Here is a 72,089-nt window from a genome sequence, read left to right as displayed (position 1 = left end):
GGCAACATGGTAAAACCTTGTCTCTATAAAAAAATAAAAGTAAAAGTGAATAAATAAACTAAAGGGAACATGTGCTGTGTTCACTGAAAAGGCCTTATGGTGTACTGCTGATGGCAGCAGCTGTTCCAGACAGCCTGCCACTGCCATCATGCTGGCTGCAGCAGGGAGGCATGGCCAGGGCTGCACAGTGCATGGAGCCTGTGGGAGCCGGTGATGAGCGGGAGCCCCACCCCTCCTGAATTGGGTGGCAGGTCCCTGGGTGCAGCTGCAGCCATCAAAACTGCAGCTGCAGACTCAGGGTTCCCGCTCCACCGAGCAGGTGGGAATCCTGCTACCTCCACCACCTTGGCCCTGGGCATGGCTGCAGCCACCCAAATCACAGCTGCAGACTCAGGCATTCCTGCACTCTTGGAGGCCCAGGAAGGCCCCCATATGCCCTCGCAGGCTCAGAAATGCCTGCTCCCACTGCCTGGAGTCTGCCTGCCGTTGGTGCCCACTCTGATCTGGGAACAAAACTGAGGCTGAGCCCAGGTGCCAAGAACAGCAGCAGGAGGCAGACAGATTACTGGGCCCCCAGTGGGGCCCCACCTTCAAGCCAGGGAGGGCCTGAAGGCCAGGGGCTCAGCTGCCAGTCACACCCATTGGAGTGGGAACCACCCATGGCCTCCCATGCACCAATTGGCACACATTTCCTCCCCTCTGAGGCCCATAAAAGCCCCTGGTTCAGCCAGAGTTGAGCAGACCTTGGGAGGACAAGCTGCAGAGAGAGCTACCCTCTCTAGGGCCTCCTCTCTGCTGAGAGCTGAACATTCATCAGGATGAGTGTTGTCAGAGAGGAGCCACCCACTTCAGGGCCTCCTCTCTGCTGAGTGCTGAACACTGATGGGACAACCAGGCTATAGAGAGGAGCTGCCCACTGTGGGTCTCCTCTGAATTGTTCTAACACTCAATAAAGCTCCATCTTGCTCACCCTCCACCTGTCTGTGTACCTCATTCTTCCTGGGCTCAGAACAAGAACTCAAGCAAAGGCACCACTGGCCACAGAGGTTTCTGGCCATAAGAGCGACACCCCAAAGATGCCTTGACACTGTTACTTTGGCAGTCTCCAGTAAACCACACCTTCCTGCCTTTGTGTAGTTCCCACCCATACTGACTCTGGACAGGACAATGGACAGACAAAGAGACATGAGGAATTGAGATGCAAGCAGAGGCCTCATAATGACTTGCATATTGAGGCTTGTCTCCCTATAATGATGGCTCTTAGGATACTCTCTGTTAGAATCAATCCCAGGGCCATTTTGTGGGAAGCCCTACTTAGCCATGTGGACAGCCATGCAGCAAGAGATTGAAACCCTCGGGGGCCAGCATCAGCTGAGCTTCCTAATGACATCACCAATGTGCCAGCCCTGTGGGTGACCTTTCAGCCCTAGTGGAGCTGCCCCAGGTGACAACATGTGGAACAGCCATTCACAGTCTATATAAAACTTGGCCCAAATGGACAAACCTTGAAAAAATTACTCACTAAATTTTGAGATAGTTTGGTAGGTGGTAATCAATGAAACAAATCTGGAAACATTGACAAGCCAGTAATGAGCATCCCTGGCACCCAGATTGTTGTCTTGAAACAGCATTTCCCTCTAAAAGAAATCATGGCTTCTTGGAGAAATGGCTGATTCCCAGTCAGGGACATCTGAATATACTAGAGAGCAAAGAAGCTTCAAAGACTAACAGGGTCACATCAAAAGGACAGGGGCCAACTTGCAGAGCTTCCTCCTGGCCAGAGATGAAACAGTTTCAGTTTTAGTAAAGATATAGCTTGGAACACATAAAATATATTTAAACTCAAGTGCTACATTTAAAAAGATAATCAGTCACATTAAAAGAATGGCAGAGTCAATTTATTATCTTGAAAACTGATAAATAAAGGGAAAGAATCAAACATAATTCTTGCCTCTCCTATATGATCTATACCAATGAGTCACCGAAGAGTAGATAAGGGAAGCATCTTCTGAGAATCAAATGTTTAGAGCATCACCATTTTACACTCCCAAGAAATTACTACATCTGGATGATGATCATCAAGGGTTAATATCTCAAGAAGACTGGTGGACACTGCTTGCCTCTTGATGAAAAGACACATCAAAACTTATGGTCTTGCCCAAGGCCCAAGCCTGAGTCTCATCAAGCCTCTGTCTCCAGCTGTCAATGTATAGGAAATACCAAAGACGTACTGAAGAGTATCAGGACCAAATTCCTGACCAAGAGAGCCTTCATGGAGAAAATGGGCCAGCTTTTCCAACTGCTAAACTTTAAGGAAAAAAAAAGAATGAAGGAAAAACCTGTAGAGGAAAAACAACTAGAAGACATGGAAGAAAAATGGGGAAAATTAAGCTATGATGTTTCCATCTGTACAGTTGGATGATAAAGCCATTAAGAAATGTAAGGAATGATAACTATAAAATCAGGAGAATAATTATAGTTTGGAGGGAGGAAGGTGGTTATGATTGGTACATGGAACAAGGAGGAAGCTCTGGGGTAACTGACAGAGCTCTATTGGGGATTAAAAGGATAAGCTGTATATATGTTTGTGCAGTTTCCTGATTTGTAATTGTTTTACAATAAAGAGATTAACACAGTTTATCTTTCAAGTTAGTGCATCATTCAAATTTGTATATAGATATTGAGTAATAACATGAATTAGTGATACATGCAACGAAATGGATGGTTCTCAAAATCATGTTGAGCAAAAGAAGCCAACACAAACATAAAAGGGTGCATAATGTGTTTCCAATCATATGGAGAGCAAAAACAGCCAAAGTCCATTTATAGTGGTAGAAATCAAAATAGTGGTTAACTCTTGGTGAGAAAGGATATCGGTTTGACGAGAATGAAGCAGAAGAGAAATTCCTGAAATGTGAAAATGTTCTATTCTGATTGGGGTGTTAGCTATATGGATGCATACCTTTATCAAAGATCATAAAACTGTATATACATATAATATATGTGTATGTGATATGTATATGTATGCATATGTATAATATATGTATACACAAAACTGTATACCCATGTAATATAGATATACATTACAGAATACACACACACACACATCCTCCCCCCCCCACACACACACGCAAAAAAGAACAAGACAGCATTTATCAAAATGACTGATTCCAGGTTTGGGTTAGGAAATGCACAAGATGAGCCATGAGTATCTTCTCATGAAATGAAAGCAAGGATGCTATCTAAGACTACTAGGGTTTTTATGGACTGAACTGTGTCCCCCTAAAATTCGATGTTAAAGACCTAACCCCCAAGGTAACTGTCTTTGGAGATAAGGCCTTTAAGGAGACAGTTTAGGTTAAATGAGGTAATAAGGGTAGGCCTTAACCTGATGGGACAGGTGTCCTTGTAAATAGAGGAAAAGACACCAGAGATCGCTTTCTCTCTCCATGCATACACAGAGGAAAGGCTAAATGAGGACAGCCCTCTGCAAGCCAAGAAGAGAGACCTCACAAAAACCAACACTGTTAACACCTTGATCTTGGACTTCCAGCCTCCAGAATTATGGGGAAATAAATTTCTGTTTAAGCCACCTCATCTGTGTTATCTTATTGTTGGAGCCCAAGCTGACTAACACCAGGATCAGCTAATAAAGACCCAGGAGTCATAGGAGGCTCTCATTGGCCAAAGAAAATATAGTTTGGATACTGATAAGGATAATAACTACAATTAATTGAAACATTACAAATAGGTTTTAGTCCATGCATTTACATTTATTCTAAAAAGTATAGGTTAAAAACTCACTGGTCACCTTTGAAGCATACTAAGGAATCAACTCATTATTTTGAAAATTTGCTAATTTAGAATAAGAATTAATTATTTGCTTGCTTTCCTATACCCCAGAGTAACTAAATAGTTGGTAAATTTTCTCTTTATAGGTATATTCCAGCTAATAAGTGATAAAAAGTGTTAGAATATGAATATCAGCATTTTGTAACTGCCAATGAATTAATGGGTCTATATAATGATCATCAATAGCTGATAATGTCAGGGACAGACCTCACGACTCTCTGGTGAGAATATGCACAGTGCCAATGAAGTAGTGTTTCCAAAAACATCTAGCTTTAATCTTTTCAAGCCTTTAGATATACCTGCAAATTTAGATGAAATATAAGAATCAGAGTAAAATGTTAAATGCTATCATCACAAAAAAATGCAAGAAAAAAGAGAGGATAAGCCTACATATCAGAAGAGACTTAAGAGATGTATCAGCCAGTCAGAATGTATGAACCTTATTTGGGTTCCAGTTCAACTAAACAAATTGTAAAAATGTGAATATTCCTAAGACAGTTGGGAAAATGGGGACACTAGATATTTGATGATTTTAACAAACACTTTCTTCCTAAAACCAGGAATATGCATGGAAAGTAGATTCAGTCTCACCATTTCTATTTAACATTTTAGTGGAAATTCTTTCTCTGTGATAGAACAAGATAAAAGAATAAAAGACATTCCAATTGGGAAGAAGCAATATTGTCTATATATGTATTTGATGTGATCTTCTATGTAAAATCTACAAAAAAATTTATGGACTCCACAAAAAACTAAAACTAATAAGATTTAACATGATTGCAGGATTGGAGAGCAATATACAAAAATTAATTGTATTTTCATATGCTTGCAATGAACCAAGAGAAATTGAATTTTAAAATAGGATCATTGATAATAGCATCATACATATGAAGTACTTGGCATACATCTCACAACAAATGTGCAAGACCTGTATACTTAAAACTATAAAATGATGACAGAAATTAAAGAAGACCCAAATAAATGAATATATATAGCGTGTGCATAGATCAGAAGATTATATTATTGTATAGATGTCAGTTATCTCCACAATAATTTATAGATTCAAAGTAATTCTAATAAAAATCCAAGCAGGACTTTTTAAAAAAAGAAATTGACAGGCTTATTTTAATATGTGTATGGAAATGCAAAGGGTGAAAATAGCCAAAACAAATTTGAAAGACAGGAATAAAATTGGGAGCCTTATACTGCCTGACTACAATAATCAAGATAATGTAACATTAGCATCGAGACAGACAAATAGGTCAATGGAACAAAAAGTAAATTTAAGAAAGATACTACACATATGATTAATTAATTTTTTAAAAAAGTACAAAAACAATTCAGTATAAAGTGTCTAGTTTTTAACAAATGGTGAAGTAACTATTCAATATCCATATGCAAAAATTTATTTTGACCCACACTTCATGTAATGTACAAAAATTAACGCAAACGGAATATAGAAATTCTGTATCTGGTAAAAACTTGGTATCCAGAGTATATTTTAAAACTGACAACTCAATAATGAGAAAATAAAAAACAATTTAGAAGAAAATGGGCAAATGATTTAACAGACAATCCTTCAAAGAAGAAATACAGATGGCAGTTAAGTTCATAAAAAGGTGTCAACATTGTTAGTCATTTGGGAATAATGCATGTGTTTGTTATATTGACTATGGAGATGATTTCTCAGATATATAGGCAATACTTAGGGGATTTATAGATTAAATGCTATTTTTGAAGAAAAAAAGTTGCTAATCAATGACCTTACTTTATTTTCTGCCTTCAGAAGCTAGAAAAAAAAGAGCAAATTATACTCAAAAATAAATATTTGTGTTTCCACATATATATCTATAGTTATCTATCTACTTAAAAATTGTATGCTTTAATCATGTGAAGCTTATTGTTTACCAATTATAACTGGATGGCATGGAAAAAGGAATAATTGTCACATACTGCAGCCTGTAACTTGTTTAGTAGTCACAAAAATCCTTTGAAGCCATTTGCTTTTCATTGTCATGTTTTTATTTAAGAGAAAGTAGTTTTTTCTTTTTAACCTGGAGGGAAATATCTCAGCTTGCAGTCTAGTTTTATTCTATGAGCCGAATGGGTCCGAAGCAACTTCATTTACATTTTAATTAAATCACTGGTATTTCTTGAACACCTATAATTTATTATGAAGGAGATTCCCAAGACGTGTCAGACTTCTCTCTCTCTCTAAGCTTTAGTGTCTGAGCAAACAACATAATAAGCAAGTGCTTTGAAACAATCCAAAGCAGTGATGCTGAGGCCAAATGAGTGGTGGAAAAATAACATCTTTTTGAGCTTAGGAAAAGCAAGAATCTGGCCTTGGGCTGAAGCGTGAGGAAGAAGATGTGCCTTCAGTTATGCCTCACATACTGGGTAGAATCTGGTTGGCTGGAGAACATTCCAGTGAACGGCAGGGCATTCATGGTAAGGGGACGTGAAGAATCTGGAATAGGCTAGTTGGCCGAAAAGAAGATTTCATATTTGGGAATAATGCTTAAGCTGTCCAACTTAATGGATGCATTATCTTTTCCACACTATTGCCAACACAACACATACACATATATAGAGACAGTGAGAGTGGGCTGCATGGGATGGCGGGGGTTAGTGGGAGAGAGAGAAAAATGCCATCTTCTTTTCAAGAAATGTAGTCTGTTGATTTGTCATATTCTCACCAAACACATACTGTTAAAAGAAGCTACCACATTCATTTGCTCACCTACAAGTTCCTTCCAGTACTTTCTCGAAACCCAGTAACATGAAAAGAAACACATAAGTCAATTTTGCCCCAATTCAGTGCTGCCTCACATTAAAAAACAAAAAACAAACAAACAAAAAAACCCATTCCCTACGGTGTGTTCCTCCTTTGTTCATAAGTTGAAAGATTCTGTTTTAGAAGAAACATAACAAGTGTTTTTAACCTCTTTCACTTCACTTTCCATTCATGGCAACTAGTATAGCCTTTGCCAGTGCTGTTTTTCAAGTGGAGACAGTTAAACAGGCCATTCGCTTCCAAAGAAAATCATGCTTGGATTTAAGTGTGCCGGGGCCACCTTGCCAGCAGGAGAAGTCAGACAGAGTGAAAAGATCCATTTAGGGCAGTAGTATGTTTATTCTCAGGGGGTCTTCAGACTAATAAGCTGTCACGGAATGACTTGTACGTAAGGTATAGATTGCCCAGAAGAAAGAATACAATCCAAAGTTGATTTGTTGCAGCTCTCTCCACTCTCCTTCCTTATCATCCTCTGTTCCTCCTGGGTTTTCAAGACCATGGGTTTGGGGAAAGATCACTTGCTGTTGGACATTTGTAAGACTATTTAGTGGCTTCCGTTGATCTTTGGATACAGTCTAAATGGAACACAAGCTCTTGCAGGGCTGTACCCATGCCCTGAGTATCACCATTCTCTTGTGTCTCTGTCCCAGACTGCATTTGGCTCCAGAAATATTGGCTGTCTCTTTGTTCTTATTCTCCAGACAAGCTCGTTTCTGTCTCAAGCCTTTTGTATATGCTGTTCTGACTGTGTAGAATGCTCTCTCTCCCCTTCCTATCCCTGTTCTCTTGCCTGAATAACTCCTATTCATCTTTCAAGTCTCCATTTAAATCAATTTTCCTTGGGAAAATCTTCCCTGATTTCCAAAGGAGGTTTGGCATCTCTGTTACACTCTCTGAGGACACCCTGTACTCTTAATTCTTGGTATATTATCCAATATCATAATTAACTAAATTCCTGTCTCCCCGTTAGACTGTCAGTTTCTTGAGAGACAAGGATCAAGTCTGTTCATTCACCGTGATATGTCCAGCATCTATCATAGAGCTTGGCTTATAGTAGACATTCAAATGCCTGTTAAATTAATGACTGAGTAAATAATTGAATGAATGAAACTTGAAATATATCTCAAGCAAAAACGTAAGTGGCTGTTTCATGTTCACTAAACTTTCAGAAGGTGCTGATAAAACATTGTTTTCTTAACCATGCTTTTAATTCTTCACTACTTAAAAGTGTCTTTCCGACTTTTACAAAATAGTTTTAGTAGTCAGGGCCAGAGATAATATATAGTATTGCAAAGTTGAATAAGCAAATTAAGTTCTGGATCCTGGATTTTAGACCTTTCTAAGGGGAGTTAAACCACTTTAGCTTCCTATTTCACAAGCACCTATTATAAACAGTAAGCATTGTTTCTGATTTGCTCTGATTCCAACTTCCTATGTGTGTCAAATGGAGAGACTGCGGTGCCATCTTGCCTTTGGGAAAAGTGCAGCTGCTCTAAACTACTCCTTGTTAGATCCATGCCTCCTCTCACCCTATGTCCTCTGGAGTAGCCACAGGCTGAGGCAGTTTCTCTGACAAGTCCAGAAGGAAGTCTAGAAAGAAGGAGCTATGCCAGGTGGTTATACAGTGCTTTGAGATCCTTTTCCTCTAGGGAACAAGTGGCTGCACCAATATTCAGAGATTTCAAGGTCAAAGAAAGCCAGCTTTGGGAATGGAAATGCCTATCAGCCTTGCCTTGCTTTTTTGCACTTTGAGACTTGATTTCTTCTCTTCATGAAGATTGTCTTCAAAGGTCATTTTGCCTGTGCTTCTCCTGGCTAAACCATTTATGAAGAAGCATATTGTTGTTTGCCATAGGAATCTAACTTCCAAATAACAGTTCTAGTCCCATAGACCTCAAGGGACAATTGATGTCATCACGTGTTTCTCTTCCACTTTTCTGCTCTTAAGATCTAACATTTTCCTATGAGCCCCTGCCATCCTATGCTCTCTGTTTCCCCTTGTGAGCGGCAAGGCCACTTCCTCCAGTTTTCAGGGGCATCAATTATGTGTGCAGGATCCACCTTTCTCATGAGGAGCATGCACTTTTGGCTCTTTCCTGATCTCTTCGGAGTAGGTATGCATTGAGGATGCTCTGCAAGATGCCAAGCCCCTTTCAAACACTATCTGTGTGAGACACAGTATTGAACTATCTTAAGTGAACCATCCATATACGATTTCATTTTGGACAATCATCTTAAAGGAATGGGTTTTTATTGCCCTAACAAATAATTTGTATGAAGGTAATGATGATGATAATGATATTTATTATTCATTGCTTGAGTGTATGCTATTATGGAAGACAGTATCTTGTGCTTGACAGGGAAAAACAATTGATACATTCATTAATTAGGATCCTGCTTAACCTTCTGTTATGAAGGATGATAAATTGTTTTAGGCAGAATGTTGTGTTTTGATAGAAGCATAGTGGGATAATAAAAATATGACTGGATATTTGTGTTTAGTTTTATTTTACATTTTTAAATTTGCTTTATGATTAGGTAATCTAGTAAAATAGTTCAAAAATGAAACAACATTGGAAAAACATATTAGAGGCTCACCATTATCCTGAATAATTAAGTTTTTTCACCCTTCCTGTCATGAGTAACCACATTTGTTAGTTTATTCTACACTCTTAGAGAGTCTCTCAATGCCTATGATTTTGTTTCCATTTGAATATTACAGGAGAGGCAGACTGAGCCCCGGCTTTCTAAACTAACCTTTATCGTAGAAGCAGAAGACTTAACTTAAACTAATGAATGGTTATCCTTCCCAAGACATGTATAATGATAAGTGTTATGTGATATAATTTATTCATTTCCTTCTCTTATTCTGAATGGAATTGGTATTTCATTTTTAGCTACAAAATAGAGATCCATATTAATACACGAAGAGAAATACATTGCCTTTTTAATTTTATTTATTTATTTGAAATGGAGTTTTGTTCTTGTTGCCCAGGCTGGAGTGCAATGGCATGATCTCGGTTCACTGCAACCTCTGGCTTCCTGGGTTCAAGCGATTCTTCTGCTTTAGCCTCCCAACTAGCTGGGATTACAGTCATGTGCCACCATGCCCAGCGAATTTTGTATCTTTAGTAGAGACAGGGTTTCAACATGTTGGTCAGGCTGGTCTTGAACTCCTCACCCCAGGTGATCCACCTGCCTTGGCCTCTCAAAGTGTTGGGATTACAGGTGTGAGCCACTGTGCCTGGCCACCTTTTTTAATTGGCATATATTTTGTCACTTGAACACATAATGAAAGCCAGTCAATGCAGTGACAGAATTATATGTTCTAAAGACATTCAACAAAGATGAAATAACTAATAAGAACCAGATCTGTGTGAATAAACATGAGTATGTATATTTTTGGCTTTAGATGAAATTTGATGCAAATGTTGTCATGTGTATGTGTGGGTGTGACAGGAAAGCAAATTACAGTAATATCCTTTCAAAAATGTTTCACTGGGAACCAAGTGCGTGTATGTATATCAAGGTGTCTCTCCAGAAACTGAAACTATGGTTGTCAAGATAAAGTCTATGTATTCCCATAACTGTGTGTCATTCAATTTCACTATTCTTCAAGGCTCCGTCAGTTATTTTTATATTTTCTTTGAAATCAGTCTCTTCTTCTTCGCTAATGCCCAAATATCTCTTCTATAAAAAAAATAGAATAAAAATCTTGCTTCTTACATACTACCTCTTAGGTTACCATCTTCTCTTCCTTCTTCAGTTGCCTACAAACTTCTCTAGAGGACACTGACCCCATCTGTGGAAGTCCCATTTATTCTTTGTTCCTTACAATGTGGCTTTTGTTCCTGTCACTCTGTAGAATTTATATTCTAAGGAGTCATCTGTAGTTCTACTGGCAGACCCAGGCACTTCCCTTGTCATCGTCAACTGGCTTCGTTTCCTTGTAGACACTTTCTGTCTCTGACATTGATAACTTCCACATATCCTACAGCTTCTTTGAAGTTTTTTCCATGGATTTTCCTCTACCGTCTCTTTCCTAAATTTACCTATCCACAAAGGTCAATTTTGTGGCAATTTTTGAAGCAATTTTGTCCCACATTTCTCTCTCACCGTTATTTCTTCCTTGGTTATCTTATTTAATTAGTTGTTACTTCCATGGACACAGCCCTAAAATATATGTTTGTGATCTCTGACCTCTCTCCAAAATTCCTATTATCTATCATCATGTAGATGTTCCTCTACACCTTTATGGTCAATTTATTGAAAATAAGCCCATCATCTTACATAACACGGAATCTCTTCCAGTATATTCTGGCTCATTAATATTTTTTAATATTTTGTTTTTAGAGATAGAGTCTCACTCTGTTGTTGCGGCTGGAGTGCAGTGGCACAATCATAGCTCACTCCAACTCCTGGACTCAAGCATTCCTGCTGCCCCAGCCCCCCAAGTTGCTGAGACCATAGGCCTGCACCACCATGTCCAGCTAATTAATCTGTTTTTTTCATAGAGGCAGGGGTATGCCTTTGGTGCCCAGGCTGGTCTCAAGCTCCTGACCTCAAGTGATTCCCTTGCATTGGCCTCCCAAAGCACTGGGATTTCAGGTTTGAGCTGCCACACCCGGTATATTTTCTGGTTTTATTTATGCAGAATTATCCTTTCATGTAGGCTTGAAGTTGATTTACAGATGTTTCCTTCTCCTTTGTCCGTTCTTTGCATTACTAACCTTGTTGAATCACTCATCGTCTCTTATCTGAATTATTGCTGTTTTCCCTCCCTGAAACACTTGCCTCTCCTTCCTGAATTACTGTAGGATTGACTGTTCTCTCAATACCAATCCTGTCATCATTCTAAACTATTTCTATCCAATTATTCCAGAGAAATCTTCTTAAACCTAGCCTCTTGAATCTTAATTTTTTTCTTAATGTTTCTCCAGTGTCTACCAAGTAAAGTCCAAGCTTAAGTCTTATCAGAGCTTTTGCTTTTATTCATTCATTCATTCATTGAGCAAACATTTGCTGAGCCCCTATTATTTGGTAGACATTATGTGAGGCATTGGCTACAGATACATCATTTAGTTCAAGTTCTCATAGGAGAAGCAACAAAAGGAGCATTTCCAAGATGGTAGGTAGTGTTGTGATGGAGGCATAGGATGCAGGATGCAGGATGCAGGCATACATGGCTCTCTTTTGGTAAGAAGTGGAGGCACCAACTACTGTAGGGGGAGATAGGATCTTGGCAACCACTTCAGATACACAGAGCGGGGCTGGAGAGGGTGGCGCCTTTGAGGACCACTGTGAGAGATGCAGGATGGACATATAAGGGGGGACCTAATTCAGTGTCAGGGAGATTTCCTGCAGGAAATTACATCCACAGGGATAGGTAAATTCTAAGTAAAATTTAGATGTGGAAGGAAGGGAGAAAATGAGTTTCCAGGTAGAAGCAACAGGGTGGCTTTTGAAGGCTTGCTGGGGTGTGGCCTTATTCTACTTTTTCAGCTGAATCTTTCATTGGGTCCTTGAAGTCACCCTACACCCCTCCCAAACCAGACAGCTCCAGGTGCTTTCCTGCCTCTGGGTGTTTGCTTCAGCCTTTCTGAATGCACTCTGTTATCTGCCTTTTCAGATCCTGCCCATCCTGTAAGACTCAGCTCAACTACGTCTAACCATGAAGTGTTCTCATTTCTTAGGCTGGAAAAAAATATGTTCCTTCTCTGTGCTTTTGTAGCATTTTGTTTGTACATTTCTTATAGCATATGTGCCTCATATTATACTACTGTCACATCAGTTTCCTATTTATTTATTTATTTATTTTGTGACAGACTCTCACTCTGTCACCCAGCCTGGAGTGCAATGGCGCGATCTTGGCTCACTGTAGCCTCCACCTCCCAGATACAAGCAATTCTCTTGCCTCAGCCTTCTGAGTAGCTGGGACTACAGGCTTGCACCATCATGACTGGCTATATTTTGTATTTTTTGTAGAGATGGGATTTCACTGTGTTGGCCAGGGTAATCTTGAACTCCTGGCCTTAAGTGATCCACCTGCCTCGGCCTCCCAAAGTTCTGGGATTACAGGTCTGAGCCACCACCCCGGGCCAGTTTTCTATTCCTTTTTTTAAGTCTCTACAAGCTCCTCAAGGACAGGGGCCATCTTTTTTGTTTTGTTCACCTCTAGGTCTTAGACAGCATTGTGTAGTACACCCCACTCCAGGGTGCGAAGTTTAGGGTTTTTCAGGCATCGGAGCCACAAAGTCTTCCAGGATTAGGGTGAAGTTGAAATCTTCAAAGAGCAGGGTGGGGCAACCTGAAAGCCAAGACTGGGTGTGACTGAGGGGCAGGGAAAGGATATAGTTGGGAAGTGAGTGTCGGGAATAGACTTTTTTCAGGCACACATTACATACCTGACTTAATCTGCACAACTGATTTTAGTGGGGAAGAATTGTTATCCTCATTTTATATATGTGGTCAGGGAGATGCAGAAACTTATGTATGGTCATACAAGCATTAAATGGGAGAGCCAACATTTCAGCTCATCATCACTTCTAATGATTCCACACTTTGCTCTTTCTCTATGCCTTCCTCACCCTGAGGGTTGGGATGCCATGGAGTCTCTGAAAGGAACCAGGAAATACACGGCAGAAATTCAGAATACACCAAGGTCAGAAGGAGGAATCTAGAGCCTCACACCTCTCAGTGATGTCAGCAGCAGATGCAGAGAGGAGAGAGGAGTGTCTGGGGTTGAGGTCAGTACTTCTCTACAGGAAATAGGGTGAGGCAAGAGGGGCCCAGGGCACAATATTTAAAGAAGCACTCTCAGGAACAGATGCATGCACTAGCACCCAGCCCAGCACAAACCTAGATGCATAGCAGATGCTCAATAAATGCTTTTCTAGTTGAACTGATTTGACACCTGGACAGTGTTCCATATTGTCTCTGCCTGGCTTCTGTAGATCATACATTTATCAAGTATGGGTGACACTTGCACTTGCAAATTAGCTAAGAAGTAAACATTTTTAAAACTATATTGAGTCAAGTTATCATCTAATTAATATAATTAATATATATCAGTTATATATATCAACATTATATATAATACCATATATAATAGCTATAGTAATATAAAGGTGAACAGCACTTTTTGATAGAGGATAGGTAAAAGAAATCAGCATTTCTCAAAATGGGCTGGTGCTGTGGGCATAGTAGAATCTCTTGGGAGACCCTTTCATGTTTAATGTGCTTGTCTTCTCTGTCCATCCATGCCAAGGTTATAAAATGCCCCTTTAAGCATATGTGGCTCTCTTTGGTAAGAACTGGAGGTACCATGTACTGTAGAGGGTGATGGGAGCTTGGCAACAGCTTTAGATATACAGAGCTGGAACTGGAGAGGGTGGTGCCTTTGATGACCACCATGGGAGCGAAAGCAGGAGATGATGAGGGAAGGGCTTTACAGAAGTCTATGGAGCTGAATCTTATAGGGCATGTAGGATTTCCTCAGCCAAGGCGAGAGTTTATGGAAGTACCATTAATAGAAGGCTCTATCCTTTGTCCAGTTGGTTGCCAATAATTAAATCCAGAATACTGTTATTCAAAAAAAGAATTTTTCTGGCTCTGCTATAGGCCAAATTGTTTTCCAGCCTTCTATTATTATACCAGGTGGCTTATTACTGTTAATGTATTAATAATTATAACAATAAGAATGTTACCATTTCAGCAAATGAGCTAGGCTCTTTGCTAGGTAATTTAATTGCATTATCTCAAACCCTTGTAGTAATTGGATGAGGCAATTAGCATTATATCTCTTTAAATGGCTTAGAATTTCCAGATCACTGGCAGCCATATACATTGTTCTCTCTATGTTTTTGGACTTGGCTTGTTGACATTCTACCCACCTGTTCATATTCACTGTAGCCATAAACAGTGTCCAGGCTGTGTTGATAACATCCATCCTTGACACGTGTGCTGTCCACAGAAGCCAGATGGAGACAACATGGAGCATGGTCCATGTTGACCAGGTGCCAGATCAGTTTCATTCAACAAGTTTTTATGAAGCTCCTCATGGATGAACTTCTAGATCTGTGCTCAGTTAAGTACTAACAGAAACACAGAAATGAATGAGGCTCAGTGCTGAGCCTCCGGGGCTCACAAGATGGTAGGGTGGAGACACACAACTTAGTACAATGTAAGAAAGATAGTGATAGATGCTAACAGGGAAATAATTTAAATGCACTGTGAGATATGCCTTAAATACTTTTAAAATCATCATTCTCGCAGCCAATTAGAGACACCATATTTATAGAGTAGTTGGCTGCTGTTTGTTTTGTGCCTTTGAAAACACATACATACTGCACATGTACCCTAAAACTTAAAGTATAATAAAAAAAAATTAGTGTCAATTCACAGTTAACTCTCAAGATTCACAAAAGCACAGTTCATTAGTTCTAAGATCATTCTATAGGAAAAATCACTTTTAACAAATATTTCTTAAAACAGAGACCAAAGGGAGAATCAAATGCCATCCAATAATGGCCTGCCTGACGCGGAGTAGAGAATGTCAGTCTAGACAGTTAGTGGTCCCCGGAAGACTTGGAAAAAGTAAGTGGAATCAAAGACACCAAGCCAAGTAGAAGGTTGTAGTGCTGTGTTTGGTGTCCCTTACTTTAAGATTCTTTTTGTTCCTGGTCTGGGTCCTAACTCTGTCCCAGCTGTGTGCTTTGACATCCCGGAAGATCTTCATGCCCAGCCATGACTCCTCCACCCCCTTTTCTCTCTGTCACTGAGAAAACCCAGCCAGGATGACTCCACTTGTTCAAGAAGTTCAGAAATAGTGTTTTGTTGATTTGTATCTACAAGCCAAATCACCTGGAAGGTCAAGGACTTGCAGTGGTTTGACCTCTGGTGTTCTCACCTACCCTCCATAGCAAGGCCACGCAGCCTCCATGTCCTGCTTTAGCTGAGGCTCTTTGGAATGAGTGTAACTTTTCCCCAAGGAGTCTATAGGCCAAGAAGCCAACAAAATCACCCTCGCTCACTGGGACCCTGCAGACATTCCTAAGGCTATAGCCATCTCTCACTTAAAATTAGAGTTCCTGGCCAGGTGCAGTGGCTCATGCTTGTAATCCCAGCACTTTGGGAGGCTGAGGCAGGCAGATCACCTGAGGTCAGGGGTTTGAGACCAGCCTGGCCAATGTGGCAAAACCCCTTCTGTACTAAAAATACAAAATTAGCCAGGCATGGTGGCGTGCACCTGTAATCACAGCTACTCAGGAAGCTGAGGCAGGAGAATCACTTGAACCCCGGAGGCAGAGGTTGCAGTGAGCTGAGATCGTGCCACCGTTACTCCAGCCTGGGTGACAGAGTAAGACTTTGTCTTGAAAAAAAAAAGAGTTAGTGTTAGTAATGTACTTGTTTGATTAAGCCACTACTGTTCCAGTTTTCTTTATCTTTTGCTGAATAGCAAAATTTCTTTGAACTTAGTGATGTAAAACAACAGCCATTTTATCATACCTAAAAATTCTGTGGGCCAAGAATTCAGACAGGCCTTGCTGGGCAGTTCTCCTGTGTCTTATGGAGTCAACAGAGGACATTTAGACAGATAGGCTGATCTGGAGGGTTCAGGCAATAAGCAACAACCAAATATCCTTCAGAAACCATCATTTCTGTTTTTGTATCTTTTGATATAAAGAATCCTTCCCAGGAGTGCTGCTCCAGGCATTACTTTATTGGTCAGAGTAGGATGGGTTTGGGCTGAGTCATCACATCTCATCTGGTCTTCTTGTCACTGGAGTTCTTGTCAATGCTGAGGGCAAAAACAATACTGATAATTTTAGAACTGGTTTTTATGGGTTTGTTGTTGGTGGTGGTGGTTTTCTTTTGAGACAGAGCCTCGCTCTGTTGCCCAGGCTGGAGTGCAGTGGCACGATCTTGGCTCACTGGCTCCTGAGTTCAAGTTTCTCAGCCTCCCAAGTAGATGGGATTACAGGTGAGCGCCACCATGCCTGGCTAATTAGAACTGTGCTGTATATATGTTAAAGATAGTCTAGTTCAGTGGTTTTCTATGGGGAACTAGTGATGTTCTGGAAGCATCTGAGAGACATCAAAGGAAACTCCCTCTTCTCTTTCCCTCATATTCCAAGCAATAATTTTGTTCTTATACTATTTCTAAATGTATGATTTCGTGTGAAGAAAAGGTCTGCAAACTAAAATAATTTGAAAAATATTTACACCTATCTTCCCATTTTACAGATGAGAAAAGTGAGACCCAGCCAATTTAAATGATGTGTTCAAGACCACATGGTCAGTGAAGTAGCTAGATGGGAATCTGTGTCTTCTTGGTTTTCGTATCTACTGTGTGGGCTCCCCTATCTGATTTTTATAACCTAAGAAGTAGGTCCTACATCTATTAGATGTGAAAAATGGGATCCAGAGAAGTTAAGTAAGTAGCTCAAACTCTTAGAGATAATAAATGGTGAAGCTGGATTTTAGAATGCCAGGCATTTTGTTAATCATACTCTTTGAGGATCTGATAAGTGCTATGAACCACTTTCCAGAAAAGTAAACTTTATGCCAAGTGTTAGATGTAATTTAATAGACATTCTATAAATCATCCATGAGCAAAGACCTCCTACGAAGGGGCTTGCAGGCCCTAGATTAAGACCAGTGTTGTGCTGGTAAATGTTTAAGAGTCTACTCTCCTTGTGTAATTCTGCCATGAATATTGGTTGATATTTTCATTTACTTTGACAAGTAAGATGAAACTGAAATCATGAAGATGAATGTCAGAATTTCACTTGTTTCTCAAATGACATGAGTGTTTTTTTTTGCCAAATCAGATAACAGTTTTTAAATATTGAAAGAACATTTCTCAATTCTTATGATATTTACAAGGTAATGTCAGCATTCACAGATTGCTTTTATGTTTAATCTGCATTACTAACACTTCTCTGTCACATTCTTAAGTCTAGACAATCCACAAAACAATAAATCAAGCCTTGATTTGTAATGTTTGTTGATTTCCTTGGTGCTAATACTCCCATGATGACGGATTTCCAGCCACCAACATGATGTTGTTGAATACAGAGTTGGGAAGAGATACACAGTAGCACACTACTGTAGAGAATTTAGATGTGAAAACATAGCTATAAATCATAATAATTAGGAATTGAGAAGTTCTGTGTATTTATTACTTTTGTTTTCAATATAATTTATTTAATTTTAAGTTAATATAATTTGATTTTTAGATGGCTACGTAGGGAAGTTCAAACTTTCCCTCCAAAGGTTTGAGTCTAAGTCTGTTGAAATGAATTGACAATAGACAAATTAACAGGATAAAAAGGTATACAAATTCATTTAACGTACATAAACACAGAAGCCACTCACAAAGTATGAGACTCAAAGAAAGACCAAATGGTTGATGCTTAAATGCACTCTTTATAGGGGAGAAGGAAGTAGGGGGCTGTAAGCAATTTTAGAAGGGTAGTAAATGATTTTAGGAGAGATTAATGAACCCAAGAGACAGCAATTAGACTGTAAATGATTCTGTTTATAAACTAAATGGGGCCTGAGAAGTAGGTCCCATCTGTAGGTAGACATGGGAACTTCAGAGAATGGTCTCATCTTGTACTTTCGGAGATACAGAGGATTGAGAGACAATTTTCTCTGGTCCCATTTAGTTTAGAGGGGGAGATCAGGGACCTTGAGACTGCTTCTTTAGTTCAGCATGTCAAAGTGCTATATTTTAGGGTATCATTTTCTGAGCCCCAAGAGTTGCATTTAACAACTGGCTTACAAGATTTCTTTCTTTTTTTTTTTTTGAGACGGAGTCTCGCTCTGTCGCCTAGGCTGGAGTGCAGTGGTGCTATCTAGGCTCACTGCAAGCTCCACCTCCCGGGTTCACGCCATTCTCCTGCCTCAGCCTCCCAAGTAGCTGGGACTACAGGCGCCCGCCACCACGCCCGGCTAATTTTTTGTATTTTTTTAGTAGAGACAGGGTTTCACTGTGTTAGCCAGGATGGTCTCGATCTCCTGACCTCGTGATCCACCCGCCTCGGCCTCCCAAAGTGCTGGGATTAGAGGCCTGAGCCACCGCGCCCGGCCCGGCTTACAAGATTTCTAAAAATTTAACAACGGGCCCTTTCAAGCCTGATATAAGCCAGCTCCAGCACACAACTGGTGAGGCGCCACCAGGCTATCCCACCTTGCCTTCCTATCCACAATCCTCCTTGTGACCTGCTCAGCTTCCCCAGGTCTCAGAAGCCTTCTGCAATTCTCAAGCCAACTTTCTTTTGTTTCTTCATGAAGTTCACCTAATGGAAAAGAGGGGCAAGATTGCTGAGTCACCTTTTTCTACCTGTGATGCCAGTGGATGCCTTGATTCTGTCCTTTCCTTGCTTCCTTCTCGGTTGCACTCTCACTTTGACCATTATTTGCTCCACTGAGTTTTCAGCAAGTGTAACTCATGCTTCCTCCATAGGCCTGCTTCCCAGGGGCAGATAGAGAATGCTGCCTCTGGGTATTTGGACTTGATATAATTCCAGCACATATTTTTAAAAGAATATGAAATACAAATGCAGAGTGAGATACAGGGCTTTGGAAATGCCTGTGCCTAAAATTTCATTGGTTTCTTGGCAAATCTGCCTCTGCAGCTCTCAGGTTTTCCTGAAAATGGATGGATAGTTGGGAGAAGTGTGTGTGTGTGTGTGTGTACGTACACATGTGCATTCATACCAGAATAAAGAGAAGTAGAAATGGGGCATGTGGGAACCAGGGTGCATTTTGGTAGGGTAGGGGCCAGGATAATTTCACATTCATCTATAGTCCCCTCATTAATTTACTGTATGGCCCTGAGCAAGTTATTTTACATCTGGAAGCCTCATTTTTCTCATCTATAAAGTGAAGGGAATGTACTGGGGCCTTCTTGATTTTAAATATGATCTCCACTCACTGCAACCTCTGCCTCCCAGGCTCAAGCGATTCTCTCACCTCAGCCTCTTGAGTAGCTGGAACCACAGGTACATGCCACAACACCTGGCTAATTTTTTGTATTTCTGGTAGAGATGGTGTTTCACCATGTTGCCCATGCTGATCTTGAGCTCCTGAGCTCAGGTGATTCACCTGCCTCAGCTTCCCAAAGTGTTGGGATTACAGGTATAAGCCACCGCACCAGGCTGAAACATGATTTTTAGAGATGATTTATTTTAAATTGTTAAGGTTTCTGTGTGTGTCAGTGGGGTGGGAAGTAAACATTTCAATACAAATATTGGTAGAATGAATGAGTGTAGGATCCATTCAGGCTTATCACAATCAAGGGAAGCACGCAGGTAAGCAAACCCCTGCCTCCTATTTCACTTGTTACTGGAGAGACTGAGGGATATGGAGGGAGAATCTAGTAAGAATGATCGAGACTCATGTGCAATTTATATAATATTTAAATGCAAGGGATGCTCCCCCATTTGTCCTCTGGCAATGGCCCTCCTTGAGCTAAAGAGATTCTTCCACTAATTCATCAGCAGCAGCAGCCTAATTAAGATCCCTGATTTTTCTCCAGCAAAGGAAGTGCATCCTTCCAATGGTAATTCTCTAAACTTGTATTCTGTCTCCCTTTACTAGGCGTTTCTCTCCAAGGTCAAATAAGCTTCCCCCAACCGCCCCCACTCTCTTTACTAAGTTAAAGAAGGGTTCAGAGATTTCCCCACCTTACTTTTCTTGGCTGCTATGTCTCCCTGGCCTCCTGATCTTACTTTGACAAGTTTCTCTAAGGTCTTTCAAGTGCTGTCAAACTGTCCAGCCTGCTCCTTCCTTACGTGGACCTGCACCCTCAACCATGACCCCATTGACTTCACCCACAGCCTGTCCCTGCTAAGGAGGCCCAAGAGTGAGTCTAGATTCCGCACGTCACCTCAGGCTCGTTACTTAACTTTTCGGTGTCTTGATTTCCTAATTGTTCAAATAAGGACTATAAGGGGCCTAATTCACAGGTATGCTGTGAAGATTTTAAAAATTAATGTGCACAAGTTCGTGCACTTAAAGTTAATTTGCATAAAGTGCTTAGCACAACACCAGCAGACAGTAAAGGCTCAGTAGATATGAGATATTATTATACGATTCTGAGCAAACCCCAAAGGCAGGGTTTGCAGGCAATATAAACACCTCTATTCTACCTGCACAGATGACAGAATTTACAAAGTTGAAATTTTAGGTAAAATCAATTATTTTGCATTGTATACAAACCCTATCTCCCTTCCAAAATATATGTTGTTTGAATTTATGTGTATTTCTATAACACTTTGTGATCGCACTCATCTTTGCTTCTCACTAAACATTAAATGTGATATAACCTAACTGAGGAAAGTAAGGATGAAATTTACTTGTTCTGAAGACTATCCACCTTGCCTATGTGGAGACAGACTAGCTTATTTTAAGATGTAAAATTCATGCAACCGATTGTTTTCTAAAATAATCGGTAGAATTCAGTTGAATCCAGTCAACTACAAACATGTATTTTACAAAGCAATTGTTACTATATTTTTAAACAAAGCATCCTTTGGGCTGATTTTGAACTTCAGCAAAAGGCTTGTGTGCCATTCTACAAATTGTCTTTTTCAGAAGAGTGGATGCTAAAGGACCTACATGGATCTGTTAGCTCCACTCTGATTTTCAATAAAGACCAGGGATAATGATAGTGACAAGAATGATAATAGCCACCAGATACTGAGCACATATCATGCTAAGAATTTTACCAGGAAATTCCTATTTAATTCTGACAACTGCCGTGAATATTAGATATTATTAGCTTTATTTTATGAAGGCAGAACTAGGGCACAGGAAATTACTTAATTAGGAAGTAGCAGAGCCAGGACCTGCTGCTGTACCTTTTGTCCCCAAGTCTGGGTTGTTAATGACTGTACCATAAAGCCCTCTCAAACTCATGCTTTAAGGGAAAGAAAGACCACCGTATAGTGTTTTATGCTATTAATTTTCACTCATATTATGATTTTCTTAGGACTAGGAACTCAGTAAGGATTAATATGGAGTATGGTAGGGAAAGTAGCAAACCAAGAAGCAGGAGATCTCAGATGTGTGCACTTGGGCAAGTCACCTGATCTCTTCAGATGATAGTTTTCTGTCCATAACATGAGCAGTGTTAAAGAAGAATATTCCTGACACTGATTAAAATGGTAAGGCACACTTTATTTAGGACCTTCACCATTGATATAAGGTGTACTAAATGGAGTTTTGCAGTAATCAGGAGAAATTGGGCTCAACTTCAAACACAAGAACAATTGGGAATTTTAGCCAATTTTTAGCAGCAGATGGAAAATTACTAAGAGGAAACATCAGAGTTGGAGGAGATTCTGGATAAATCCAACTAATAGGATTCTTATTGAAGGCAGGCCAGGCGAGTCAGATGTCACCTGAGGGATGGTGGAGGATGAGGAACCCAATCAGATATCAAAGGTGATGACATATCGAGGGGCCTGCCTAAACTGACTTAGCAGAATTCTTGCTAAAATTGGACTCTTGAGAACACACCCAAGGACATGGACTGATTGAAAAAGAGCTCAGAGGAGCCTGTCTAGAGTTTGGTTAAAGACAGAATCTTTGTCAGGAGGTCAGTGACTCTAAGATGCCTACCAGCCTTACCATTCACTTCTCACATGTGTCAGGCATGTTGGTGTGAGAAGATTATGTAAGGGAGTGGTGTTGAGGTGTCTCAGATTTTGTGTCCACTGTGTGGAATGTGTCACAATTTGTTTATCCATTCATCAAGTAACAGGCCATCTTAATTTTTTCCAGTTTTAGCAATTTTAAATAAAGCTACTTTAGTAGGCAGAATAATACCTGCTCCACCCCATTTTTGTTGTTTTTTGTTTTTGAGAGATTTTTATTTTGTTTTGTTTTTGTTTTTGTTTCTGTTGGTCAGGCTGGAATGCAGTGGTGCGATCTCAGCTCACTGCAACCTCCACTTCCCGGGCTCAAGCAATTCTCCTGCCTCAGCCTCCCAAGTAGCCGGGATTACAGGTGCCCACCACCAGGCCCGGCTACTTTTTGTATTTTTAGTAGAGACTGGATTTCACCATGTTGGTCAGGCTGGTCTTGAACTCCCAACCTCAGGTGATTCCTCCCGCCTCGGCCTCCCAAAGTGCTGGGATTACAGGTGTGAGCCACTGTGCCTGGCCCTAACCCTTTGTCTCCTACACACAATGCATCTGAATCATAATCTCCAGAAACTGTGAATATGTTAATGTCAAAAGGGATGTTGTGGGTATGATTAAATTAAGAATTTTGAGATAAAGAGATTATCTTGGTTTATCCAGGTTGGCCCAATGTAATCACAAAGGTTCTTATAGGGGAAGGAGGGAGGTAGGAGAAGCAGAGCTGTGTGTATGTGCGTTTGTGTGTGTGTGTATGTGTGTGTGTGTCTGAGAGACAGACAGATTTGAAGATGCTACATGGCTGGCTTTGAAAATGAAGGAGGCTACAATCCAGGAATGAAGTCAGAATCAGCCAGAAAGTGAATTCTCCCCTAGAGCCTCCAGAAAGGACAAAACCCAACATACTTTGATTTAGCCTAAGAGTTACTTTGAACTTGTAACCTCAGAACTGTAAGATAATACATTCGTCTTGCTTTAAACCACTAAGGTTGTGGTAATTTGTCACAGTAGTAATAAGAAACTAATACAGCTGCTCTAAATATTTACTGTAGGTTTTTGTGTCGATATTTTGCATTTCTCTTGGATAAAATTCCTAAGAGTGAAAATCTCGGTCCTAGATACATGTAAGTTTAACTTTATTAGAATCTGCAGAACTGTTTTACAAAGTGGCTGTACCGTCTGGCATCCCCCCCAACGATGTCTGGGGAGTTCTGGTTGCTCTAAATCTTTGCTAACAATAAAGTTGGTCTTTTAATTTTAACCTATATAATATTACAAATTATGTTGAGCATCTTTTCGTGTGTTTCTTTCCCCACAACATTTTTTCTTTGGTGAATTGTCAAAATATTTGTTCATTTTTAAACAGTTTCCCATCCCCACTACCATCACCTGCCTTCAGCAACCACTAATCTACTTTCTGTTTCTGTCATTTTCTCTATTCTGGACTTCCATACACATGGAATGATAATATGTAGTCTTTTGTGGCTGGTTTCTTTCCCTTAGCATAATATTTTCCAGGTCTATCTGGGTTGTGGTAAGTAATAGCATGTATCAGTACTTGGTTGCTTTTAATGGCTGAATAGTGTTCCATGGTATGATTATGTCCCATTTTGTTTATTCATTCATAGGTTGATGAATACTTGGGTTGTTTCACCTTTTGTGCCTTATAAATAAATCTGCTATAAATGTCTTTGTATACTTTTTTTGTGGAAATATGTTTTAATTTCTCCTAGTTATGTACCCAGAGTGGAATTACTGGGTCTTATGGTAACTGTCTTTTTAATTGTTTGACCAACTGCCAGACTTCTTTGAAAGCGGCTGAAGCATTTTACTTTTCTATCAGCAATGTTTGAGGATTCTGATATATACTTAGAAACACTTATAATTATCTGACTTTGTTACTGTAGTCATTCTAGTGAACGTGAAGTGTTATTTTCTTGTGGTTTTCGTTTACATTTCTCTGATGACTAATAACATCAAGTATCTGTTCACATGTTGGCCATTTATACATCTTCTTTGAAGAAAGGTATATTCAGATCTTTTGCCCATTTTTAAGTTGGGTTATTTGTCTTTTTATTATTGACTTGTAAGAATGAAGTTGAGCCTTACCTTACATTATATGTAAAAATTAGCTAATTGATAAATTGAACTTCATTCAATATAATTAGGTTGTCTTTCCACTTTCTTAATGGCATCTTTGAGCACAAAAGTTTTTAATTTTTATGAAATACAATTTATCTACTTTTTTCTTTCATTTCTGTGCTTTGAAAAAGTTTATGTCTTGGAATCCTTTGCTAAATCCAAAGGTGTATCAATTTACCCCTATGTTTTCTGCTGAGAATTTTATAGTTTTAGTAATTTGAGTTAATTTTTGGATATGTAAGGAAAGGTAAGGAAAGGTTCCAACTTCATTCTTTTGCATGTAGCTATTCAGTTGTCTCAGCTCCATGAGTTGAAAAACGATTCTTCCTCTCCTACCCTCACCTCCGCTGCCACTGAATGGTTTTGGAACCCTCATTGAATCAGTTGACCATAGGTGTATTAGTTCATTTGTGGACTTTTAACTCTATTCCATTAATTTATACATTTTTATCCTCATCTCAACACGACACTGTCTGGATTACCATTGCCTTGTAGTAAATTTTGAAATCAGGAGATACAAGCCCTCCTACTTTGTTCGTCTTTTCCAAGATTGTTTTGGTTATTCTGGGACCCTTGCATATGAATTTTAGAATCAGCTTGTCAGTGTCTACAAAGAAGACACCAGGATTCTGATAGGGATTGCACTGTACATCAATCTGAGGAGTACTGCTATCTAAAAACTGTTAAGTTTTCTAATCCATAAATATGAGATGCTATTCTGTTTATTCACAGCTTCTTTAATATCTTTCAACACCATTTTGTAGTTTTCAATGTATAACTTTTGCATTTATTTTGTTAAATTTATTATTAACTATTTTATTGTTTTGATGTGATTGCAAATATTTGTTTGACTTTATTTTCAGATTGTCTATTACAAATTATTCTTTGTGTAGAAATACAACCAGTTTTGTGCTTTGATTTTAATGCATCTTCAAGCACAAAAGTCTTTAATTTTGATGAAATCCAGTTTAGCTAATTTTTAAAATAATTACTTATCTCTTTACTTGTTTCAGGTCTATTCAGATTGTCTATTTCTTCTTAAGTTTCAGTAGTTTGAGTCTTTCTAGGAATTTGTCCATCTCATCTAAGTTATCTAAATTGTTGATATACAATTATCATCATATTCTTTGCAATTCCTTTTATTTCTGTAGCATTGGTAGTAATGTCCCCTCTTTCATTTCTGGTTCTAGTAATCTGAGTCTCCTTTCTTTTTTTCTTGGTCGGTCTAACTAATGCTTTGTCAATTGTGTTGATCTTTTAAAAAAACAGCTTTTGGTTTCATTGATTTTCTCTATTGTTTTTCTATTCTCTGTTTCATTAATTGCTGCTCTAATTTTTTGTTCTTTCTGTCCTTTTGCTATCTATAGATTTAGTGTGCTCTTCTTTTTCCAGAGTCTTAACCTAAAAGAATGTTACTAATTTGAGATCTTTCTTCTTACTTAATATAGGAATTTACAACTAGGAATTTTCCTTGAAGAACTGCTGTAGCTGCATGTCATACATTTGATTATGTTGTGTCTTCATTTTCATTCATCTCAAATTATTTTCTGATTTCCCTTTTGATTTCTTCTTTGATCCATTGGTTATTTAGGAATATGCTGTTTTATTTCTACATATTTATGAGTTTCCCTAATTTTTTGCTGCTATTGATTTTTAATTGTATTCCATTGTGGTTGGAGAACATATTTTGTATTATTTCTATCCTTTAAATTTATGAAGCATTTTATAGCCTAGCATATGACCTACCCTGGACAATGGTCCATGTGAACTCGAGAAAATTGTGTATTGTGTTGTTACTGGGTGAAGTGTACTACAGATATCTGTTAGATCTACTTGGTTTATTCTTCAAGGCTTCTGTTACCTTGTTGCTCTCTTGTCTAGTTTTTCTATACATTATTCAAAATGCGATATTGAGATCTCTTACAATTATTGTTGAATTGTTTTCATTTCTGTCCATTTTTGCTTCATGTATTTCGTGCTTTGTTATTAGTTGCATATAAATGTATAATTATTATATTTTCATGGCAGATTGACAGTCTTATTAGAAAATGTTTCTCTTTGTCGCCAGTAACATTTTCTTTTGCTTTAAAGTCTATTTTGTCTGATGTTAGAATAATACATCAGCTTTCTTGTGGTATTTGTTTGCGTGATATGTTTTTCTATTATTTGCAATCTATTTGTATGCTTACTTGTCCATTTTAATTTTAGTTTAATTTTTGAAATCTTTTAAGGATTGGGTTGTTTAATATTGAGCTTTAAGGGTTCTTTAATAGTTTTGAATATGAGACCTTGATCAGATTTTTTTTTTCCAAATATTTTACTCGGTGTGACTTGACCTTTTATCTTCTTAACACTATCTTTGGAAGAGCAAATGTTTTAAATTTTGATTAAGTCTTTGTTATCAGTATTTTCTTTTATGGTTTGTGCCTTTGATATCTCAAGAAGACTATGATTAACCCAATGTCACAAAGATTTTCTTCTGTTTTCTTTCAGAGGTTTTATAGTTTTAGGTTTTATATTTAGGCTCAGTTCTGGTAATTTTGTATATATGGTGCAAGCTATAAATAGAGGTGGCTGGGTTTTGTTGTTGTTTTTGTTTGTTTTTACATAGACATATCCAGTTATTCTAGCACCATTTGTTGAAGAGACTATCAATTGTTCATTAAATCCCATGGGCAACTTCGTAGATCACTTTTGTTTATTCCATCAGATTGTTTACATAGATGATCATGTATGGAAACAAAGACAGTTATACCTTTTCCTTTCCGATATGGATGCCTTTTATTTTTTTATCTTGTCTTGTTGCACCCAATGGAACCTCCAGTATAATATTGAATAGGTCTGGTAAGGCAACTATCTTAGCTTTTTTCCTGATCTTAGGAAAATAATTTAATCTTTTACCATTAAATATAGTTTTAGATGTAGGTTTTTTTGTGGATGGCCTTCATCAGGTTGAGGACATATCCTTCTATTCCTAATTTTCTGGGTTTTTTTTTTTATCATGAATGAATATAAAATTTTGACAAATCCATCTTTATCTTCATTTTTTATGGTTGCAAAATAATCCTAATTGACAGATATATGTGTTGTTCACTAATTTGCTATTACAAGGAAAATTGTAATGACTGACACTATGCTAATATCCTTTTGCAGATGTGTATTTTCAAGGTAAATTCCCAAGAGCAGAACCATTAGAAAAGGATATGTATTTATAATTTTGAAAGGTATTACCAATTGTCTTCTACAAGGATTGCACCAATATGCCTTACTATCAGCAGTGTAAGACTTCTTATTTTCCTTTAGAGTTGCCAACAAGGTGTATTTTTAAACTTTGGGATTTTCTGAATCTAAATTGGTAAAAAGTGGCATTTTCATGTATTATTAAATTCTATCTCTTATTATGCATGACAGTGACTACCTTTCATATGTTTAAGGACCACTTTGTGTTTACGTTTGTGTTCCCATCTTTGCTCTTTTTTCCTTTGTGTGTGTGTGTGTGTGATTTTCTTATTGATTTTTAGAAACTCACAATTACTATTTTTTGAGACGGAGTTTTTGCTCTTGTTGCGTAGGCTGGAGTGCAATGGCATGATCTTGACTCACCACAACCTCTGCCTCCCAGGTTCAAGCGATTCTCTTCCCTCAGCCTCCCAAGTAGCTAGGATTACAGGCATTCGCCACCACGCCCAGCTAATTTTGTATTTTTAGTAGAGATGGGGTTTCTTCATGTTGGTCAGGCTGGTCTCGAACTCTCGACTTAAGGTGATCCGCCTGCCTCGGCCTCCCAAAGTGCTGGGATTACAGGCGTGAGCCACCGCGTTCAGCCAAAACTTACTTTTTATATATCAATTTTGGGGGGATCAATTTGTTATCGTTTGACTTTGCTTATATTTCAGCTTATCTTAAATGGGTTACATTTTCTTCCATTAGTTTTTCTGCTGAGCTTTTAGGCACGTGACTTAGGAGAAAATGTGAGAAACACTATAGTTACGTCAATTGTTTTGACAAATCACTTTTTGGAAAGGTGTCCACATGTGGTAAGCCTTATAAAAATAGTGTGCTGATTTCTGCTACTTTTTTTCATAGAAATTATTCAATATAACTTGAATTCTTCTTTTACTGGAATAAAAGGTACCACCCTCACTTCCTCACACGCTACATCCTACTCTTTAATGAACCAGTAAACATCAAGGAGCAGCATGATGCTATTTGTTGTACATGAAGTTAAAATGTGCCCTTGGACTTGAGGTCACTGTGAAATAATGAGTGGCCTGGTCTCAGAAGGCTCCATACCTCTGAAGGGACACTTATCGTTGTCATCTTAGCCAAATCACGTGTGGTAGCAGAGGAATCTTAGGGCCTCATTTAACAACCCAGGCTCACCTCTGACCTGGGGACATCTAAAAGCCTAATTTTCTAGCCCTTACATGGTTATCAAAATGCTGAGTTCACAGTGTTACTCAGGCACATCAACGAGCTCTTTATTTAACTAGCACTGTCATTGCCCTCAATGTGTGACACAAACTCACATGATTTTGGCCCATACAATGGAAAAATAAGGTTGGTTTTTACTTTAAAATCAATATTAAGTTATTAAACTCATAGCATATCAAGATATGAGTATCTTCCTTCCTTCTTTATAACTTCTGTTTTCTGTTGCTTTTTTTAAAAAAACCCAACTCAAAATCACCCTCTCTTTCCTAATGATCTATTTTGGTCAATATCTCAGTTCCTTTTTGTCTCCTGGTTGTTTTCTCCTTCTTAGGACATATAGGAAAATCTCTTTTTAGAACAAATTTTGTTCGTTTTTGTTACATCCTTGAGAAACTCAGTTTAATGAATCAAAGAAGGTATTTTTAGAGCATCCTACATGTTCTGTTTCCAGGAAGAATGAGTGTACTGGTCAATTTTGATTACACCCTCTGCTTATAGAAACCTACAGAAGTGGAGACATGCAGAGAAAAATGAGAAGTTTCGTTCATTTATGCTGCTTGTTGGAGTTTAAAAGTACTTATTCATGATAGTCTTTATTCATTTATGTATGCATTTGTTCAACAAATTATTAAATACACTTATTTTTATACTTTGAATTTTTAAAAGAAAAGTAGATGGATAATATAATCGTTATTGCCAAAGGAACTGAGGAGGCAAGACAAACAGTGATGCAAATCAATTTCTGGGCAACAGAATGCTGGGGGAAATGTAGGGCCAAAATAATATTGCACTAGCATTTTTCTAGCTTCTTCATCCCCCTTCTTTATATCCAGGTATCTTCAGCATCTTTAAATCATTCCTAACAAACTTGAGTGAGAAACAGAGCAGTGAGTAAAGTCAGGGTTAGCATGTAAAGTATCGTGCCTGTGCATGAATTACCAAAATTTGCCCACTCTGGGCAGATGAATTACAAAAAGACAAGTGTATGAAGACCTTTGTTACTCCTAGCTTTTCTATATACTCCCATAAGTCTGCTCAAACATGCCACAGGCTGCATGACACTAGCACCTTGCAAAATTGCCCGCACATCGTAGGTACCTGATAAAAATTTGCATTGACCTTACATTTTTCTTCCTTTGTCCATCCGGCTGTTAATAATATTACTTGTCACAACCCACCACAAATGAGTTGCTGAAGCACCGGGGGTGTCAAGGTTCCCTGACCTATGGAGTCCGCACTGAAGTCAGTGCAGCTTACAAAAGCCACCATAGACCCCAGCACATTAGAAGCTTGCTGGGAAAATGTTGGACCACCATGCCCCACACCATGGATGCCAAATCTAGCAATTCACAGATTATCATAGTTGCTTCTCCCTAAACCTCAGGCACCCCCCATAGGCTTGGCTGCCAGACAATAGAAACAGATACATGGTGGAACTCAAAGTTGCCTCTCCTCTCTGTCTTGGGCCTCCATCCTTGAGTCACTTTTATGTGTTTTGCTTCTCTTTTCTCTTAGGAAAAATTTTTTCTGCCAATATATTTCTGGTGCACCATCTCCAAGTGCCCTAGATATGTTCAAACAGGCTTAAAACTCAAAGGGGGGAAAAATCAACAACTGCAACTTTGAAGTCACACATTGGTTTAAAAGCCAACTCACCCACTTACTAGCTTTGATTTCTAAATTAATTCATTTCCCTGCACCTCAGTTTATTCATCAATAAAGAGAAGATAAAAAAACCTATTTTAGGAAGCTATTGTGAGAATAAAACAAATGTTTACCAAGCACTTCACACAGTGCCTGGCACATAGTTGATGCAGAAAAACTGGTAGTGACTATGTTTAGTAACACAACATCGGAGCAAGTACATGCAACACTTGTGCTGACAGATAGATCGTAGTGGTAACATAGCAATGGAAGAAAAAAGGGTTACAGAAGGGAGCTCAGAAGAGTGAACGTAGTCATTAAAGGTACTTAGAAAATAGGGTGGTCATTATAGGCAGAGAGGGCCATTTGAGCAAAAATATGGAGACTACAGAAAAAAACCTTGTTTAGGGAAAGAGTAAGAGGCCAGGTTGTCTGGCGAAGAGCTTTATGTTAAATGCATGAAGAATAACTGGGATGAGTTGGAGAAGTCTGGGGAGTACGATGATTTATTGTCTCTACTGACCTACTCTCCTTAACTTGCAACTTGGACCATTTGATCACCATTAAGGGACTTTAGGAATCCCAAATTTTGGCCTAGCACAGCATGACTCAGGAAATGGTCTTCGGTTTGCATCCTCAGGCTATCCCATTGTGATGGAGTGAGCTTGGACTTTGCACATAACCTTTCCCCATTTGTAATGGGGCAATGATGCCAACCTCATAGAATTATTATGAGGATTAGAGAAGATGTATTTGAGGGCCTGAATCACACAGTCTTTGGATCTAAGGTGCAGATCTTGTGCCAATTTTTAGTGTTTCATCCATGATGTGATTTCTGCTGCCACACCAGTGCCATCTGGAAACACAAAGATTAAGGGAAATATCATCATCCTCAGCTTATGCAGCCAAATTTTGTAAATCTTATTATTGATTCTTATCTCCTTTAGGGCTTTCTCCAGTTGTGTGCTAAGAAGGAATTTCATTTTCATTATGAAACTTTTGTGTTTCACATTTGGCTAAGGAGGCATTGTCTTTGGCTTAGCGATCTCTTGATTAAAAGACCCTGGAATTGTTGGAGCCCTGTCAGAGGAATGGGTGGAGTCAGATAAGTGCCGTGATTCCAGACACCTTCTCTTAATCTCATGTCAGCAGATTTCCATTGTAGGTCCAGAGCCTGTTACAAGAGGATGAAGGATCTGAGCCCTGATAAAGGAATGAGGTCACTATATTGGAACTCTAGCGCAGGCTTTCTGAGTGAAGTCTGTTCAAAGCCCACATTTGCTGAAAAATCAGTCATGATGAGGAACTGATCTCTGAGGACCAGAGAACAGAGTTGCCAATGTAAGTCGATGGAGAGAGGATTTTTTTTCAACAAATTGCTGGAACAATTTGACTATGTAAAAAAGAAATTATTGCCACAACTACCACAACAAAAACAAAAAACACCTCTATCCACAGATAGTACCATATACAAAAATTAACTAGAAATGGGCTAAATGTGGAACAGGGTGAATAACAACAGTGTGTGTACAAACACACACATGCATATGCAAACAATAATTTATAGTTTTGTTGTTGTTAGGCAGGATGAAAAATACAGAGAGATGAAGTATTGGGTAGAGGAATGAGATGCTACGATTTACTGTAGAAAGTTCACCTGATTCATTATTAATAGAATAATGGAAAGCAAGAGCAGTAGCAGAGAAACCAGCAGAGACTATTGAAATAATCCAGTGAAACCTGATGGCGTAACATTAAAAATGGTAAAATGTAATCAGATTCTGGATATATTTTGAAACGAAGCTGACAGATTTTTTTTTTTTTTTTTTTTTTTTTTGAGACAGAGTCTTTCTCTGTCACCCACGCTAGAGTGCTCTGTTGCTAATATGGCTTGCTGCAGCCTCATCCTCCTGGGCTCAAGCTATCCTCAAACCTCAGTCTCCTGAAAATACAAGCATGCATCACTATGCCCAGCTAAGTGTTGTTTTTGTTTGTTTGTTTTGTTTTGTTTTTGTTTTTTAGTAGAGATGGCGTCTTGCCATGTTGCCTGGGCTGGTCTCAAACTTCTGGGCTCAAGTGACCCTCCTGCCCAGGCCTCCCAAAGTGCTGGGATTATAGGCATGAGCCATGACACCAAGCCAGTTTTTTTGACTGATTGATTATGTATTGCAGAGGAAAGAACTCAAGTGTGGATTCCAAGATTTCCTCCTGAGCAACTGGAAGAAAGAAATTCTTTTAACTAGGAGGAGAAAACTGGTGGATAACAATGTTTTATAACATGATAGGTTCACAAAACCTATTAGAAAGCCAAGTGGAGATATTTGATAGACAACTGGGTATATAAAAAGTCTGAAATTTAGAAGCAAGGTACAAGATGGAGATGTAAATTTTGGATTCATCAGCAGCTATGTGATGTTTAAAGCCATGGAACTAAGTATCACCTTGCGAATAGATATAAATGAAGTTGAGACAGCTGATGATTGAGCACTGGAGCACTCAACACATTCAGGGTTAGGAAGATGAGCAGGAATCAACAAAGAGTGAGAAGGAGTAGCTAATGAGAGAAAGAGGGTAGCAAATAGTGGAGTCCTAAGGGACCAGTGAAAAATCGTTTCAAGGGAAAAGAAACCTGGCTCAAATTACACAGGGAAGTCAAGTAAGAGGACAAAGGAGAATCGACCATTGGGTTTACTGCCATGGTATTCATCATTAAGCTTAGAAAGAATAAGTCTGGTAGATTGAAAGTGGCTTGATCAGACTTTGTTCGAGGATTGCGAGGGGAAGTAGAAATCATTAGTAGAGATTAAGCAATTGCTGTAAAGAGGAACATAAGGCCGGGTGCGGTGGCTCACACCTATAATCGCAGCACTTTGGGAGGCCAAGATGGATGGATCACTTGAGGTCAGGAGTTCATGCCTGGCCTGGCCAACATGGCAAAACCCCATCTCTACTAAAAATACGAAAAAAATTAGCCTGATGTGGTGGCAACATGCCTGCAATCCCAGCTACTGAGGAGGCTGAGGCAGGAGAATTGCTTGAATCATGGAGGTGGACGTTGCAGTGAGCTGAGATCGTGCTACTGCACTCCAGCCTGGACAACAGAGTAAGACTCTGTCTTAAAAAAAAAAAAAAAAAAAAAAAAAGGTGGAGATGGAAGTGGGTTCAAGCAAGTTTTAATTTGTTTTTAAGTGGGAAGTGTACATTTTTGTTTGCTGTTAGAATGATCCAGTAGGGAGGTGAAAACTGAGGAGCAGGAGAGAACAGGAACAACTCCAGAGCAATGTCTTTGAGTAGGAGAAAAGGACTTCCTTCTCCGGCAAGATCTTTTTGTGCAAGAATTGGTCAGAGGTAGAAAGAGGGAAAACGTCTCTTATATCAGAAGGGAAAACAGAGTGTATGGACACAGGAGCAGGGAGACGGATAGATTTAAGAGTGAAGCACATAGAGCTTCTGTATTCTTAGTAAATAAGGTGATCAGCTGAGTGTGGAGAGAGTTGAGAAGTTATTAGAGGTCTGAGATTAAATCATCATCTGGGAGAGTGAGGCCTGTTTGGACTAGGGAAATGTAGGAGGACTGCTGGACGGCTGTAAGGGATCCATGGAGTGAGGCGGTAAAGTGAGGGGCAGCAGGGCTGTGTGTGCATGGGTGTGTTACCTATCACATTCTGCTGCTCAGTGCAGTTATGGAGTTAAGTGGCGATTTGGATATATTCAGGGTTTATGTTTTGCCCTGAAGAGCTCAGTTGAGGGTGAGAGAAGCACAGCTCTTTAGAGTTTTGGCATTGGAGTAATAATAACCTTGGGCCTTGAAATCTAAGCTGAGTAAAGATCAAAGTAAGGCTAAGAAAGGAAATGAGGGATGGATAGATCAATGTATTGGAGGTCCTGGGGCAGTTGAGGAGTTGTTGGACTGAGAGCACTAGACTGATTAAAGTAGAAAGATAGCATGTGGTAGCCAAAAAAGGGATAAGTTGAAATTGAGTTTATGAGTTATTAGTAGTGGCATGATATAGTATAGCACATGACTGAATGTTTCTATGTAAAGGTAGATTTAGAAGACAAGGCCATGGGAGAGAGGAGGTAAGGGCAGTGAGAAGCCAGAATATTGGATGCATCATCCAGATGTTTCAGCTGTCTATTGTTGCAAAACAAACTCCTAAAAACTTAAGGATGGGGGAGGGATAGCATTTGGAGATATACCTAATGTTAAATATGTCAAATGATGAGTTACTGGGTGCAGCACACCAACATGGCACATGTATACATATGTAACTAACCTGCACATTGTGCACATGTACCCTAAAACTTAAAGTTTATTAATAATAAAAAAACAAGTTATTAGTATCTCTCATAGTACTGTGAGTTAGCTGGGCTTGGCTGGGCAGAGCATCTCTCATGTGGTTGCATCCAGATGCCAGCTCGAGCTGCAGTCTTCTGAACACTCAACTGGCTAGAGGTCCAAGATGCCTCACTCACATGGCTGACAGTTGAGACTGGTTGTTGGCTGGGAGCTGAGAGAACCACCATATGCTCTTTTCATGTGGCTTCAACTTCCCACATCGTGAATGCTGAGTTCCAAAGTTTCCCAAGAGTGAGTGCCCCAAGGAACCAAAAGCAGAAGCTGCCAAGCCAGCTAAGGGCTGCACCCCACACTGGTCCAGAGTCATTTTAGTTCTATTCTACTAGTAGAAGCAATCTTAGGGCCCACACAAGTTCAAAGGAGTGAGGAGACTAGAAAAGTGGGGTGACTAGATTCCAACTCGTAATAGGGATGTCAAGGCAACACTGCAGGAGAACGTATAGAATGGGAGGTAGTGTTGTGGCTGCCATTGGAAAATAAAATCTGTCACCTCAGAGATACTGAAATCAGTAATAATAATGACAGAACTAGTGTAGATGGGAGAGAGAGTGAACCAGGTTCTAAAATAATGATTAGGCAAAAAACTCAGAGCTCCACAGATGTCTGTAACTAGGAAGAATAGATGGCAATAAGCTTGTTGACATGAGCAAGACAAGGGCTTAAGGGAGGAGAACGGGACAATGGTGGGCATGTCTTATGAAATGGTGCTTTCACCCCCATCCCTGTTTTAGCTAGTCCTCAATTTGGTACAGTGTGTGAGGCCCACCTCCAGAGTTGAGTCCCACCTCCTACTTCATCTTGAGAACACCTCTTTTCTTTAGCCCTCTCAAATGTGGATATTTTCTTTCCTCCTGTGTTACTTGGCCTGAGAGCGAGGCAGGTAGCCTTTTTGTTCCTCTCTGCAACTTTTACACCATTGTCCTCTTCTCCTCCCCTAAGCCCATGGTTCCATTTTGCATCTGGTTTCTTTCTTATAACTAAAGGTTTTCAAGGCTCATCATGTTGTATCATATATCTGCTGCTTGTTCTTTTTACTTCTGGATAATATTTTATTATATGAATTTGTCACAATTTGCTTATCTCTTTCACAAGTTCATGGACATTTGGGTTGTCCACTTTGGGGCTAATCTGATTAATGCTGCTATGAACCTGTGTGTGCAAATCTTTGTGGATCTATGTTTTCATTTCTCTTGGGTATATACCTGGGAGTGGAATTGCTGGGTCATATGGGTTAAACTCTATGCTTAACTTTGAAAATACTACCAAGTTGTTCTCCATAGTGGCTGTGCCATTTTACATTCCCATCAGCCACTTACACAGGTTCACACTTCTCCACATCCTCAGCAACATTTGCAATTGTCTGTCTTGTTGATCATATCAACAGGCATTGATGGGCAGTGGCCAAGTGTAAACTGGGGAGCCCCCTCTTGTCAGGGGAGACCCAAACTCCAGAAGCCCCAATAGCTAACTGAGAATAAAAGTTTGGGTCAAGGCTGGGCATGGTGGCTCATGCCTGTAATTCCAGCACTTTGGGAGGCCAAGGAGGGCAGACACTTGAGGCCAGGAATTCAAGATCAGCCTAGGCAACATGGCGAAACCCCATCTCTACAAAAAATACAAAAATTAGCTGGGTGCAGTGTCATGTGCTTGTAGTACCGTCTACTTCGGAGGCTGAGGCAGGAGAATCACTTGAGCCTGGGAGGTGGAGGTGCAGTGAGCCATGATCACGCCATTGCTCTTCAGCCTGGAAGTTTGGGTCAGTGGCCATTGAAATAATTGTTTTCTGGGCTAAATTCTTCCTGACTGTACTAAGAAGCAATCCCTACTTAGCTGCATAAATGGACTATATGCTATTAATTATCAAGGCAACCCAAAACAAAGTTCTAAAAAATGTACCCTCCCATCCCAAATAGTTCATTTTATTGCACAAATGCTACTTGCGTTACAGCTAACAATGAGGCCTCAGAAATAGAGATGATGTATACTATAAAGTAGCCAAAGACACTTTATATTAGTCTAACATTTTGCTTGTGAAAAAGCATATTGTAGGCAAGAATAGTCCTGTGTATTTTATGCAGGCAAAATTCTGTATCATTTTCTTCTATAGTCAGTTTAAAGGATATGTAAGGCTTTCTTTAGCTTTATACAAATATAAATGTTAAAAATATCTATAACATGCACTATAATTCTCAGAAGCTCTTTGGTTTACTAAGTACAGTGGTTACTTAGTCAAAATATGCTGAGTGAATCTGACCTAAGAATAAATTTACTTTAAAAATGATACAAAATAATGACTTAGTGTGGTAATAAAATGTTGTCAATTTTATTAAAAGCTGATTCCATTTCTTCACACAGTTAAGTACGTTTCTTTCTTGTTTTGTTAAAGCCCATTTCTTAAGAGTAAGTTGGCTCTGTGAGACCATCACTGATAAAGACACATACAAAGTTAGCACCACATGTTTATAAATGCAGATAGCCACAATGACCTTTCCAATATGTACAAGCTCCGTTTACACATCCACACATGTATTTACAGCTAATAAATAAAATGTAAAGCCAGAGCATCCTTGATATATATAGCAAAGTTTTTCGGAGCCAGCGTTCCCAGTGCTATGTGCTGCTTTAGTGAATCTTTTAAGTTAGTGCACCCTGGGTCACAACCCAAATCCAGAAATTTAATGAATTAATAAAGGGGATGCCAACAACAAATCATACATCATTTTATTTTTAGAGAGAATTCATTCCAAGCCTGATGATGTTAATCACAACATTGGTCCTACTGTTTATAGGCACGATCATCTCTCTCAGAGAAAGGGTGAAAGTTCTGGCACATCAGGAACAATTTCTACTCCAACATGTTCCAATACATCCCTTGATCGACTGTTTTCCCTTCCGAATTATGCTGAAGGACAACACACATGCAGAGCTTTCTAGTATGTGTTCAGATATCACACACTTTCACAGTCGGGTTCCCAGCTGTAGCCTCTGAGATATTTGACATCTTTATCATTTCATATTTATACATAGAAGAGCATTCTGAAAAATAGGAGATCTAGTTTATAAATAATTGTTCACTCACTCTTGATTAGTTGTTAAAAACAACAAATAGCAACCCTCATGGTACTCCATGTGGCTCATTGCACACGATGGTTTACAAGCACTGCTTAGGAATCCACCCCAGGAACTTCTCCACCCTTTTACTTAGTAAAAACGGTCCTTGTCTAAAATCTGTGGAAGCTCACACAATGCAAAATTTGAACTCAAACCTATCTTTTCGTGTCAAAGCCAGGAACAAAAGAGACGCACTGGAAGTACAACTGAAGCATGACCGAGGTAAGCCTAAAACTGAAGAGTAACTGTCAGATATTGAATGATTTTAAATTGATGAAAATCATTTGGAGAATCTAATAATAAAATTATGGTATCTTTTTTTTTCTGCACCATTCAAATTATGTGTCAGCTGAAGATTATAGGCTCATTTTCAACACCTATCCAGAGAACATTATTATAATATAATCTTGAGACAAAAAAGAAGGGGGAGAGAGGGATTAAGCAATAAACGATAAAGCCTATTAAGAATTAATTGATCTAGATTTTATATCTCCTTGAATTTGTAACTTTGTCATGATGCAAGCCAATGGTAGGGACTCTTTAAAGCCTCTGTGTTTATCAGACCCTTTCTTTGTCCCTCTCCAAGTCACACGTTCCTGGTTGACTTCTGGACCACATTCCAAGAGCAAGAGGGAATCATTCTAAAACATCATGCATACTGCTGTGTAGATGAGTCTGATTCATGCTGCGGAAAAGCATTTTCTGTATTCTTGGAGACTTGGAGTAAACTTTGAGAAGGCCTCAGTCTGAAAGATCCAGAATTCCAATTAAAATAGGAGGTTCTAACCAATTATAGGCGATGGCCCAATACACCACATGAAGGAGCCTTATTTTACTCTGCGCCCGAACAATTATTTCTTTCTCAAAGGACAAAACAGCGCTTTTCATGATCCACTGTCTTTTAACGTTGGAGGATGTGCTATTTGGCCACTATACCCCACAAATTGAATTAGCCACTTTTTAGTGCTAGAGACTGTCTCCTAAAATAACTAACAAGGATAGGGCTGGGATTAATATTCAGGAAAATCCACTTTTGAAACACCCCAAACACTGGGGATGTTTTGTAAAAGTTACTTCCTTCACTTCATTCATCACAGAATTCGTGTGCCGTTCTTTGTTCTGTAGATCCGCCCAGTTTCTGAGAAAAAGCACAGGAAAAGGGGCAATTTATTATCTTCTGAGTGTTTTACAATCCGCGCCCGTCCCCCACTGGTTTTAGGATGGAAAAAGCCTTCAAATGGAATTTCAGAACAAAGGTTGTGAGAATAAACCCAGGGGAGATGTGTATAATAGATCAGAGAATGGCAGGTTCGTAGGAATGGAAGACACTGGAGCAACTATTTAGCCCCGTCACAATAAGGTGCATCATTTTTGGAGGACTGGGCCAAATGACTTCTAAATTTAGAGGATTTCTTATTCTAAAATGTTTCAAATGAAAAGCCTGTTCCATTTCATTTCTTGTGATATGAGGTTTCTGAGGAGTTAGCAGAAGGTGTGAGAAAGAGAATCTTTGATTTGATTGATTTTAATCACAGAAGAAAGAAACTGTAGAAGATTATTAGTCTAATTTATAATTACCTCCTAGATAAAGTTCAGGTACATTTTTAAAAATGCGTCTGGCTGGGCGCCGTGGCTCATGCCTGTAATCCCAGCACATTGGGAGGCTGAGACAGGCACATCACCTGAGGTTAGGAGTTCGATGACCAGCCTGGCCAATATGGTGAAACTCCGTCTCTACTAAAAACAGAAAAATTAGCTGGGCATGGTAGCGGGCACCTATAATCCCAGCTACTTGGGAGGCTGAGGCACAAGAATCACTTGAACCTGGGAGGCAGAGTTGCATTGAACCGAGATCACGCCACCACATTCTAGCCTGGGCAACAGAACTAGACTGTCTCAAAAATAAATAAATAAAAGTAAAAAAAAAAATAAAATGCATCTGAACATTCTCTGTCTAAATAACTGTTCTGTCAGTAATCCTATAATCAGACAAGGAATGCTTCATTAGGTTTTCTCAGATAAAGTCTTGTAACATATCAATAATATGACTGGACGTGCTTTACAAGCAGCTAGAGTTATTTACTAATTTAATGAGGTTTTATTTTTACATTCACATGTAGATTTAAAGTTGTAGATGCTCTGGGAGAATATGCATGCTATTTATGTGTAATACAAATGCATGTATAAAATTTCATCTAGGGCTGGGTATGGTGACTCACGCCTATAATCCCAGCACTTTGGGAGGCCGAGGCAGATGAATAACCTGAGGTAAGGAGTTCAAGACCAGCATGACCAACATGGTGAAACCCTGTCTCTACTGAAAATACAAAATTAGCCAGGTGTGGTGGCAGACACCTGTAATCCCAGCTACTTGGGAGGCTGAGGCAGGAGAATCGCTTGAACCCAGGAGGTGGAGGTTGCAGTGAGCTGAGATCGAGCCACTACACTCCAGCCTGGGCAGCAAGAGTGAAACTCCATCTCAAGAAAAAAAACAAAACAAACAAAAAAAACTTCATCTAAAAGTCTCTTTCTAAGAATTGAAGAAAGTATGATATTGCCTCAGATTTGTGATGAGGAAAAACAACGTAATAACCTCTTAGAAGAAAAGTCTCCAGTTAGATAAGAATTGTGTTATTTTGCCTGGCTCGATACCACTAACTATTCTCCATTTTGAGTTGATCTTGAATGCTCTTACATTAATGCTTTTGATCCAGATGGCCTCATCTAGTCATTCAGAGTATATACACCATAATTCTATTTTTGTAAAAGACGAAAAACATATAAATATTATGTATATATAAAGTACAAAAGAATATAAATAAAAATGTTAATTGGGGTTGTCTCTGAGTGATATGGTCACAGTGATTTTATTTTATTTTTGCTCATTTTTCCTAATCTATTTATAGTAAACATGTATAAAATCTATTATAAACTAGAATTTAAAAATATTAAAGATGTTACACATAGGGTCTTTAATATACTTTTCCTAATAGGCATTTTTTTTTTTTTGAGACGGAGTCTTGCTCTGTTGCCCAGGCTGGAATACAATGGCGCAATCTCATCTCACTGCAACCTCTGCCTGCCCAGTTGAAGCAACTCTCCCGCCTCAGCCTGCCGAGTAGCTGGGATTACAGGCATGTGCCACCACACCCGGCTAATTTTTATATTTTTAGTAGAGAGGTGGTTTTGCCATGTTGGCTAGGCTGGTCTTGAACTCCTGACCTCAGGTGATCCGCCTTCCTCAGCCTCCCAAAGTGCTTGGATTGTAGGCATGAAGGCAATTCTTATTCTATACTTTTGTCTGAAATGCAAACTAGGAAAAGAGAACAAACCAAAAGCAATTGCTTTTCCTATTTCCAGATGACACTGTGTCCAGCCTTTCCCATCATTTCTTGTGTCACTGGCTTGTATGACATGATCTAATATTTCTCCCCTTTGTTCCTGTAACCCATTAGCACTTGTTGTCTGGCAGGGGATGTGTGGAGAGTTGAAAAGGGCATATTCCTGGAATTCAGAACAGGAGTGGTGAAGGTCACATGCTTAGTGTCTTCTTAGTACTGACGCTCTGGAAAGATGCAGCTAACAGCTGCCACATGGATTAGCCCTAAAGGTCAGGTAGGAAAGAGGCACAGAGTTGTTTGGAGATAGAAAAGAGAACAGTTTCCTATAACTCTCATTCTGTTTGCTTGGCAGCTTTGAGGGTTTTGAAATGGGTGCTTGGGGCAGCCCTGTTGGCTGTGTGTCCCAGAGTGTGCTGACACTTGGAGAATCAAGAACTATGTGGCTGCAGGTGATGCAATGAGACCTTTTTACTTCCCTGAATACATCCTGGGAAGAGCTGCACCCACAGCCAGAACAGCAACTACTTAACTTGTGTTACATGCTCTGCAGATGGCATCTGCAAAGTCAGCAGAGACGCAGTAGAGAAAAAAGCAGAAGTGAAGATTCAGGGGTAGTACAAGGAGTAAAATAAAACCTAAAATGTGTGCCTGGGATGAAGGTCAGGGCTGGGAGAAACAACAGGAGAAAGAAAAAAGAGGAAGTATTGCATAAAGTAACAGACATTTGATACGTATGCAGAAGGACTAAGAAAGACTGATTGAATGCTTTAATGACATGAGTCAGGGCAAGCTGCTGGTGATGGGGTGAAGAGGAATGCGTGAACCTGCCTCCCTTAGGGTGCAAGCTCAGGATGCCTGGACAGCTTTAGCCCAGAATGCTCACCAGCCTGACTTCTTATTCAGAGACTTGTCATGGCATTTCACAAATACCGCAGGTGCCTTTCCTTTCTGCAAATGAGACACTTTCTCCCTAGAACAGAAGATCACCCTGTGGAAGAAAATGGATGTGAATATGCCACGTAGAACAATCAAAAGCACTGTTCACAAAGGTGCAGTTCTGTCAGGACTGTTTAAATACTACATGATCGTGCTGGATAATTGTTTTGATATTCCCAATAATTAACTATCACACTCAGGCCACATCGGAATCAGAGGGTAATTTGAGAGCCTAAGCCGGTGTTCAGCAAACAAGCTAGTTAATTTAGATAGACAGGAATGCAGACAGCCTAGAGCAGTCTTATATTACTGGGCTTTCACCAAGAGATGATAAAAGATCAACTCTGCCATCTCTTAGCATCTGCATTAAGGAATTAGGGCATCTGCCTTCAACTGGACCTTGCTAGTATAAAAAAGATTCTTTATAACATTTCCATCCCTAAGATGTTTTTTCTTTTTGTTTTTTTGTTTGTTTGGTGATACAAGCAAATGACTAAAGAGAAATAATTTGTCAATCCTAACTTAAAGAGTTTTTTTAATTAACAATAACAGCACACTATAGTTTGCAAAATCCCAGCACATTTAGTATAAAAGCTTTAAATCGTATAGCGTTCTCTGTGTAATTCATTTTATGGGTACACATGGGTGGGGCTGTGGAGACAGGTTGAGATTATCTTGGAATCTCACCCTTCTTGAAGAGGTTGGTTTGAATCTTTGATTATCCAGGTAACATCTCGGAGGTTTGTTCCCCAACTATTTTGTGCTTGCAAGAAACAGTGCCAAATGAGAAGCTGAGATTCCTGACTTCTAATCCCAGCTCTCACTGAATAACTGTGAGCGATTCAGGGCTTGCGTTTTCCTTACATGAAAGACAAAAATACTGTCACTTCCCCAAAAAATAAAATAAGAAAATAAAAGAAGACTCCTAAAGAAAATTTACGTCATATAGTAATAAATACAAGGTTTCCTAAAGCTCTCCCTGAATTGTGAAGGCCCCTGAAATACAGCCCCTAGGTCATGACATCAGGTGGGGGTCTAAAGTGAAGGAAGAAAAATACATTAAATTACTTTTTCTGAGTCTCTCCTGCTTTTACTCTGATCTTCTGAATAGCAAAGCCGGGACTGCTCCACCAGTCTGACCAGCTAAAGTATGAATCACTCTTCCATTTGAGCTTCAACATGAGTAGTTCTCCAATATCTACCTCTGTGTAAATTAGGAAGGAGTATGTCTTATTTGTTGAAACTTCAGGCCTAAACAAAAAAGCAATAAATTTGGTTAATTGTAGAGATCAGCTTTCCCCACCCCCCACTTTTTTTTTCTCCTCTCCAAATATAAATAGCTTTATTGTTTAGGGGATATTTTAAAAATGCAAAAAATGCCCAACAAAGTACTCAAAATGAAGGTCGATGGCATTTAGTATATTTTAAATTATATCCACATTCCAGCATTTATCCTAATGACATGAACTATTTAATACAATTCTAAGAGAAAATCCTGAAGTCAATCATTCAGAAATATAATTTTCATTTTCATGTATTACTTTTCAATTTGTATTGATACTTAAACATTATTTAGCTACAATCATAGCACACATATGATTCTCTATTCTTTATTCTGTTTATATTTTATATTCCATTTTTTACCATGTTTTCCTGGGTTTCCTAGAATTATAGTTTTTAAAGGCTGGATCGATTTTAATGACTTGATAAACCACAATTCATTTAACCACTGACTCAATGTTGGATACTGGGTTTCTAATTTATGCTAGCATAGGTACCACTGTAATTGATGTTTTAAAAAATGTTTGTTGACTATTTCTTTAGGATAAATATTAGAAAAAAATGACTCCCTTCTATGTAATAATATTTTGTAGCTATGGAAAGTTATTAAAATACTACCTTCCGCACCTAGAGGGTTCTAGCCGTGAATGATGCACGGTAGGTTCGCATGTTCTGCTTCACCACCTTGTCTGCACTGGCTATTTTTAAAGATTTGTTCATCTAGTAATTGTAAAAGTATCAAGTTGCCTTAATTTTATATTTCTTTGATTAGTAGTAAAGGGTAGGCTGGGCACGGTGGCTCACACCTGTAATCCCAGCACTTTGGGAGGCCGAGGCGGGTGGATCACCTGAGGTCAGGAACTCAAGACCAGCTTGGCCAACATGGTGAAACCCTGTCTCTAGTAAAAATACAAAAATTAGCTGGGCGTGGTGGTGGGCACCTGCAGTCCCAGCTACTTGGGAGGCGGAGACAGAAGAATTGCTTGAACTCAGGAGGCGGAGGTTGCAGTGAGCTGAGATCGCACCACTGCACTACAGCCTGGGCAATAGAGAGATACCCCATCTCAAAAAAAAAAAAAAAAAAAAAAAAAGGGCTAACGCTTTGTCATGGACGTCTTACTACTTATATTTTCTATACATATTATATGTACATCTATAGAGTGGTTTCCTGTTACTATTACTTGTTTTCTTTAATGTCAAACCTTTTGAGATAGTTTAATTGTATTGTTTAGCAACAGCTTTATAAAAGAAATAAACAGATATAAGATGATAAAAAAATATAACTAGTCAGTGAAAATAAAATGGCCAATTTGAAGCATTTTTTTCTCAATATGAAATACAGGAAAGACCTCAGTTTTGAAACTCTGATTTTTTTAACTACAGACTTGTTTTCTAGGCATCCCTCTCTGCTTCTGCTGCTCAGACCAAGGGTTATGGTAGGGGAGGGAGCAGTGCCATGATGACCACCCTCTTGTGCTACTCACAGAGTGAATGGGATGTTCTCACTCTCGGCCACGGTGCCATACAGAGAAATCTCAAAGGCCTGGTTGGTATGGGTTTCACTCTCAGTCCCAGAAAAATGAATCTTTACTTGGTAATGGAAGACTGTCGGGGAGGAAATTGGAACATGCTGATCAATCTTTATGAAAACATCACAACCCCAAACAGTCAGGCAATTCAGAACCACAGAAAGTATCTCACTAGCACTCAAACCGGAAGTGCACACACATGGAACCACTGGTGTGGCTTGGAAAGACTTCACCATGCACAGTGTTCATACCTACAAAATGCAGACCTTGAATTCTACTCCCTTTCAGAAAAGTGTGGTTATATGCATAGCAAAAACCCAAATGTGTCTGAATTGCCAAGCAGCATTAGGAAGTAGCCATCTTTGAGCGGTGCTACGGAGATCAAATCAGAAGGCCAAAACACTCATGACGCTTTCTCCATGAACTCCACCATCCTTGGCCATCTTGTCCCTTAGCATCTGGAGCAAGCATATTCGGCATTTGCTTCTGTGTCAGTATATGTCACTGTGTTTGTTTCATGAGTAGGTCTGTCCTCCACCCTGACTGTAAGCGGGCTTCCGGTCACAGGATCATGCCCACGCTCTTAATTCCCCCACCATCTAGCGCAGAGTAGGTGTCTAGTAGGCACATCATAGTATTGCATTGATTTTTCCATTCTGTGATGGGCACACCAAAATCTCACAAATCACTACTAAAGAACTTACTCATGTAACCAAACACCACTTGTTCCCCAATAACCTATGGAAATAAAAAAAAAATTTTTTTAAAAAGAACTTATTTCATTGAGCCATCGGTGAGGTCACAAGGACTGCCTTGTAAAGCCAGCCCCTAAAGTATTCTATACTAGGGACAGCCTCTGGAAGCAGGTAATTGAACTTCTACATCTCCTCCCTGCTCCTCCTCTGGTCTCTACCAAAAACCCTGAGCAAATGGGCCTGGGGAGAGGTTAAAAGGAAAGGCAGCAGGACTAAAATACAACCATGATGATGGGGGATAAAAGAGTTCTTGGAGGCCAGGCATGGTGGCTCATGCCTGTAATCCCAGCACTTTGGGAGGCCGAGGTGGGTGAATCACCTGAGGTCAGGAGTTTGAGACTAGCTTGGCCACCATGGTGAAACCCTGTTTCTACTAAGAAAAATACAAAAATTAGTCGGGTGTGGTGGCGGGGGCCTGTAATCCCAGCTACTTGGGATGCTGAGGCAGGAGAATCGCTTGAACTGGAAGGCAGAGGTTGCAGTGAGCTAAGATTGTGCCGCTGCACTCCAGCCTGGGTAACAGAGTGAGACTCTGTCTCAAAAAAAAAAATAAAAAGGAGTTCTTGGAATGTTTTTTCTTCTATATCCCGGTATCCTTGGTCAGATTTTTTTCTTATTTGTGTTACTGTCTATTAAATGTACTTTCTCTTAAGCTGAGACACAGATCTCTTAAGACTGATGGTTTAGAATATAGCAGACCATATTTTTATGCTGCTTTAGACTCTTGTCCAGGTGAAAAAATTTTCAATAAATGTTGTGAACTTCTGATAACACTCTCTATTTTGTTTAGATACATCTCTTTTTATAATTAAAAAGTAGTCAGATACTAAGCAAAAACAGAAGAACAACAACAAAACCCCACAGCTACTAAAAGATGAAGAGACATTGAATTGAGAATTAAACAAAACCCTTGCAGGCAGCAGGACAGGCCAGAGCTGAAGAAGCTGGGAGTGGTGAGGTGCCCCCAGGGGCCACTGACAGAGCCTTGAACCCACTGATGCAGGAGGCAGGGATGAGTGAAGCCTGTCTGTGTCTTCAAGATTATGGTCCCACGGTCCCCTCTTTACCTCATACACATTGCCTGATTCTGAAGAGTTAAGGTTTCCTTGAAGCACAGGTGCCCCAACTTCTATACCATGAAAGACACCTCTACAGATTCTAAGAATCACCTTACACATGAGTGCCATATGTTTTACTTGGGGCCACTGTTCTTTAATATGATCCCTTCCCTCAGGTTTCCACCTGGATTCCACAAAAGCCACCCTTCCTGAAGTTGGTCCCTCTCACCGGATTTATCCGATGACCTCCTCTCCCATTTTCCCACCATTCCTTTAGGTCTGGCTCTAAACAAGAGGCCAAGCTTGAAATTCAAGTGTGAAACAAACTCCTGGCAAAATGGCAATATCTTAGAAGGTGTGAGATATTCTTGCCTTCCAGGAATAGTTGCATTTAAAAAGACAGATGAGGCCAAGGAGGGCAGATCACCTGAGGTCAGCAGTTCGAGACCAGCCTGGTCAACATGGTGAAACCCCCTCTGTACTAAAAAAAAATACAAAAATTAGCTGGGCATGGTGGTGCATGCCTGTAATCCCAGCTACTCCGGAGGCTGAGGCAGGGGAATCATTTGAACCCAGGAGGCAGAGGTTGTGGTGAGCCAAGATCGTGCCCCTCTACTCTAGCCTAGGAGAAAGCTAGACTTCATCTCAAATTAAATAAACAAATAAATAAGACAGATGGTCCTTGCCTTTATGTAAGTCGTGAACTTTCTGTAAAGGGCCAGGGAGTAAATATTTTAGACTCTGTGGGCTATCAACTCTGTTATGGTGGCATGAAACCAGCCTTTGACAATATGGTAACGAATGTGTGTGGCCGTGTCCTAATAAAACTTTGCATGAGCACATAGAGGGGAACAACAGACACTGGGGTCTCCCAGAGGGTGGGAGGAGGGAGAGCTTCAGGAAAAATAACTAATGGGTACTAAGCTTAATACCTGGGTGATGGAATAATCTGGACAACAAATTCCCATGTCACAGGTTTACCTATTTAGCAAACCTACATATGTACCCCTGAACTTAAAAGTTTAAAAAAAACTATTTATAAAAGCAGGAAGTAGGCTGGATTTGGCACAGGAGCTATAGTTTGTTGACCCCAGGTGGATGGTTCCAAATGAGCTCTGAGCTCTGTGCTGATAGCCTAGCCCATGCTAATGGCCACATTTACAGGGGAGGGCAGCGAGCAAGGCTGCACATCCCACGCTGAGCACTGGGGCCTTGCTGGCAGTGGGAATTAGGAGCCTCAGACAAATAGATCAATGCAACCTCCTATCAACAGAAACACCAGTGAGGGCTCAGGGTTTAGTAATATCAGTCATCATCTCTGTTCCAATGGACAGAATGAGTACATGTGATGCAGTGAGCATGATGAAATAGGACTCCTTGATTTCCTTATTTACAACAGTCTCCAGCCTACCTTTGTAGGGCATCTGAGAACGAGTCTTCAGGTACATTTTGCTGCTTCTTTTGGCTCTGACTTTATTGATCTCATAGCCCAGATTGTTGCAGCGGTTCTTTCTACAACTCAAGCAGAGCCCTTTCTCAAAGGCTTCCTTGGAACTGCACCTGTAGGCCTTACTTGGATTTTCTTCATTCAACAGGGAGTCGATGAAGAGATGAATGGAGCGCTCATGGGAGCATTTCACTAGCTGGTCCACATCTGGGTAAAAAGAGACACCAAGAATTGTATCTCGGCAGAAATCCACAAAGAGTGTTTCATTTGGCGTGTCTAAAATAGGTGAGATGTGGTGTTAGAATAAGATCACCCAAGGATATAGTCCTGTGCATTTATGATTGTAGGCCCTATTTCAGGAGATATTCTTGGTGGTAGTGGCCCACCCACCTCCAAGACAGTGAAAGTTGCAAGTTCACAGGGAATTTTTGACTTCTGTACTTCTTATATTTATGAGTATGTTTATGAAGCTGTAATAAGCCTCCAAGGTGGAGGTTGATTTCCTTGTTTATCACATCCTTCTCTTACATTGAAAGTGTCTAACACTTCTAGGTGCTTCTAGAAACATATACATGCCCCTTGCCTTACAATAAATTATTCATAAGTCAAAAATACTGTAAGTCGAAATGCACTTAATACCCCCAAAACCCATCATAATGTCAAAAAGTTTTAAGTCAAACCATCACGTGCTTCTCAATTTACAATGGTGTTACAGCCCAATCGTAAAGTTGGAAAACTGTAAGTTAAGGACAATTTGTATTTCTAGAAACCACATCTTAAGAGGGTAATTGTTAAATGAATTGTATTTTATCATTGATATTATGTATAATTGAGGGTTCTGCCCCTACTAACACTCTTTTATATCAAATGAACACAGAAATAATCAGCAATGCCATAAGAATGAATTCCTTGTAAGTTTTTAGGACAATCGAAAATAGTAACATTATGCTGTAAGTTCTATAACATGTGCACAAAAATAACGAGAATATCCTAGGTAGGTCCCGATGTCTATAAAGTATGCAACGGGCTCTTAAAAATAAGTCATAAACTGGGCATGGTGGCTCACAGCTGTAATTCCAGAACTTTGGGAGGCTGAGGCAGGAGGATCACTTGAGGCCAGGAGTTTGAGACCAGCCTGGGCAACATTGCAAGTCCCGTTTTTACAAAAAACAAAAACATTAGCCAGGTATGGGGGTGTGTGCCTGTAGTTCCAGATACTTGGGAGGCTATAGCAGGAGGATCGCTTGAGCCTAGAAGTTCCAGGTCACACTGAACTGTGATTGTGTCACTGCACCCCAGCTTGGGCAATAGAATAAGACTCTGTCTCAAAAAAGAAAAAATCACAAATTTAACGCAAGCTAACATTATTAAAGTAAAACATTAAGCTAACATTATGTTCTGAACATTTTGGAAGATTTATACTAATTGACATCTCCTTCTGTTCCAATAACATCTAAAATCTTTCCATTGGCTTTGCAACTACATTCAAGGTATGACAACATGTGGCCAGATAGCATTTTGTGATGCCATTATTGAGGTCAGTGGAGTCTTCCTGTCTAAAATCTCACCTTTTTCTCTTGCTACTGTAAGTGCACTGCTCAGTGTAGCCTACAATATAGTAAATAAAAGATGAAATGGCTGTCCTGCCTGGCTCTAAGGTGGTCATGCTGAACATTGCAGAATTCTTCAGAAACATAATTTGGCCAAATGTGTATATGAAAACTACATACTTTGAAGCTACTGAGTAGGACATTGGGTCAATAAGGCTTAAGGATAAGAGTCACGTTTAATTCGCTTCTAAATAATATTTACCTCCAAGGCCTCTCTCTGCAATCACACGGATAGCTTCTCCAATGTTACATCCTGGCTGAAAAGTACCTCCATTCGGGTAAATGTCAACATGCCCAACTGGTTTCTGGATTCCAATGCTTCGGCCAGGGGACCCTCTGGTGAATGTGTGTAAGACGTCTACAAAATCTGCATCATCAGGAGAAAGGCGACTCGGGGCTTCTGCATACTCAAAGTTAGGTCCAGCTGGATCGAGGCCTTAAAAGGGAAAAAAGCAGGTCCACAGATTTGTAAATTTCCATTCGTATGACATTCGCATGTCACTGCTCATCATTTGAATGCACTGGCAGCTATTTAGATTCTTATTAGCTCCTATTCTATAGTCACTGGGTCTTTACTTAGAGAGACATAAAAGGATGCTTGGCTCCTTCTAAAATGAATTTGAGTCTCTTAAACTAGCCTTATACAGCAATTTCCACTCAGGATGGCTGGATTTCCTTTTGTAGATTATTTCTGAATATGTGGAGAAGATGTATAAACAGTGGTGGGTTCTTTTTCTATGTGTATATGCCACACCTTTGCCTAGATGACGGTCTTCTTTCCAAGTGGCCTCTGGAATTGGTCCTTCTTCTTTTCTCTTAGTACTGATGTGCATTACACTACTAAAACACAGAGCTGAGAATGGGGGAAACAGGCTTCCCAGAGAAATCTGCAGGCATTGTGTGTAATTCTGCTTTATTTCTGTGCTGTTGCCAGTGGATAGTAAGCCAGTGAGAGCATCTGTGTTTTTTCTTATCCCTAATAAAGAGCCCTACAATGAGATAATCAAGTGCTGGGCATGTCTCCGGGAAGAACACCACACACATGTGGGTATTTAACAAAATTTGTTCTGATTCTCTCTCAGAATGACAGTCTTTTCGCCTCTTATGGTAAGACCAATGAAATTGCTTTCTTACCAGTAATTCTGTTGACTTTCTTATTGGTCAGACTTCCTGCAATGCCAGCAGCATGGGCTCCAAGGCTGTATCCCAAGAGATGGACATTGTCCAGAGGGTAGTTAAACTCCTCCTTTGGAAGAGACAAAGAAAATGAAGGTTCTTATAGTTCTGCCAAAAATAAAACTAAAAGAAACAAAATGAATATAAATATTGTTTTCAAAATATAGGAAATACTGAAAACTAATTCTACTTATTTTAATTTTGTGTTACAGGTAAGAGAGAGAAAATATTCTCTAGTGTTAAAATTTCTTTTTCTTTTCTTTCACTTTTCCATAAACAAATCCAGTACTGATTTTCTCTTTCTTTAACAACAGATTTAAATTACAAAGTTTTTCCATGCATCTGAAATAGTATTATTTCTGTATATAATATATGCATATGTTTGTATATGTGTATGTATTTGCATATATAACCATATATTATATGTACAAACATATACACATATACATATGCATATACATATATATGCATGCATATATGTATATGTGTATATGTTTGAATGTATAGTATATGGGTATATATTTTCCCATTATTCCTTACTCTAAATATCTGTATCACTTTATCATTGAAGGTTAGCCAAGCAATACAGACTCAGGAAACATTCAGTGGAAGGGACCAGAGGTACATGGTCCAGCCCCTCATTTAACAGGTGAGAAGCCTGAGCCCCAGGGAGGTGATCCCATTTGCCCATGTTCATTTGCCCGGTCAGCAAAAAAGACAAGAACTTTTGTCGTTTATGATCAGTCTAATAAATACAGCTTATTTTTTACTTCCAATTACCTGGTGAAAATAATTTGCCTTGGTCAGAGTATCAGCTTCCTTCCAACCCCAAGATACTTTTTAGAGGTACTTTTCAGGGGATTGTCTGAAAAAGTGGGTCTCTCGCAGCTAAGTCAGAACTCCAGACCTCAGTTCCCTTCTATCCTATGCACCTTCCCTTCCATCATCTTCCTAGCTCAATTCCATCACTCTCCCAATCCTCAACAAAAACATCATCCTATTTCACACTAAAGAATAAGTACTATTAATATTTTCATGAAAGATTGGTATGTCAAGGCGAGGATAAGATGTCCACAGGCTAGCCAACTGGTAGGGAAGGATCTGGCTGAACATGCCATCTTTCCTCTGTCCGAAAATCACAAGCTTTTTTCTGTTGGGCCCACTTAGTTATTGGTCTCAGCAGATCTATTCACTGTGAAAATATCAAACGATAGAGCAGGGCAGGACTATTTATTGGCCTTATAGTCTATTCTTATCAAAATGTTGCTTTTGTATATAAAATAATATCCACGCTCATTCTGAAGATTTGAATTGCCCCCAGAAAATATTTACATCTAAGAGAAAAGGAAGAAAGAACAGCCATTTTTCTGGCTCCAGTCAAAAACACTGTTTTGGACACACCAGTCTCCTTCTCCCAGTCTTACCTCCATCCAGTTGATAAACCGGGCCACATCCTGTCCCACCAGTTTGGTGTAGCCCGCGGACACTGGGTAATGCTGCTGAGCCCGTGACAGCCAGTCCACCACAATGACGTTGGAGTCTGGTTCTCTCTTGTACAGGGCGGCCACAAGTTTTGGCACCCAACTCTCATACATTCCTGTTACCTGAAGATGATGACACAAGCTTTCTTAAAATACCCACCTACCACTTGTCATAGATACATCAGCCCAATACACCTGCATGAAATGGAAAAAACAAACTTGATTGGAAGCCCATTGGCACAGATAGAAAAATCAAATAACAGAAGAGTGTTCAGAGACAGGTCTGTCCCTTCCAAGGCAGATCTAAGTACGCCAGGAAGGCGTTGAGTTGAGTTGAGGAACGGCAGATTGGAGTTCACCATGCTTCCCATTTAAAAAGTATATTTTAGACATTCAATAAAATTTTGATCATTTATACTATTAAAAGGAAAGATTGGTCTGAATGCAAAGTGGGTCTTTGAGGAAACTAGCAGGAGCACCTGGCTAGGAGCACAACCCTGTGGAATTGGTCCAGTCCCACTCGCCTTTGCCTCCCTTCAAGGTTGGGGTGTTGGGCACCCTTTGTAGTTGGCGTTCAAGATCAGGAGAGGATGATGTCATTTCTTCAGAATGTAACGTTAATGTCTCCCTGTTTCAGCCAGGATCCCCTACTTCACAATGGGAACCCTGTACTTAAAGCCAGTGACATCCAAGCAAGAGGCAAAGTTCCAAGATAGCTGTGTCTAAGCAACATGCTGGGATGTATCACATGCATGCTACATGCTAAGCATTCCTTTGGGTGTCTCATGACACAGCTAGAGAGCCTCCTCACTTCCCTTCGTCTGTGCCTGTGAGTCCCCAGGCAGCTTATTTCAGATAAGGCAAGAAAATCGGGTTTACCCTAGGCCCCTATTAGAAGTTTTTCTGTACTACCAGTGTTTCTCTTTTCTTTGTTCTTCCTTCCTTTCTTCCTTCCTTCCTTCCTCCCTCCCTCCCTCCCTCCCTCCTTCCCTTCCTTCCTTTTATTCCCTCCTTTCTTTCCCTCCTTTCTTTCCTTTCTTTTGGCAGAGTCTTACTGTCTCGCCCAGGCTGGAGTGCAGTGGCATGATCTCAGCTCAATGCAACCTCCGCCTCCTTGGTTCAAGCGATTCTCCTGCCTCGGCCTCCTGAGTAGCTGGGACTACAAGCACATACCACCACATCTGGCTAATTTTTTTTGTATTTTTTCAGTAGAGATCGGGTTTCCCCATGTTGGCCAGGCTGGTCTCAAACTCCTGACCTCCAGTGATCTGCCTGCCTTGGCCTCCCAAAGTGCTGGGATCACAGGCATAAGCCACCTCTCCCGGCCCAGTGTTTCTAAGTTAAGCAATCTAAAAGGGCTGGACATCCAACTTACTCCTACAGTGGCTGACACTTTTATTAACTGCACAATAGCTAACTGAATCCTTTCTTTCTGATCAACATAAAATACTGATGTAAGTAACCTCAAACAAAGCGAGTGAAAAATCTAAGTACTCACCTTTCTCAACTCAAAAAGGGTCTTATTCTAAGTTCTTTCAATCTGAGTTTTTCTTCTGAGGTTCAATAATTACTATGTTTTAAATCTTTGGTTTTCAGACATGCAGCTGAACTGAAGCCCTCCCTGCTGCCTGTACCAGGTGGGCCACCTGACCCTGCCAGTGAGTTCACTGAGATAATCAAGATCCGTCAGTGTGGCTGGCTTAGTTCTTGCACAGACCCAACTCAGTCCCACAGCCAGACAGCAGTCTCTGTGCTCAAGCACTCAAAATATCAGGACACATGATGTGAAAGATACAGGTGGGCTTAGTGAGGCAGTAGGACCAATGATAGGAAGTGGCACCATCTGTTGATATTGGGTTGGTCATGTCATCTTAGTATGAAAAAGAAACATTTTTTTCCCACAACTTCCCAAAGTATAAAATTCTTTCAGGGATAAGATTGAGATCACTGAGATACTCAATTTATTTTTGTTGTATAAATGCGTTTATTAAGCTCAGATTTTTTGAAAAACATTAAAAGCCAAGTTCTGTATATAACCAAAGGGCCTCTAAAGATTCCTTTTTCTGGGCCAGATGCAGTGGCTTACGCCTGTCATCCCAACACTTTGGGAAGCCAAGGTGGGTGGATCACTTGAGGTCAGGAGTTCGAGACCAGCCTGGCCAACAGGGTGAAACCCTGCCTGTGCTGAAAATATAAAAATTAGCCGGGTGTGGTGGTGGGCGCCTGTAGTCCCAGCTACTTGGGAGGCTGAGGCAGGAGAATCTCTTATGCCCAGGTGGCAGAGGTTGCAGTGAGCCGAGATCACGCCACTGCACTCCAGCCTGGGCAATAGAGTGAGACTCCATCTCAAAAAAGAAAAAGATTCCTTTTTCCTGCTTATACCTATTAAAATATAAAAAGATTTATGTTTAGGAATTTGAGCTTTTATCACAAATTATTGAATTTACTATGTTAACATAGTAAATGGCTATATTTTATTAAACATCTGTGTGAATTCTGCTAGTAGTAGTCTTCATCTCTATAAAAATTGTAGCGATTGTCCTCTTCAGTCAATAACAAAGGCACTTAAATTATGTAGGAAAAGAAATGTGGACTAGATGAATGTTATTTTTAGCTAGTTCTCACTAGAAATTAGTAGTATAATATTCACAAGCTCTGACATAATGGATAGATAATATATCTTTAATAATCCATTTTACATAAATCCTTTTAAATAAATTACACAGTCTACTCACTTGGGATTGAAACATTTTAAAACAAACTAAGCAAGAACTACATAACGTAAAGTGACTGTGTGACATTTTAGAGAGGGGACTTTTAACAATATTTTTTAAAAGTAAATTTAATCACAGTTTCACTTTTTCTAATCATGTGGCATGTCAGCTCCCTGCCCAGCCCTTTTTTTTAAAATTTCCAGAAAGGCTCCCTAAAGTTTACAACTGGAAAATTTTGGAAGTAGAGTGTTTTTAGGGACATCTAGTGCAACCTCTGCTTTACAGATCAGTAAATGGAGGCCCAGAGATGGCAAGTGACTTGATCCACAGCCCAGAGCTGGAGAATGGCAAAGCCAGCATGGACGCCACACTTCCTCTCTCCACTCCAGCCCTCTCCTCACTCTTCCATGCGGTCTGCTTTAGAAAGGTTCTCCTGGCAATGTGCTGGATGATGTGGGATCATGCCAGGGTTCCACCGGTTCCCCACAGCAATCACCTAATTTCTGCTCTGTAGCTGGGCAGAGCATCCTTTACCCACCTCGCAGGAAGCTCTGGCTCAAGGGCACCAACCCGGTACAGTGTTAAAATGAAGGCTGGCACTGCCTAGGGGGAGTTCTCATGAACCTGTGGCTTCAGATCCCACCTGAGCCAGAACTGTCTTTATTCAAGTGTAAAGGAGAGCCACGTGAGATGTGGGGTGCGGACCCATCACTGGGTCCCCAACAATTGGGCAGGCCAATCAGGATACCTCGCCACCCCAATCCATTCTTCCCCAAAGAGCCTCCCTTACCGTCCAGCCGTGGATCACCATGAAGGTTTTGCTGCTGTGATTGAAGTGACAGGTAGCCACGGATTCTGTTACTCCAGGAATGAGGTGGCAAGTGTCCTCAGCTGTGTCTTCAGGGGTCCTTAGGGCAAATTTACTTTCGATGTCGATAAAATCTCTTCTTTCTGAAAAGGAAAAATTGGATATGAGGTTAACTGGAGGGTTGCTTGATTTTATTCATTGGAATGGTATGTTTTAGGTTCACAGGCAACCACCGCTGATGCTATTTTTGTTTCTGACGTGTTTTCAAAAACGAATGTGGATTGCAAGAGAACAACAGATCCTCCAACGTTGAGCAAAGTTGACAGAGAGACAACCTTAACTCTGAATTAAGATTGTCACCATTGACCTCTCCTAAGTCTTCCAGCCTTTCTTGAAGCTCTCCTTAGTCAGGATGTGTGTGTGTATATTCGTGATTTCAAGTAAGGGAACTGCTATTTGGGGATTCTTTAGTTAATTCTGTCTTCTCTCAAGACGTGAATTTAAGTGACTTGGCCGAGGTTACCCTGGTATTAGTGGGAGGGTGAGGATCAGAACCAGGTCTCTCGGTTCCACTTCGAAGCTCACTTTCCTGGAGAACATTCACTCATGCATGGCTCTTGTGTGCTATAGTTCCACTATTTGTGTGTGTGTGTGTGGGGGGGGTTGTTTTGTTTTGTTTTGTTTTTTGAGACAAGGTCTTGTTCTGTGTCCCAGGCCAAAGGAGTCCAGTGGTGCGATCTTGGCTCACTGCACCCTCGAACTCAAGTGATCCTCCCACCTCAGCTTCCTGAGTAGCTGGGACCACAGGCGTGTGCCACCACGCCAGGCTAATTTGTATTTCTTGTAGAGATGAAGTTTCGCCATGTTGCCCAGGGTGGTCTCTATCTCCTGGGCTCAAGTGATCCACCCGCCTCAGCCTCCTAAAATGCTGGGATTACAGGCATAAGCCACCGGGCCTGGTTAATTTTTGGATTCTTAGTAGAGATGAGGTTTCACCATGTTGGCAAGGCTGGTCTCAAACTCCTGGCCTCAAGTGATTTGCCTGCCTCAGCCTCCTAAAGTGCTTGGGATTACCAATGTGAGCCATCAGGCCGGGCCTCTATTTTTAATAAAATAATTTTAAAAAATTTTTAAAGAAAAGTTGGAAGCATGAGGAGGCTTATGTATGAAACTGTTCCCACTCCTATGGCAAGATATACTTCAAAATGTTGCAAGAAATAATTTAGTAGGTTGTTCAGAAATACCCGTGCTATGTATGAGCCATCGTTAATTCTCTCCCCAAATATTTCTTTTCCTACTATGTCATTACAATCTTCCACACAAAGGCAAAACTTGAAAACCACAGCAAAGCTTGTTGTTGAAAGGGTTCACTTTGGTTCTTCATAGTTAATCCCAAACTTGGTGAGAAGAGAAAGACAACCTAGTTTTTGAAACTATGGACAATAGTTATAAATGCTGCTGAATCTTCATGGGGTACAGTGAATAGTTGAAGTAAATTACATTGCAAATAAAATCAGACTTCATGAAGCAGAGCACAATCAAAGGGAAGTTATGTTAAAAGGAAATCATTTAATTCCTTTTCAAGTAAAAAAGTAAAAAAAGAAAACAACCCATAAAACCCACCTATTTACTGTAAGAAGGTAATAACTTGTAGATTTTAGATTTTGCCATTCGAAATTTCAGGAGATTCACGAGGCTGCGAGGACTACTTCTCATTTCTTAATCTAAATTTGCTCTTTTTTTCAACTCGAAATTTAAAAATCTGTAATTTCAAAATAACTGCAGAAGTCAGGCCAATAATAAAAAATAAGAGTGTCATAGGAGCAACAGTGAAAGTACAGGCATTTGAATCAGCCTTATCTAATTATCTGAGGATTGGCCAACATTTTCCTAATGCGTAATTATTTTCTAAAATTCCTCAAACAATATTGTGGTTTAAGAAATACGCAATGAGTTGATCACACACACATACACACACACGTGCACACACACCTCCATCATCTAAAATGTAGGAGAAATTTCTTAATGATTCTAATTATGAGAAAAGGAGTTTTGTTACAATGGGTAAACACTCCAAGATCACTTATTCAAATAAGAGTCTGTGCTAAACTATTGATCTTTAAAGCTCTTTTCATTTGCATATAGTAAAAGTGCACGTGAATCCATCCATCCACCAAGAATATGCTCTACCTGTCATCTTTATTTGAAGATGTTTGTCGCCTTCTTCCTTCCCAACCAGAAAGCACTCTAGTAGCTTTACTATTTCTCTGATAATGGAAAAGAGTATTGAATACTTTTAATTTAATTCTGCCTTCAGTGCCCAAGAACTTCTTTTCCTGTTAAAAAGTGCTTTAGAAAATTTAAAAGTAATTTCACCCTCTCCCACACCTTTCCACCTTAAATAGCTCATACCTCCTCTCCACGAGTCTTATTTTAACATATTCTATTATCAATCTTTTTAAAACAGAGATGATATGAACAATCTGGCAGACAGATCTCGCTTGCCACCTATTTGCCAAATTGACATTTTAAGAATATTGCTCAGTACAACTCCAGAGGCTGCCATTCACTTTTAGTCCACTTTCCCCTAGAATTATGCAACTTGGTATCCCCGGAATTGCTGGTGGTTTTGAAATGACCACAAATTTTCTTTGAAATGACTAAGACTGGCTTTGTGTAGTTCCATGAAAACAAGTCTATTCAATCCATAGATCCTGTACCAGATTGCATGTATGGCTCACTGACAGCTCCAATTTCCCTCTGTTGGGTCCAGAGTATGTAATGAAAAGTAGGAAATTTACACATCCTCTAGTAAATTTGTATTTAGAGACTTTCATTTCACTTTTAAAGAAAATGATTTTCATTTGACAGGAAAGTATACCACTCTATGTGCTATGTGATGCTTTCAATTCTATGTCAGACATGAAATCATAAATCTTACTGGCACTTAGTCCAACTTTCCTTTTCTTGAATGTTCTGATAATTTTCACACTACCTGTGTTTGCAACCCCTCGAGGATGTCTCAGTGTCCTAAAGATGAATGTGCTTCCCAAACTTCAATCAGCTCTCTAGTAACTGACTTAGACCATGTAGTGATGGGTGGGACGATGGACCCTGGCTGTGGGGCAGTCAGTATATTTATTTGTCCCGGGGCATCCTGTGATTGCTATTGGGCAGCAGGTGAACTGATTTGATGCAGCTGTTACTAAGGAAACTGTTATTTTCCATACTTGGAACTAATATTAGTGACTGCAGTCATCCAACTAGACTGTCTTTTACCATGTCCCTTAGAAATTAAGGCCACCTTAGAATTGAGAAAGAAGAGGAGTACAGGAGGGAGGGAGGGAGGAAAGCAAGGAAGGAAGGAAGGAAGGAAGGGGAAGGGGAAGGGGAAGGGGAAGGAAGGAGGGAAGGAAAGGCAGGCCTTCATTCTGAATTTAACTTAGCATCACCATACCACCTGCCCATCAGGCCTCATCAGAAATGTCCATATTAAGCCCTTAGGGGAGAGTTTTGGGTAACACGCAAGTTATAAATTATGCCTTTCCTGACTATGGAATCTTTATTCCTAAATTCCTAAATAAATAACTACAAATCTGAGTGTGTCAACAAAGACAAAGAATTTATTCTAACATAGATAATAACTCACAGAGACGAAATTAGGCTGAGAAGTTAAAGCACGTAGAGAAAGATAAATGTATAGAAGGGAAGAGTGGTAATTCTTGTTGCTAGAAAGAGGGAAGCGTTGAGCATCCCAGGAAAGCAACAGATGGTGCTTTAAAGGCAGATCAAAGTCATCACGTGAGTAAGATGAACATTTATGCAATGACATGGGGTACAAGAACTCAATGAGAATGCATTTCTGTTTGGAATTTCTGTTCTCCTGTTATCCCCCCACCCATTTCTCTGTCTCTCTCTCCCCTTTTCTCTCACTCCTACAGGGCTTCCTCAGTAATTCATTTGCTCTCTGAGACTGATAGTCATAGTTATCGACTCAGGCAGTGTCTGTAGGATATCGAAGAACAAACTGAATTACTCATGTGGTCGATTTGGTGAAGAAAAACATCAATATCATGATCAGACTGAATTGATTGTTCTGTTCAGATATCTAATGTAAATAATGCTCTTGACTTATCTAACATGCAGCTTTACTTTATTTTATTATTATTTTTTGAAACAGAGTCTTGCTTTGTCACCCAGGCTGGAGTGCAGTGGCACAATCTTGGCTCACTGCAACCTATGCCTCCTGGGTTCAAGCCATTCTCTGCCTCAGCCTCCCGAGTAGCCGGGATTACAGGCACCTGCCACCACGCCTGGCTAATTTTTGTATTTTTAGTAGAGACGGGGTTTCACCATCCTGGCCACGCTGGTCTTGAACTCCCGACCTCATGATTCACCCGCCTCGGCCTCCCAAAATGCTGGGATTACAGGTGTGAGCCACTGCGCCAGCCTACTTTTTATTTTTATAAAAATTGTTTTTATTAATGGAATAGTAAAAATAAATCTTGTATGAATCACCTGAATTTTACCCTGAATTTTCTCCAGTATTAGGGCTAACCTTCCACACTACTGAAAAGAGGGGTTAAAAAATAGGTTCAGAGATGTGTGTTAAAATTGCCCCACTGAATTAGACCATCAAGTGTGAATAAGCCATCATTATTTAAAGAGATCTTGTGGACTGGTTAATGAAATAATTTGGTTGAGTATCATCACATAGGCATATTTAAGTCAAGATTCTTTAAGTGAAATACAAAATGTTTACATGGTTAATCTGAGACTACTTTCTTCTTGTTGCTGAGGATGGCAAATGGAAACACCCAGTTGTCTCAAACTAACACAATGAAAGTCCATGATTACTTTGCCAACAATTGTTTTATTGGAGGGAGGGCTGAATAAACATGGGGACGCTATTCTTTTTAGTTAAAATGTAAGTGCTAACTCCTATACTATTTTTCACCATAATTAATTCTGCAGCCAATTTTTTTCAAAGGTACATTATTGATGTCATGATAGCTGTATCTTGAATGAAGGGCTGTTGAGGATCTCTAAATGCAGATCCATTTACCTACATTCACCACCATCCCTCCGAAAGCATCTGACTTTTCATGCTACTTAAAAGCTTCTCTAAACTTTGTACTACACTCAAATTGATCCAAGCCAGAATGGTATTACCCCTACCTGACTGCACAGAAAGAGACTTCAACATTTACGAAAATACAGATGAGCGCACACACCAAAGTGGGTTGAGTGCTGTGAGCAAGGTGGCTGGATTAGACAAAGTGTGGCCACGCCAACTGGGTCATCTTTGTTCTATTCTACTGTCAAATAATGGTGGGAGACGTTTTCTTTTATTCATTCAAACAGTCAAAATCACCACACTACTTAGATAGCATTTGATCATTCTGAGAGCACAGACTGGGAAGAGCAAAAGGAATGAATTGGCACAAGTTTAATAGGCTCACTCCCAGCAGAACTTACATAAATATATAGCACCTAAGATAATCCATTCCTTCCTTCCTAGTAGATATCTATTGTTGAGTATGCAAATGGTGTCAGTGCACACAGACAATCTTAAAATGGCCACAAGACAGCAAAGTGCAGTCACGCAGTCTAGTGAACAGACATTGTTCAGAGTAAATTTCAAACTCTTAGCCTCTGAGTAAGTTGGAACCCTATCCTATTAGTCCTTCAGAAACTAACGGAGCCTTCAACTTTTGCAAAGACAGAATGTGACAAAAGCACTGTAACAAAGATTTTACTCCCAGGTTAGAAAGTCTCTGTTGATAAAAGGTATTTAGTTCACTGTGGTGACAAACTCATTTAATGGATAGATGATCCCAAAGCTTTACACTGATAAGTGTTTTTGTTATTTTTTATTGCCATAAAAGTTGGAATTTACCTTATGAGTAAATCCAAATGGTCTCTTCATCCAGACCTTAAAAAATCATGATACTCATGTCTTGAATACTTTCCTTACACTTTGTGATCCAAAATCATCACCAACCATCATTTTGATGGCTGGGACATCTTCATATTTAAGTCAATGAAGTCTTTGTGGTGGTCACAGAAGAAACTAACTGCAAAATATTGTAAGTTGCAAGGCACTTTCTTGAACAATCTGGCATAAGGCAGTAAACTGTATGGCCCAATTTTTCCTCCATGATAAAGCAAGAACAGAAAGCTGAGTTAAAAATAAGCTGCTGAAAGAAAGCGAAAATTTTCCATCGCAGCTCTTCCCCCGTACCTGACTCCCACCTTTCAATACAGCTATTAATCAATCACTCCCTCGCTGAGCTCTCCTTCAGTGACATCTGCTATTTTGCTCTCCTTTGCCATCATGTTGAACTCAGAAGACAGCCTGGAAATTCACAATGGCCAGGCAAGTGGAACTTCAGCTGCTAAGCACTGACCATACTCTCCCTCTCCTAGCTCTTCACATTTCCTAATTGGGGCCATGCAGAGATGGTGGTGGCTCCCAGGACAAAGTGCCTGAGGACAGTGCCTCTTGTCCTCATATTCTTGTTAGAAAGAATCCAGAATGAATAAGTAAACTCAAGAGCCCAGAGGAGGTGCTCCCTGTCTTTCTACCACGGTGACATCTTTCTCTCCCTGAAATTCTTACCTTCCTAGATGAATGCATCTGGAGGAGAAAGAGGGAGAAAGTTGCTGTGATGGGAGAGGCATGATATGTTTTGTGAGTAGAGTGAAAGTGGAGGGGATGGGAGGGCATCGTTTCCAGTCTACTTTGAAATAATCCTTCCTTAATATATTTACAGCCAGGAAAAGCATGTGTTGGCTACAACTCAATTTAACTAATTAATCACATAAGTGTCCACTTAAAGAGTCAAGAGTTACACCGGCCTCAGAGAACACTGGCCTCATCCAAACTCATTGCAGAGTTGAGGAACCTAAACCCAGAGAGGTGACACTGACTCCCAAGAATTTAGGGTCTTGAACCTGTAAGGGAGCCTAGCAAAAACCTGAATGTGATGACATATTTCGGTGCTTGTTTTGCAATGAAAATGACGTTATTCTATGGTGTGCTTTCCGAAATAAGAATTTGGGGTTGGCTCCTACCATCTTCTTGTCAGCATTAAGCAGTACGAAGGGAAACATACGAAACATACCCCACATAAGATGTTGAAGACTTTCTCATCGTCTCCCCAGTGTTCTCAAACGGATCCAATAGAAAAGATAATTTTTTTTCTTATCCAGTTTTGCTTTGATGGAATCTATACTTAATGGTTTTTTGTTGTTGTTGTTTTGTTTTGTTTTTGTGAGACAGGGTCTCACTGTCACCCAGGATGAAGTGCAGTGGGGCAATCACAGCTCACTGCAGTCTCCTGGAATTCCCTGGCTTAAGTGATCTCTCAGCCTGCTGACTAGCTGGGACCACAGGCACAGGCTGCCAAACCTGGCTAATTTTTGTTTTTTTTTGTTTGTTTGTTTGTTTGTTTATAGAGACGGTGGCTCCCTATGTTGCCCAGGCTGATCTCGAACTTCTGGGCTCAAGCTATCTTCCGGCCTGGCCTCGGCCTCCCAAAGTGCTGGGACTACATGGGTGAGCCACTGCTCCCTGCCAACTTTTTGTTTTTTAACCTAAAAAAATGTTTCACAAATTAATGCCAAAATAAAACAAACGTTCAGCGGCAATCAAAGCCATGGACAGACTCGATCATAACTTGAACCGCTGGGGAAGTGCCGCCTGAGAGCACATCCAAGCGACACCGCCCTAATTGCAATTCCAGCAAGGAAGAAAAGAGGAAATGTTGGCCCGTGTTATGAATGGCTTCAGCTGCTCTTCTATGTTGCTGTTGCATGTTAACTGAATCGAGGTTCGAATTAAGCAGGCTGCCTCCATTGCGGACAGGTCTGAGACATTCTCCTTTGGCCCCGAACGCCTGGACCCCAGCGAGCGGGCGGTTCCCTGGCGGCGGTGACCACAGTTGTGTCCGCTGCCTCCGTGCGGCGCCCGGCAACCCCAAGTGCTCGCAGCCGAGCCGCGGGGCCGGGCGCCCGGAGCTGGCCTCAGCCCCCAGGACAGGAAGGGTGGCCAAGTGCTGACCTGGCAACCCCCGAGTCGGCGACCACAGATTGCTGGTGGCTGCGCCACGGTTTCGGGAGGGTCAGCTCCTCGCTGGGTTCTCAGGGCACTAAGAAAAGAAGGGCATGCGAGCCTAGAAGCTGGAGAGAGTCCCGGGCGCCCCAGAGCGGGTGGGACGCAGCTTCCCCAGGACTCCGCGCCACGCGTCCTTTCTCCACCCCGACACCCACTGCCACTCCCACAGCGGAGCGAGGGGTCCCGCCGAGGTCGAGTGTGCCCCGTGCGGCTGAGATGCCCGGAACGCCTCCCCGCGCCCCGGCTTCCCCAGAAGGGGCCACAGTCGGCCCGCGAGTCCCCGGGCGGGGGCTGAGCCGCAGTGCCAGCCAAGCCGAGGTCACCTTGGCCCGCGCGCCTTTCATTCCAGGGCCCCTCCGGCAGCGAGGTGACTGCAGGTCACCGCCAGCCGGGCCCTTACTCCCCGCCTCCGCCGTCCCGCCCCCCACACCCCGGAACCTCCCCGGCGGAGCCCGCGCGCCCGGGAACGCTGTCGCGGCCAGAGTGGAGGGGATAGCGCGGGAACCCGGGAGAGAGAAAAAGCGGGAACTGGGCGCCGCCGCTTCACGATAGGGAGGAGATTCCCTCCCGGCCCCTCCTGGATCCCACTCCAGGAACCGTTTTGGGGCTAGAGCCCAGGCTGGGAGAGTCCCCGGGCGCATCCACAGCCCCTTCCAACTTCCTTCTTCCCATTCTCAGTTCGGGTGGCAGTGGCCACCCGCCGGCTCTGCAGGTGGAGGGGAGTCTGCGCGCAAAACTTACGGTCGGCGGCGGCCACCCCTCCGCGGGAGGCGGTCAGACTCTGGAGCCACACGGCCAGGGCCAGCGCGATCAGGGCTTTGCTCTCCATCTCGGGGCGCGTCCCTCTGGAGGAGCTGCAAGGCGCGGACGGACTGATAAGCCCGCTGAGCCAGAGGCTGGAGAGGGCTGGAGCCGCGGTCTGGCGCTGGGCAAGTCGCCCTTTAAAGGGGAGGGCAGGGCAGCTAGAAGTGGGCAGCTTTCCCTTGAGGAGGAAGAAGAGAGGGAATCGAGTCTGACACTGTTTTCACACCAAGGCTGCTTTTGTGACTGGAAATATGCAAATAAACCTCATCACCTATTGGCTATAAAATCATAAGTTGGGGGGAGGGCCCTAAATTCACTTCTAAACGTTTGAGCAAACAGTAATGAGGATCAACCCTGCCAACGAGAAGAGGGGGAAAGGGCAGACGGAAAAATTTGCTTTGTTAGGCTCCTGTTCGCTTAGCTTAAGGGGTTCCACTCTCCCCGGGGCCCCCTGTCTAAGCACCAAACACAGGTTTATATCGATTCACGTTAAATACTCAACAATCACCTGTTTTTCAAGGAGGGAAAGTTTAGCTGTTAAATTACATTTGATCGGCACTTTAATACACCTCTCTTTTGATGAATCCTGTTTGTCACTTGCATTCCTCCCTCACTCATCCCGCACCCCACCCCCACCCCCGCAAAGTCAATGTAGGGATACAGGGACACACATTGCGTCCCAGCTTGTGCTTGTACAATCTGGTGTTTTAACACTGGCAAGATGGATCAGCTTATGTGATGGAGAAAAGCCTGCTTGCTCTAACTAGTTTCTAATTTTTGTCTCATGCAAATTATTCTCAATCCTCAAACTTCATCAAGGAATGCAAGGATAATATTTTATGTTCAGAGGCAGAACATCGAGGTCAAATAATCTAAAGCCATATTGAGTTATGATAAGTGAAAGAAGACAGTCACAAAAGACACATATTGTATGATTCCATTTAAAGTGTCCACAAATAGACAAATCTATAGAGATCAAAAGTAGATCAGTGGTTGCCTGCGGCTGGGTAATTAATAGGGGAAGGGAAGAATAGAGAGATTTGGGGGGAGTTGATGACAATGTTCTAGATTACATTATGCTGATGCTGTACAACTCTGTAAATATACTAAAAGCAACAGAATTGTACACTTTCAATGGGAGAATTATATAGTGTGTAAATTATAGGTCAATAAAGCTATTTTTAAATGGATAAGAGGCATGCACATAAAATAAGAAAAAAATAACATTGGATACTATGCTTTTCTGCCAAAATGCTTGGAATACTTTTAAATATCTTTTTAAATATAAGGGATTTATATTAGCCAGGAAGGACAATGAAGTGTATCCCCAACCCCCTCTCAGTTTATGGCTGAGAAACTGGCTCATCAAATCAGAACCTCCAATCTACTATATTTATGGTCTGAATATTTTTAATGTCCCCTTTTATTCATCCCACCCTCCATCACACACACACAAACATAGAATGCACAGTTGTAGGTTAGAACAATGAAAAGCTTTTTAAAAAACTGGGCTCGCTTTTTAAGTTTTTCTCAAAAAATGAAATAAAATGGATAATACCCAAATATTTCAAAGGTCTCTATTCTGCACAACAGTTCTATCTTTAACTTGATGCATTCCGTGCCACAACACAACACACCGTCTTGTATTGCAATTATTACACAATATACTGTGCACGTTCACTCTGTCCTACAAAGTATGTAGAGAATCTTGAAACCTGCCAAAAATTAAACTTCGCAGAACTTTAGAAGTGGCAGAACAGACCATGCAAGGGATGAATAACTATGATGTGGCCGTCCTCCAAAAATCATGTAGTAAACTCTAATTTTAAAAAATGACAGAAGATGAGTACAATTGCATTGGATGTGTTCATGGTGTGAATGGCATATAAACAGACGTGCAGAAATGCCTGCTATCTTATATAGAATACTCCTGCAGCCTATTTTCATGCATAAATGTCCTTTGATAAGACAACCAAACCAAACTGCACTTCTGTGCCTTTCAGAAAACTTCAAGGAGATTTTATGTAATTGCTAAGGGAAAGTCTGATACTTATAACGTATTTTTAAAATGATTTCCCAGGCTAACCAGATAACAAAATTAAAGCACTCAAGAGTTGGAGGATATGTAATATTTAAATATGAATCCAGTTTGGAGTGAACTGTGCCATTAGCACGTCCAATAGAGTTGCGGAGATTTCCAGGAAGACTTAATTTACAGCAGCTTAGCCTGGTTTAAAAAAAAAAAAAAAAAAAAAAAAAAAGCAAGACAGATTGGCTCCTCTCCCAGGGCCAGCGCGGAGCAGATGGGTGTGGCGGCAACGCTCTCTCCTGATTGGCTGCACTGGGAGCGATCAGGTGCCTGCCTTCTAACGCAGAAACTCACATGATCTCTAGGTCAGGATTGCATGTGCATTAGTGAAGCGACTCATCCAAACTTTGGCGAGGTTACTCGGCCTTCAGTAGCTCAAGGCTTGACTTTTTCCATAATTGGCATTTCCTTTGTAACAAAGTAAGTTTTAGGTGAGAAGATGCTAACAGTATCCCTATAGCAGGACACTTGCCATTGGGACACATTTATAATTACCTAAGTAAAAAGTTGAATGTGCATATCTAATGAAACAACTGGAAATTCTGGATGTAGGGAAGCATTATTTAGCCGGCCAGCCAGCTAGCTAGCTAGCTTATTTTGATTGAAGGCCTGCTAATTGCACTGGGCACTTTTCATCTTCTACTGCGTTTAATCATTACAAAAGTACTCCAAACTCAATAATATTCCCTTTCTACAGGTGAAGGAAGATGAAACTCAGGGAAGATTAAATAACAGCAACCACAAATCATAAGATGTTTTTTTCTTTGGCGATCCTAGGAGAGAAGAAAAAATGTATTTGATGTGCTATATTTTAATGTTGCAGCAATTGCAAACAGGAATAGGCTGGGAATCAGATTTCTTTGTACCCACATATTTTAATGTAGATTTTTATTTTGTGACTTTCTTACTAAAGTAAAATACAATGAAATGTATAAGTAGGCTCTAAAGAACATCAGTACTGAGTCGGATCTTGTCCTTATAAAAAGTATAATTAATGTAAGAAAACATACTAATACAAATAAAATGTATAGATACAAAGTCATAAATAATAAAAAATATTCTAAAATCTATTGACTTTTTAAAAATTGTATTATTATTATACTTTAAATTTTAGGGTACATGTGCACAATGTGCAGGTTTGTTACATATGTATACATGTGCCATGTTGGTGTGCTGCACCCATTAACTCGTCATTTAGCATTAGGTATATCTCCTAATGCTATCCCTCCCCCCTCCCCCCACCCCACAACAGTCCCCAGTGTGTGATGTTCCCCTTCCTGTGTCCATGTGTTCTCATTGTTCAATTCCCACCTATGAGTGAGAACATGCGGTGTTTGGTTTTTTGTCCTTGCTATAGTTTCCTGAGAATGATGGTTTCCAGTTTCATCCATGTCCCTACAAAGGACATGAACTCATCATTTTTTATGGCTGCATAGTATTCCATGGTGTATATGTGCCACATTTTCTTAATCCAGTCGATCCTTGTTGGACATTTGGGTTGGTTCCAAGTCTTTGCTATTGTGAATAGTGCCGCAATAAACTTACGTTTGCATGTGTCTTTATAGCAGCATGATTTATAATCCTTTGAGTATATACCCAGTAATGGGATGGCTGGGTCAAATGGTATTTCTAGTTCTAGATCTCTGAGGAATCGCCACACTGACTTCCACAATGGTTGAACTAGTTGACAGTCCCACCAACAGTGTAAAAGTGTTCCTATTTCTCCACATCCTCTCCAGCACCCGTTGATTCCTGACTATTTAATGATCGCCATTCTAACTGGTGTGAGATGGTATCTCATTGTGGTTTTGATTTGCATTTCTCTGATGGCCAGTGATGATGAGCATTTTTTCATGTGTCTGTTGGCTGCATAAATGTCTTCTTTTGAGAGGTGTCTGTTCTTATTGTTCACCCACATTTTGATGGGGTTGTTTGCTTTTCTCTTGTAAATTTGTTTGAGTTCATTGTAGATTCTGGATATTAGCCCTTTGTCAGATGAGTAGGTTGCAAAAATTTTCTCCCATTCTGTAGGTTGCCTGTTAACTCTGATGGTAGTTTCTTTTGCTGTGCAGAAGCTCTTTAGTTTAATTAGATCCCATTTGTCAATTTTGGCTTTTGTTGCCATTGCTTTTGGTGTTTTAGACATGAAGTTCTTGCCCATGCCTATGTCCTGAATGGTATTACCTAGGTTTTCTTCTAGGGATTTTACGGTTTTAAGTCTAACATGTAAGTCTTTAATCCATCTTCAATTAATTTTTGTATAAGTTGTAAGGAAGGGATCCAGTTTCAGCTTTCTACATATGGCTAGCCAGTTTTCCCAGCACCATTTATTAAATAGGGAATCCTTTCCCCATTTCTTGTTTTTGTCAGGTTTCTCAAAGATCAGATGGTTGTAGATATGTGGCATTATTTCTGAGGGCTCTGTTCTGTTCCATTGGTCTATATCTCTGTTTTGGTACCAGTACCATGCTGTTTTGGTGACTGTAGCCTTGCAGTATAGTTTGAAGTCAGGTAGCGTGATGCCTCCAGCTTTGTTCTTTTGGCTTAGGATTGGCTTGGCGATGCGGGCTTTTTTTTGGTTCCATATGAACTTTAAAGTAGTTTTTTCCAATTCTGTCAAGAAAGTCATTGGTAGCTTGACGGGGATGGCATTGAATCTATAAATTATCTTGGGCAGTATGGCCATTTTCACGATATTGATTCTTCCTACCCATGAGCATGGAATGTTCTTCCATTTGTTTGTATCCTCTTTTATTTCCTTGAGCAGTGGTTTGTAGTTCTCCTTGAAGAGGTCCTTCACGTCCCTTGTAAGCTGGATTTCTAGGTATTTTATTCTCTTTGAAGCAATTGTGAATGGGAGTTCACTCATGATTTGGCTCTCTGTTTGTCTGTTGTTGGTGTATAAGAATGCTTATGATTTTTGTACATTGATTTTGTGTCCTGAGACTTTGCTGAAGTTGCTTATCAGCTTAAGGAGATTTTGGGCTGAGACAATGGGGTTTTCTAGATATACAATCATGTCATCTGCAAACAGGGACAATTTGACTTCCTCTTTTCCTAATTGAATACCCTTTATTTCCTTCTCCTGCCTGATTGCCCTGGCCAGAACTTCCAACACTATGTTGAATAGGAGTGGTGAGAGAGGGCATCCCTGTCTTGTGCCAGTTTTCAAAGGGAATGTTTCCAGTTTTTGCCCATTCAGTATGATATTGGCTGTGGGTTTGTCGTAGATAGCTCTTATTATTTTGAGATACATCCCATCAGTACCTAATTTATTGAGAGTTTCTAGCATGAAGAGTTGTTGAATTTTGTCAAAGGCCTTTTCTGCATCTATTGAGATAATCATGTGGTTTTTGTCTTTGGTTCTGTTTATATGCTGGATTACATTTATTGATTTGCGTACATTGAACCAGCCTTGCATCCCAGGGATGAAGCCCACTTGATCATGGTGGATAAGCTTTTTCATGTGCTGCTGGATTCGGTTTACCAGTATTTTATTGAGGATTTTTGCATCAATGTTCATCAAGGATATTGGTCTAAAATTCTCTTTTTTAGTTGTGTCTCTGCCAGGCTTCGGTATCAGGATGAGGCTGGCCTCATAAAATGAGTTAGGGAGGATTCCCTCTTTTTTCTATTGATTGGAACAGTTTCAGAAGGAATGGTACCAGCTCCTCCTTGTACCTCTGTTAGAATTCGGCTGTGAATCCATCTGGTCCTGGACTTTTTTTGGGTGGTAAGCTATTGATTATTGCCTCAATTTCAGAGCCTGTTATTGGTCTATTCAGAGAGTCAGCTTCTTCCTTGTTTAGTCTTGGGGGGATGTATGTGTCGAGGAATTTATCCATTTCTTCTAGATTTTCTAGTTTATTTGTGTAGAGGTGTTTATAGTATTCTCTGATGCTAGTTTGCATTCCTGTGGGATCTGCGGTGATATCCTCTTTCTCATTTTTTATTGCATCTATTTGATTCTTCTCTCTTTTCTTCTTTATTAGTCTTGCTAGCGGTCTATCAATTTTGTTGATCTTTTCAAAAAACCAGCTCATGGATTCATTAATTTTTTTGAAGGGTTTTTTGTGTCTCTATTTCCTTCAGTTCTGCTCTGATCTTAGTTATTTCTTGCCTTCTGCTAGCTTTTGAATGTGTTTGCTCTTGCTTTTCCAGTTCTTTTAATTGTGATGTTAGGGTGTCAGTTTTAGATCTGTCCTGCTTTCTCTTGTGGGCATTTAGTGCTATAAATTTCCCTCTACACACTGCTTTGAATATGTCCCAGAGATTCTGGTATGCTGTGTCTTTTTTCTCATTGGTTTCAAAGAACATCTTTATTTCTGCCTTCATTTCGTTATATACCCAGTAGTCATTCAGGAGCAGGTTGTTCAGTTTCCATGTAGTTGAGTGGTTTTGAGTGAGTTTCTTAATCCTGAGTTCTAGTTTGATTGCACTGTGGTCTGAGAGACAGTTTGTCATAATTTCTTTTCTTTTACATTTGCTGAGGAGTGCTTTACTTCCAACTATGTGGTCAATTTTGGAATAGGTGTGGTGTGGTGCTGAAAAGAATGTATATTCTGTTGATTTGGGGTGGAGTTCTGTAGATGTCTGTTAGGTCTGCTTGGTCCAGAGCTGAGTTCAATTCCTGGATATCCTTGTTAACTTTCTGTCTTGTTGATCTGTCTAATGTTGACAGTGGGGTGTTAAAGTCTCCCATTATTATTGTGTGGGAGTCTAAGTCTCTTTGCAGGTCATTAAGGACTTGCTTTATGAATCTGGGTGCTCCTGTATTAGGTGCATATATATTTAGGATAGTTAGCTCTTCTTGTTGAATTGATCCCTTTACCATTATGTAATGGCCTTCTTTGTCTCTTTTGATCTTTGCTGGTTTAAAATCTGTTTTATCCGAGACTAGGATTGCAACCCCTGCCTTTTTCTGTTTTCCATTTGCTTGGTAGATCTT

At 40.3% G+C, this 72,089-nt stretch overlaps 1 protein-coding gene across 1 annotated transcript; it reads right to left on the bottom strand.

Annotated features, from left to right (window-relative positions):
* Positions 1-37,181: 37,181 nt before the first annotated feature.
* Positions 37,182-65,274, bottom strand: LPL (lipoprotein lipase). Its single transcript, XM_024250916.3, has 10 exons — positions 64,990-65,274; positions 56,112-56,272; positions 52,551-52,730; positions 51,085-51,196; positions 50,153-50,386; positions 48,305-48,547; positions 45,036-45,156; positions 43,339-43,521; positions 42,218-42,322; positions 37,182-39,131 (listed from the first exon to the last, which is right to left on the bottom strand). Coding segments are annotated over exons 1-10 (1,428 nt in total). The 5' UTR covers positions 65,078-65,274; the 3' UTR covers positions 37,182-39,130.
* Positions 65,275-72,089: the final 6,815 nt, after the last annotated feature.

Source organism: Pongo abelii, chromosome 7, assembly GCF_028885655.2.
Source record: "Pongo abelii isolate AG06213 chromosome 7, NHGRI_mPonAbe1-v2.0_pri, whole genome shotgun sequence".
Classification (NCBI taxonomy): Eukaryota; Metazoa; Chordata; class Mammalia; order Primates; family Hominidae; genus Pongo; species Pongo abelii.
The sequence above is the reverse complement of the archived record's forward strand: the minus strand, read 5'-3'. Positions and strand labels throughout refer to the sequence as shown.

What these genes read in the sequence shown, in the direction of transcription:
- LPL (XM_024250916.3), bottom strand. Translation starts at nt 65,077, where the DNA reads ATGGAGAGCAAAGCCCTGATCGCGCTGGCCCTGGCCGTGTGGCTCCAG. An exon ending in TGGTGATCCACGGCTGGACG is followed by an intron (nt 52,731 to 56,111) that starts GTAAGGGAGGCT and finishes CATCATCTTCAG; the next exon opens with GTAACAGGAATGTATGAGAG. An exon ending in TGCAGAGAGAGGCCTTGGAG is followed by an intron (nt 48,548 to 50,152) that starts GTAAATATTATT and finishes CTTTTTACCCAG; the next exon opens with ATGTGGACCAGCTAGTGAAA.